Source organism: Anomaloglossus baeobatrachus, chromosome 8 (assembly GCF_048569485.1).
Source record: "Anomaloglossus baeobatrachus isolate aAnoBae1 chromosome 8, aAnoBae1.hap1, whole genome shotgun sequence".
Classification (NCBI taxonomy): domain Eukaryota; kingdom Metazoa; phylum Chordata; class Amphibia; order Anura; family Aromobatidae; genus Anomaloglossus; species Anomaloglossus baeobatrachus.
In genome coordinates, this window is record NC_134360.1 from 81,299,606 (window position 1) to 81,371,435 (window position 71,830).

The 71,830-nt window shown below is 47.3% G+C and overlaps 2 protein-coding genes across 4 annotated transcripts; both read right to left on the reverse strand.

The window, feature by feature from the left end:
- Positions 1-6,565: 6,565 nt before the first annotated feature.
- Positions 6,566-18,677, reverse strand: MIEF1 (mitochondrial elongation factor 1). Its single transcript, XM_075321845.1, has 4 exons — positions 18,534-18,677; positions 17,105-17,285; positions 13,841-14,094; positions 6,566-12,553 (listed from the first exon to the last, which is right to left on the reverse strand). The coding sequence occupies exons 1-4, from the start codon at positions 18,675-18,677 to the stop codon at positions 11,741-11,743; spliced, it is 1,392 nt and encodes a 463-aa protein (XP_075177960.1). The 3' UTR covers positions 6,566-11,740.
- A 300-nt stretch (positions 18,678-18,977) lies between these two features.
- MIURF (mitochondrial elongation factor 1 upstream open reading frame) lies at positions 18,978-32,903 on the reverse strand. Of its 3 annotated transcripts, none has more exons than XM_075321847.1 (2): positions 32,851-32,903; positions 18,978-19,220 (listed from the first exon to the last, which is right to left on the reverse strand). In XM_075321847.1, the coding sequence occupies exon 2, from the start codon at positions 19,188-19,190 to the stop codon at positions 18,978-18,980; it is 213 nt and encodes a 70-aa protein (XP_075177962.1). In that variant the 5' UTR covers positions 19,191-19,220; positions 32,851-32,903. The 3 variants fall into 3 exon arrangements, with proteins under 3 accessions (XP_075177962.1, XP_075177961.1, XP_075177963.1); XM_075321846.1 differs by lacking the exon at positions 32,851-32,903 and adding an exon at positions 32,704-32,823; XM_075321848.1 differs by lacking the exon at positions 32,851-32,903 and adding an exon at positions 31,170-31,422.
- Positions 32,904-71,830: the final 38,927 nt, after the last annotated feature.

Below are 71,830 nucleotides of genomic sequence, written 5' to 3' on the forward strand. Positions count from 1 at the left end.
AAATTCAACTTCACCCTCATTTGCCATATTAGCAGCTGATCCTGTAACACTGGTCACAGTCAAATGAAAAAGGAAACAGCACAACATCTCAGCAAAAAAAAAAAAATAAATCTGCACATTTTAGAAAGGCCTTTTATTGTGACCAAGGCACACCTCTGCAATAATCATGCTGTCTAATCACCATCTTGATATGCCACACCTGTGAGGTGGATGGATTACCTTGGCAAAAGAGAAGTGATCACGAACACAGAATTAGACAAATTTGTAAACAATATTTGAGAGCAAAAGGTCTTTTGTGCACATAGAAAGTCTTAGATCTTTTAGATTAATGATGAAAAATGGGAGCAAAATCAAAAGTGAGGGGTTTATACTTTTGTTCAGTATAATTTATGGACGTTTGTAGTTTGATTTCTTTGTGTGAATTGGATGGGTTGTTACAGACATCTGGTGAGAAATTGACATCAACAGCAGCTTTAGAAATATATCTACTTGGAAAATCGGTGACGTTTTCATTACTTATTTCTCTCGGTGTTATATATATAGAAACAGAAGTTCCAGGCGGCTCACAATCCTTCAAGGTGCACGTGTCCAAGGAAGGCATCCACAGTATAATTAATACAAAGGACCGGCACCCCAAATCTTCTGAAATATTTTTGTAGTTTATTCCATCATATCATACAGGTGTAAATTACGCGTTTCGGCTAATAGTGATGTCAAAAAGGCTCACTATTAGCCGAAACGCGTAATTTACGCCTGTATATGATATGATGGAATAAACTACAAATATATTTCAGAAGATTTGGAGTGCCGGTCCTTTGTATTAATTATACGGTGTTATATATATAATATATATATACACGTACACACACACACACACTTATAATGGTTTAAATCCTATTTTACTCTTAAGTGTGGTAGCGTAGGATTTTTTTATACACACCTCTTTATAGTGAAGCTGTTATAGGATTTCTATTGGGTAGAGCTCCAGACTTTTAGTTTAGTCACCTATTACACCTTCATTTAATTTTCAGCCATTCTGTAGATTTGCAGCTCTGCTTGGAATCGTTGTCCTGTTGCATGACCCAATTTCGGCTAAGTTTTAGGAGATCATGGTGACAGCAAGGTTTCCAAGGTCCTATGGCTACAAAACAAGCCTCAAACTTCACCGGTATGGGTGTTTGTGCTGATCTGCTGTGTCTGGTTTTTGCCCAACATGACACATGGCTTTATAACCAAACCTCTCCACTTCAGTCTTTGTTTCAAAAGGCATTCTTTCACAAGTCTTATGGTTTGTTCAGATGCATTTTAGCAAATAGCCATACTGTCGTTTGATTTTCAAAAACAAAAATCTTTCTCCTGGTAGCCCTTCTAAACATGCCATAGTATGAACTTCAACATTAAAGATAATAACTCAGGACTTGGCATAGTCAGTTTTGAACATTGCATGGTCTGATCTGTGACATTCCTGGGCTGTTGAATATTCCACACTTGTGAATTAATCTCTCATTGGAGAAAGATGATCTCATTTTTTGGGAAATAGTCTCATTGCCCTTGCAAGATTGATGAGACATAACTACTTTGCTAACGTCTCTCATCCTTGGCGTTCTGTTAAAACACACACCTGAATGTTACAGACAAGCATAAAGTGGAAATAATTGCTTTTATTAACAGGCATCTGATTGGCAGCATCTGGCTGCTACATACCCTCTCAAACAATATGGAAGTAGTCACAGTTGCTTATTTTCACTTACTGCTTTGGCATTTTGTCTAAATTTTTTGTTAAATAATGGAACACTAATTTGTCATGTGTGGTTGTTCATCTGAGGGGGCATTTGCTAATTTTAAGCTAGTAACCAAATATTTTTATTATATTCCCATACATAAATCTATAGAAGTCAATGATTCTGTATTTAAGTGTACTGTTAATACTAGTGGCATTGGTCAGTTAATTTCAACATTGTTCTAGGCCATAGGTTGCTCCATCAGCTTGATACTCTTCTGATAGTCCAGATGTGTCTGGGTAATATGAAGTACAATATTTATTTTATTCACTTATATAGCACCATTAATTCCGCACATGTAATCATCACTGTCCCCATTAGAGCTCACAATCTAAATTCCCTAGTAGTGATGGGCAAAACCCCCCGATGTTCGGGATTGGGAGACTCGCCCAAACATTTTGAAGAGTGCGGGTTCTGAGATCACGTGATCTTGCGTCCAAACCCTGAACTTGGACTTTACACTTATGTGATGGGACGGGGAGGGCTGTAAAATAAAGAATAGTTAATAATAAACATTGTCATTCTACTTACAGGTCCTGCGGACTCTGTTTCCCGGCCGCTTCTGGGTCCGATCATTGCTGTGCCCTTGGGTAATTACCACTGACTACAGGACCTTTCACAACATCATAGCCATGTGACCAGTCTGGTGTGATTGTTGTATTACCTCGTGGGTTACAGACTGGTCACATGGCTTTGATGTCATGGAAGGTCCTGTAGTCAGTGATGGTTACTCGGGGGCACAGCTGACTGGACTCCGTTATGCACTCGGGTGCAGACTCTGACAGCTCTCAGCTGAGTCTGTGTGAGCAGACCTGTGTTTGTCTTCTCGCACAGATGTAGCAGAGCTGAAGATGCTCACCCATCTTTGGACTGTGTCAGGTTTTTTTGGGGGTAATAAAGAGGGAGTCCTAAATGTCTTTTATTTCTAATAAAATATTTTTTACTGTTAAAATAACAGACAATCACAGACTCTGTCACAAAGTGGGCATCTGTGATTGGATGCTGGAGTAACCTGAAACCAGCCCATACATTCTAGCATCTAGAATGTATGGGCAGATTCCAGGTTACTCCAACAGCCAATCACAGATGCCCATTCTGTGTAACAGCGTCTGATTGACTGTTCGGTCCTTCACACATATAGCAGTGTAAAAATAAATAATTAAAAAAAATAAAATGACATAGCGCTCCACAGTATTTTTGATTTCCAGCGTAGATAAAGCGGATGGCTAAGGGCTGCCACCCCATCTGCCTCGCCTTACCTTGGCTGGCAATCAAAATGAATTAATAATAATTATTAAAAAAAATTAGAAAAAATGCGTGGGCTCCCGCCGTATTTTAATTACCAGTCAGGTAAAACCAGGCAGCAGGGGGCTGGGATTCTCAGTGTGGTAAGGTTGGTGTGCCCAAAGGTTCTAGACCCTCCCCCACACCATGTTAAAAACCACAGCCACCCCTGGAAATGGCACACTGTTTCTTAGCGCCATTTCCAGGCGCTTTACTCTGCTGGTCCAGCGGTCCTGATAGCGGTAGCACACTGGGTAATTAAGGGGTTAATATATTGTTAATTAACCCTAGAACGCATACCTGGGGCCTCGCAGGCCTGCTAGGTGACTTGTTTTCTATGGTAGATTTCTATAATTACGCGTTCTAGGGTTAATATATTATTAATGTATTCTCAGCTGGTACTAAGGCTGTAATTCATGGTGTCACGCTAAATTAGGCATGGCCACCATGAATTTCTAATAAACAGTTAAAAAAAAATTAGAAATAAAAACAAAAATGCTGCGACGCCATCTTTATTATATAAAAAAAAAAAACAACTCCTTAGTTCGATGTATTCCACAGAGCAATGTCAGCTCTGCTTCATTGCTCTGTACAGACAAGTGTCTACAGAGCCAGAAAGCAGGCTGATACTGAGGGTTTGATTCCACTTGTGTATGACTCGTGCGAGGCTCGCATTGCATCACCTGCACGGCACACACTCTGACAGGAGCGCCTCAGCTGCATGAAAATGCATGCAGCCGACCTGCTCCTGTTGGGAGAGTGTGCGCCATGCCGGGTGATACCGATGCGAGACTCATACAGTGACAGTCAAAGAGTCCATGTGCCATGGACTCTGGTGAACCCTAACATCATTGCAAACATGGCTGAAAACAGCCAAAGACTGCTGAGTGACAGCAGTGCAGTGAATACCCGCAGAAGTTAAAAGGGTGGTTCACACATTTTTTTATTGTCTAGTTCGATGTTATATTGAGAAACCATGTTTCTCTCAAATGCCTTATGTTAGCAATAGTGCCTGTGAGAGGAGCTATTGCAGTTGTTCCCCACTCCGGTGACATCAAGTTCCTCACACGTAACATCCCTTCGGCAGTCTTCCTGACTCACTAAGCTGTGGGCGGTGTTTCACCGCTTGTCACAGCACAGCGCGTCTCCTGCTTGCAGCGTTCTGCTGTTAGGAAGGAACAGGGAGCAGATTGGCTGTGAAACTCCACCCACAGCCCAGTGAGTCAGGAAGACTGCAGCCGGCCGCAGGGATGTGACGTGTGCGGAACTTGACGCGATGTCACCGGAGCGGGGAACAGCGGTCTGCAATAGCGCCTCTCACAGGCACTATTGACAACACAAGGTATTTGAGAGAAACATTGTTTCTCAATATATCAAACTAGACAAAAAATATGGGTGAACCACACATTTAATGATCAGACCTGGAAGCAGAAGAATGGAGAAGACGGCTGACAGAGTCTGCAGGACACATTGCGGGACCTGTAAGTATAATCATATTTTTTTTTTTTAATAAAGTGCTTGTTTTTACAGCCCCTGGACCCGATCTGTATCACGAGCTTCCCAGGAAAGCCCATGTTTGGGACCGTGTGCACGAACACTGTGTTCAGTACGGACCTCAAACTTTACAGTTCAGGTTCGCCCATCACTATTCCCTATCTATAGGTCTTTGGAGTGTGGAAGGAAACCAGAGTACATGTAGGAAACCCAGGCAACTTGGGGAGAACATCCAAACTCTTGCAGATCTTGTCCTTGGTGGGATTTGGACTCAGGACCCCAGCGCTGCAAAGAAACAGTGCAAACCCATGGTTTACTATTGTATCGAAAAACCTGTAAAAGGACCCATAGACCCAAAAACGTGTGTGGCCTGTAAAAGACATTTTAAAATAGGTTCTGGAGTGGATCGGTCACCAGGTGTAACCATATAATTTGGATACGTAATAGAGTAGATCGCCTGGCCCTGATACGGGATGAGGATGGTGGATTATTTTGCTAATCCATCCCTGAATGACTCGGAACACTTCCAGAATGTTCAACAGTTGATGAATCTTCAGCTTGGATCACTGAAATCATAAAGCATTTTACACCAGTTTTCTTGCATAAAAGTTTTTGTGCAACTACATTTACAACGTTTGCAGTTTTCAGACCAGCCCCAACCAACTTGGACAGGAGAGGACATCGCTGTATGCTCAGACTCCTTATGATCAGCTAGTTTTGTTGCAGACATCCAGTCGCAGATGGTAGAAGCCTGAAGAAATCACAAAAATGATCCCAGCAGGTGCACGTCAGCTGAACAGGTCAGTGCCAAAATGCACCAGAAACCATACCGTGAGCAATACAAAAGGGTTAATAGGAGGAGATAACAGAAGTGGACATGATGCAGATGGACACTCGACTTCCATCATCCCCTGTACCTGTATCCTGCTGCCTAGTTTTCTATTATCCACACAAACGTCATAGGGCAAACGCACTTTGGTTTTTGTGGACCTCCCTCTCCCCCTTTCTACTTTCATTATTAATATCTCAGGGGTCTTTTTAGATTGGTGCTTACAGCCATTAAAGGAAATCTGTCACCATGATTTTAGCACTTAATCTGAGAACAGCATAATGTGGAGACCCCGCTTCTAGTGATGCATCACTTACCGGGCTGCTTGCTGTCATTTTGATAAAATCAAAAATGATCTTCACATTATCACTAGAGGACTAGCATACCTGCTGCCATGTTGTCCAACCCCACCCACCAGTGATTGTCTGCTTTCTGTGTACACTGTGCAGACAGAAAGCTGCCAATCAGTGGTGTGGGCGGGGTTGTACAGAGCTCAATATTCAGAGAAGTGCTAGATCTGCAGAGAAAACAATGATTTTATTCAAAACTGCAACTAGCAGCCCAGTAAGGCCTCTTTCACACATTTTGTGCGGTCTGTGGTGTCAGTGTGCTGTGTGACAGCATGAATGTCTATACTTACCTGTGCGTGGTGCTGCTGCTTCCGGGTTCTTGGTGCAATGAATATGCATGAGCATAATGAGTGGGCCCAGAAGCAAGTGACAGCAGCACTGAAGAAAGCAGCACTGGAGACAGGCGAGTATAGAAAAGAATTTTATTTTAAAGACACGTGCTTTCTCTGGTAAATGTCACATAGAGCACATCAGTGTGCGGTCCGTGTGACATCTGTGCTGTCAGAGAAAAACGGACATGTCGCTGTGTGGAGCACACAGATACGCATATGCTCCACGTGGACACATGGTCCGTGTGAAAACATGGAGGTGCACATAGACCCATTCATTTTAATGTGTCTACGTGTGTCTGTGTCTTTGGTACATGTGAAAACGGACGTCAGATGTACCGGAAACACGGACATGTGAAGGAGGCCTAAGTTACACATCGCTGGAATCAGGATCTCTAAACCTGGTGACCAATTAGCTTTAGTATACATCTAGAGAGGCAAACTGTGCTGGACACACAGACCCAGCTGGAATACTGTAATTACACTCCACACAACCAGTAATTGTAATCACCATTTATTGTTTAGATCATTAACACGCTCTCCAGTAAATAAAATAATAAAACATGCACTTTCCAGCCTTTCAAACCATTTCATTGATAAATACTTCAAGATACCTGTTGTAAAAAAACAAAACAAACAAAAAAAGTGGGAAACAGTGACCTCCAATACCCAACACGTGGTCTAGCAGACACGTTTTCATCACACACTCATCTAAGTGCAGAACGGAGGCTTTTTAGTGGACATAAAAGGTTTTAGGAGCCACATTTGTGTTACAGCAATGGAAGCACAAGTGACAGAGTCGGCATATTCTGGGGAAACGCCAGAGACTTTTAGGAATATAGAATAGGCGCAGCATGGAGTAATTAGGCAGTGGGAGAAATGTCACAGATGAATAATGTACTAACACCATACGCCGGTGTATGGCCGGAAACTAAAGTGCAGAATATGAACTACACACAATAGAAAGTGGCGCTGACAAACATGACAACTTAACTCCAGGGTAAGTGTCTAACATTACCGCTTTCAAAAGAGATTTTATATATATAATTTATTTAGCAGATGGCAGTAACGTTTATGTGGCATGAAGATGGCGATCCCCATCATATAGCTGTATGATGAATATGCCATCTCTCCCACCCCCCATACACACGTATGCTCAGCATGTCATCTGTATGGGGACAGAAGACGAATACATAATTTAAGATCACAGTGGATTTCTCGTTTTACAATTCATAGGGTAAAATGTGTGGAAGGGAACCAATGTTTCTACAACCAAACCCGCTGAGGGTTTTCGGCTGCAAAGATCCTTCAGCAGACATGGCACGTGGGAGCATAGTCTCTAGCTGAGGAGGAACCGGGGGACGGTTAAAATTAATGTTCTGAAAATGTGAAAGCAGGGCTACATTTGTTTTAGTTTCTTTTGAGGAATTCTGTTGTCGGACAATGTCCTCTCAGGCCAAAATGGACTTTAAAGCATTGATCAGAACTAATACTCTTTTACCCACTAACATAGCATTATTAGGCAATATACCCTTACTTAAAAAGGGACTCTTCGCACAGAATGACTGTTCAAACCAGGCACAGGCATCATAATGCAGCCAAACATGAAAGTGCACCTTCAAACCTGGTTGTTTTCCATCCATCTCTGGAGCGGTCAAAAAAAAAAAAAAAAAAAAAGGGGAGGGAGGTGAATGTGTAGAGACAGAGGAAAACCAAGCAGTTGTAAGGTGCACTTCAATGATTAACCTCACCATGATGCACTGAGCACCTATGCTTTGTTTGAACAGTCATTCTGTGCTGACAGAGTCCTTTTAAAAAGGAACCTGTCACATTTACATGTATCCAATCTGTGGACAGTACAGTATAGAGGAGAGGCTGAGCAGGATGATTTATATATTTATGGGAAAAGATTCATTATAACTTGTATTTTCCACATAGCTATCCCTGGTGTCTGAATGTAAGAGTCCAGTGGGCGGGTCTTACTCAGTGATTGACAGGGGCACAGAAACAATGACAATTGTCAGAGATGGGGCCGCCCACTGGACTTTTTGAAGCTACAGCTATTTCAATGAAGTGCAATGTTTGCTGAAACTTTTCCCAAAAACGTGTATCAATCTGATCAGCTCCCCCACCCGCAGATCACGTACGATTTTCGGCATGGACAGATTTAGTCTAATTCCACTATTCAATAACAATTATATTCTGCAGCTGAAAAAATTAAAATTTAATTCAATATTTCTTTTGTCATCTTGTTGGGCTCAGTCGTTCTCCATCAGACCTATAACAGGTACATTGCACAGTGCCTCACTACGGATGGCACACATCAGACCATACATAAGTGTATAAGTCACACGTCGCTCCACACAACGAAATTAAAATTCTGCAACATGATTAGATGCTATATTATAGTCATTGGATGTTCTCTAGCTGCTCTGTTAACATGGCTTAGGTGATGCATCAGAAGAGATCAGTCCATGAACATGGATCACTGAGTTAATCTGCAAAAACCCTGTTGGACTTGTAACGTAAACGACAATATAAAACATGGAGAAATCATACAATGTACGTGCCAAGAGAAGAAAGCATGGTAACAGCCATCATCTATGCTACATAGAAAGCCTGGAGCGGATACAGTCCACAACCAGAAGCCTTTTCCTTGCTTTGACCAATCGCTCCACAATCTGTAAGACTTTACCCTCTGCGCAGCACGTGATGTTTTCGTGAACATATGTCATGCCCGTGACAGAAAGTCAAGTGCAGCTGGTGAACCGCACCGAACAGCTGCTGAGCACAAGCATTACATTACATGCCTCTGTCTGTCCATGTGATCATCAACCACAGCACAATACATATCTGTGATTCTCTGCTCAAGACACTAAAAAACGTTGCATAACAATATTTGGTACAGCACAGCGGGGGCAGCCGAGAAAAGGAAGATGAGACCGCCTTATCAAACCGCTCCAGTTGTGCATACTCCACAACATCAGCCTGGTTAAAGGAGTTATTCTGAATTTTTTTCTAAAACATAGGGAAATTTACGGTTAACTTTGTTGCATAGGTCCTGCAGTGAACATACAGGCACGTCAGCGCTGAGGCCAATGATGGCTGCACCGATCGCGAGCGCACAGGGCCCACGCGAGCGCACAGGGCCCACGCGAGCGCACAGGGCCCACGCGAGCGCACAGGGCCCACGCGAGCGCACAGGGCCCACGCGAGCGCACAGGGCCCACGCGAGCGCACAGGGCCCACGCGAGCGCTGCAGAGTAAACAAAAACCAACGGGGGAAGAGGAAGGGGTTTTCCTTTCCCACATTCCTTATTTAAAAACAAAAAAAATCCTAAACAACCCATTTAAGATATGACAAGTTACATAGAGACACAGGAGGATTCGCCAAAAAACAACAAACAAAAAAGAAACCCAAAATGTTAGCATAGTGAGTTACTAGTAAATTACAAGTGATAACTGAGCAATCCTACTGAACCCGAAACACAATGCTGAGCGGATTAGATGCCAGGCAGACCTATACATAAAGTACAGTGGTACGCAAGCAACAATGAACACAGAATATGACAACTTTTACCAGTGAATTAGAAAGCCACGCGTCTCTAGATCCCCGACCTGCAATCATCTCTATTCAGCTTGGAAATTTTGCCAGTTTCACAAGAACATAAAAATCAGAGAAATGTAAGAATTGCCTGGAGCCTGACACATAACATTGTCCTAATGCAGGAATGGGAGGTGCACACACATTTTATGGCTGTTAATGGAAAACCATTTCATATTTTTCCAATCTTGGTAACATTTCTAGGTTACAAATATGTCAACATTGTGTCTACAGTACTTTTGTGACCCAATGGTAGCAAATTGCAAACAAATAGTCTCTTTCCTGCAGAATCAGACTACACAATGTTTGTTTGTAGTCTGTCGCCATGGAAATACATAGGTGATGTAAACACAAAACATGAATAGCGGAAAATGACAGCTCTCGCCAGCTATTACACCTGTGACATCTATGGCCAGCTACGTCACCTCAGGCCATTTTTTACAACGTGATTATTACTCAAAGATTTAGACTGGTTTGATATAAAATGAAGAACTAATCCAATAATAACAATTGATGATCTTGTTTGACAGTTTATCCCCTTGCTTGTTGGACATGTCTGTAACCAGAAACATCATTAATGGCCATCACTTTATGTAAAGGGATTTTAGATGAACCATTGTGTTAAGGCCCCGTCACACTAAGCAACATCGCTAGCAACATCGCTGCTAACGAACAACTTTTGTGACGTTGCTAGCGATGTTGCTGTGTGTGACATCCAGCAACAACCTGGCCCCTGCTGTGAGGTCGTTGGTTGTTGCTGAATGTCCTGGGCCATTTTTTAGTTGTTGCTGTCCTGCTGTGAAGCACAGATCGCTGTGTGTGACAGCGAGAGAGCAACAACTAAATGTGCAGGCAGCAGGAGCCGGCTTCTGCGGAGGCTGGTAACCAATGTAAACATCGGGTAACCAAGAAGCCCTGTCCTTGGTTACCCGATATTTACCTTTGATACCAGCCTCCCCCGCTCTCACTGCCTGTGCTGCCGGCTCCTGCTCTGTGCACATGTAGCTAGCTGCAGGACACATCGGGTTAATTAACCTGATGTGTGCTGTAAGTAGGAGAGCAGGGAGCCAGCGCTAAGCAGTGTGCGCTGCTCCCTGCTCTGTGCACATTTAGCTGCAGCACACATCAGGTAATTAACCCCATGTGTGCTGTAGCTAGGAGAGCAGGGAGCCAGCGCTCAGTGTGCGCTGCTCCCTGCTCTCTGCACGTGTAGCTGGTCACTGGTTGCTGGTGAGCTCACCAGCAACTCGTGTAGCCACGCTCCAGCGATCCCTGCCAGGTCAGGTTGCTGGTGGGATCACTGGAGCGTCGCAGTGTGACAGCTCACCAGCAACCTCCTAGCAACTTACCAGCGATCCCTATCGTTGTTGGGATCGCTGGTAAGTTGCTTAGTGTGACGGTACCTTTACACAGCTGCAAATGTTACCTGCAACCAAGTCAGGTGTAGCAAACTACTGTGGGACTGTACAGACATTTAGAAAGTTGCCCCTAACATCTCTACACAGATTCATTATCTGGTTCCAAGGATTTCTCCAGCCTCAGTTATGTGTAGGTTGGTTGTCCAGACTCTTAAAATAAAAAAAATAAAAAATTAATGCTATAAATAAGTAATGCTCACCTTACCCATGCCCTATTGTTCTCCTTGCAACACATTCCGGGCCTCTGCCGTTCTCCCGGTACGGCCCGCTCCATCCACAAGCAGCGGCGCTCAATGGTGAGGTGGTCATTACTTATTTTATAGCATTGTAGCAATTTTGTAACTTATTTTGAGAAGCCAGACAAGCATAGGAAACACTAGAAGAGAAAGAACAGCTGCGTTCCCAATCACTGCTATATGTTCCATGTTATCAACAGTTGTATAATTGAGACAGAAGTGATTTCTGGACGATGTTTTTCGTAAAGGAATGAGCCTTCCTGAGAAGTAAAGAAATGGAAAAAAACAAAAAAAAAAAAAAAACATCAAACAAGAAGAAAAAACCCTATGCCCTGATAACTATGCAGGCCTTTAGAAGTTTGCACTATTAAAACCAGGTCGTGTTTCCTTTCTGATGACCCTGCTTGAGAATCCCTCAATCTCCTGTCCTGAGAAGCCCCTCCGGCTCCGATAGGGAGCAGTAAAGAAAATAGCCCATCTCGTCCACTTCGTCTGGTGTAAGTTCAGAAAACAAGTTCACCTTGGGGTCCAAAGCGGAGGGTAAATTCCCATTCTCTAGGTATCCCACAGTCTCTCGAAGTGCCTGAATGAAGCGGTCGGCTAATGCCCCCTGTGACCAGTCCTCCTCTTTTTCACAAATATGAAGCAGGATATTGGTGAGATGGGAGGCTGTAAGATGGGACAGAGGTATGTTGTATCGACATATCGCCTTCAGAATCTTTAGGCAGAGACCCCGACAGCCTGAATCTTGCTGATCTCTACCAATCAAAGCAGCGGTTTCTGCTCCACGCTGGCTTAACCGCCACATGTTCCCAAATCGTGGCAGTCTATGAGCTTTGGCAACAGCGGCACGGTCCCCAAAAGCAACCAACGGTAAAAAGTCTATGAAGAGCTTTCGATCATCATCATACTGGACCTCTAAGATGAGGCTTTCTGAGGGCACCACCGGCCTGATTACATAGCCCAACATGCTGCCAATGGCTGGCCAGTTAATAGAACCAGCTACCACTTTCTCGAAGGTGGCTACCACAGCCTTGGGACAGAGATAACCTCCTACCACGCAGCGGTCCCAATAACTGGTCCCCCGAGGAAAGTACTCCACATTCTCTCTACGCACAAGGCAGAAGCCTGGAAGATTGAGAATGGTTTCTTCTCCGGGCACGCAGGACCATAAATTATTTTCCACGGAGAGAGGTACCATAAGTTGAATGTGATCCGCTCTAACAACCTGAAAATTAAGAGACAAAAGCAACAATAAGACAGGGCACAAGCATAATTAAATCAAGAATTTTCTCTAATTAACCAGCTTTGATTTTAAAGGGAATTGGTCACCAGTTTTTTGCTCCCCCATCTGAGAGAAACAATGTAGGGGCAGAGACCATGACTCCAGCAGTGTGTAATTTTCTGAGCTGCTGGTTGCAATTTTCATTGTTTTCTCTACTGCAGCTCTACCAATTCTCTAAGTTCTGTAAAACCCCGCCCCCGCCACTGATTAGCAACTTTCTGTCTATGCAGTGTGTACACGGAAAGCTGCCAATCAGTGGTGGGGTTATACAGTGCTCATGAATAAGGAGGAATACTTGGCAGGAAGTTTACCAGTCCTGCTGAGGGCAAAGCAAAGTAATTTAGTGCGGTCTTTGACCTTTCCTTGCGCCTGCACATTACAATACTTTGCTGTGCCCTCAGCAGGACAGAGAAGTGCAACTCCACAGGAGCGCCATTGAGACCTGTGTGTGGCTGACATAGGACACGTCATCCACATGGAGCAAGGAAGGAGGATGGTGACTGCAGAGGATAGAGGAGGCACCAGACCGAGACCAGCGACGTCCATCAAACTCGACCACCTCCTAGGTGAGCATAATAAAAGGTCTTCTTTATTTTACACATCAGCCTGGGAACTGTTATACAGCATTCTACAATACTGTATATAAGAGCTCACTGGTGGTGGCCGCAGCTTAGTGTGCCAAATCTGGTGACAGGTTCCCTTTAAAGGGTATCCATCAAGAGCAATAGGGTCACAGAACCATTCATACTGCTGGGTAGGATAGTGATATAAAAAAAGCTTAAACATTTTCTGTACTATAGATTTTGCATTCCTTAGAAAATAAACTTTGATCCTTTTATGTAATTGTGTCTGTAAAGGAGTTTACTGTATACATAGGGAGGTCAGTGTGCAGAAGGCTCACTGTTCTAACTATGCAGGGAAACATTTTGCATATAAAAGGCTGTGAGTGATTTTCTGCTCATCCATTTTCCTTTGGGTATGTTCAGACCGCCTGCCAATTATAAGCATCGGTCCATCACCAGCTTATCAATACGTCTGTCTATGGAGTGCAGATTTCTGATACATTAAAAATAAAGCTACATGAAAATACTGTTAGAATGCATCTTTAAAAAAATAAATAAATAAAAAAAATATTTCACTTTCACATCTCAGCAAAAGTTTTTTTTTCATTTGTTAATGTCTGTTCTACTATTCACTATTTAATGTAGAAACACCCAGCAGGAACGCTACCTGCAAGTCATCGTACAAGCTTCCACTCAGGTGCATGTCTCGCAGGGGCATGTCTGGGAATTTGCTGTGTATGAAGTTGCGTAGTTCGGCGCAGATGTCTATAGCCGCCTGCTTGGCGTGGCTCTGCTCTCCGGGGGGAATGGCCACATACTTCTTGTAGTAAGTAAAGAGCTTCTCCTGAAGTGATAATTTTAAGCGAGTCCTCATCAAATCAGACTTGGTTTTGCGAGTTGGAGGTTTTGGTTGAATTGAATCTAGAGAAAAAAAAAAAAAAAAGGAAAATATATCATATCATCATATATATATATATATATATATATATATATATATATATATATATATATATATATATATATATATATATATATATATATATATATATATATATATATATATATATATATATATATATATATATATATATATATATATATATATATATATATATATATATATATATATATATATATCCACACACACACACACACACACACACACGATCATTCATAAAGCAAATCACTCATAAAATGTATCAGGTGCCTTATTCTTATAGAATTCCCAGTTCAAAAGCATCTATCAGTGGGTTTTTGCCATGGATTAAAAGGCTGCTTTCACACATCTGGTATTTGCAGTACGGCTCAAATCCGGCTCAAAAACCTATGCAGCGGATGCGGCAAAAAAAAACATATCCGTTGCATACGTTTTTCCATGCGGCGTTTTTTGACGGATGCGGCTTGATACTGAGCATGCGCAGTGCAAAAAAACGCATCCGGAGGCGGTTTTTGCCGCAGGACGCCGCATCCGGCGTCCTTAGGCTTGCATTGTAAATTGCGACGCATCGCGCCAGATCCGGTGCGATGCGGTTTTTTCGCCGCACAAAAAAAGTACCAGGCAACGTTCCATCCGGCCGCCGCATGGGCTAAATATGCCGCATCCGGCAAAAAACAGACGAAACGCAAGGCAATACAGCACAATACGGCGCTAATGCAAGTCTATGGGGAAAAAAACGCAACCGGTGGCAACAAAAAAAAGGTTGCGTTTTTTCTGCAAAGCGCCGTATTGTGCCGCTCAGCAAAAACCGGATTTGTGAAAGCATCCTAAGTGCAGTGTGATGTAGAGTCAGAAAGCCCGATTCCAGCGATTTGTCACTAAGGCTACTTTCACACATTCATTTTATTACCATCAGGCACGATCTGGCAAAAAAACTGATGCAACAGATCCGGCTAAAAAACGGATCCGTCACATCAGTTTTTTCCATCAGTTCCTTCAGCCTTTGGACAGATTCGTTGTGCTACTGAGCATGCTCAGTAGCAAAAAACAGAATCAGTCACTATAAAACGTTGTATGCCGCATTAAGACAGATCCGGCACCCATAGGCTTTCATTGTAAAACACACCAGATGGCGCCGGCGCGATGCTTTTTTGCCGGGAACAAAAAACGTTGCATTCTGTGTTCTTTCCGGCCGCCAGACAAGCAAATTTTGACGGTTCCGGCGAAAACTGGATAGAATGCAGAGCCATGCGGCACAATCCGGCGCTATGGCAAATCTGTGAAGAAAAATAAACGGATATGGCTGCAGCAGACGCCGGATCCGGTTTTTCTACAAAGCACCGGATTGTGCCGGACGATGAAAACTGGATGCACAAAAGCTCCCTTCCTCGGCTGTTTGCTGTAGTTTTGCTAGAGTCATGTTTTCTCTGTTGTAGAAGTAGTAGTGCTCAGAATGCTGATCTGTGTATAACTCCGCCCACACCACTGATTGGCAACTTTGTGTACACTAAATATGGTCAGCAAGCAGCCAATGAAGTGGTGGGGGTGGAGTTATGCAGATTAGGTAGACAACCTGGCACCTGAGACCTAGTCCTGTAGTGATAATCACCTACTGATAAGACACTGATTGTCTAGAAACCTGGGGATAGATTCCCTTTATAGTGTGTGGCTACAACAGTTTTTCTATTTACCATGTTTCACTACATGGTAAAACTAATGTGTCAGTGTAATTGCCCTGGTCAGTAAGAGTTCGTAGATACCAAACATGATTTATAGTTTTTCTTTTACTTAAAATTTAAAAAAAAAATAAAAAAAAATCCACTTTTAGCACCATTTTTCGAGACCTGTAACGTTTTTATTTTTCGGCATCTGGGGGCTGTGTGACGGCTTATTTTTTTGTGACCTGAGCTGACGTTTTTACGGATACCATTTTTCGGGTAGATGCAATGCTTTGATTGCCTCTTCTGGCAATGTTGTGGCAGCAAAAAATACGTCATTCTACAGTTTTGATTTTTTTTTTTTGTGTTGCATTGCTTACAGATTGGATTAATTTATTTTGATAGAGCGGACATTTCTGAACGCAACGATAACAAAATGTGTGTACTTTTTTGTTTTATTTTCAAAGCCACATTCACAGGAAGTTAGCCATGACAGACACAGGAGTCATCAGGTGACCCCCAGCTGTGGCGACAACTCATCAGCGCCCGACGATCAAGTCACGAGGCCGCCGATGGGAGAGGGGAAGGTGCGCTCTCACTGGCACATGTTAAGTCTAGATGTCAGATTGACAGCAGGATTTAACTAAGAGCCACAGGTATATCCGCAGTCACGAGTGCACCGCAGTCACGAGTGCACCGCAGAACTTTTAAGCCAAAAAATCAAATCCACAAAAAAAAAAAAACAAAAAAAAACAAAAAACAGATGCCGACACATGATTTCTGCAGCGGGTAAGTGAAGTCAAAAGGGACTAAATCTGTGTCAAGAGTTTCAAGTTATCTTCAAATTTATAAAATTGGAATGATTTTTATTTTTTTTTTAAATGGAAAAATAGTGTAAATTTTGCTACTCTGTTTTATTCAATATATTAGTAATCCAAAACAGTTTCCTCTGCACTGTGATGCCAAAAATGTATACGTGTAACATGAAGTTTCAAAGGATCTGACAACAAAACTTCCACATGTACCTCTCTTCTGATCACTTGATTTCTGTGCAAGATGTTTGTGTCCCAAAGGATGTCAAATACTAAATCCTGAAGCTTCAGAGAGGGGTGCTCATTCTTTTGCAGAACAGGGAAGATTTTAATGTTACTATTTTTGTCTCATCTATTGTAATCTTACTCCAATGATGCAAAGGTTGGGAGGGAACAGAAATGTAACGGTACAACCCAATAGATCCCTGCTAGCAGCGATCTACATAGAGATACATACAGACACAACACAATTCAGAACAAAGCGCAGTATCAGGACCGTGATGAGAGAAGCCACAATTTCCCACCTTGTTCGAATACTGAAGGATCGGTTGGGAGCGTCTGCAGGCTGCGACTCACAGATGCCTTCATATCTTTGTTCAACAAACGTGTGGATGAGCCCAACCAACTTGGTTCTTCCCAGCTCCGCTTACCAGACTGACTGGATCGTGAAGGACTAGCAGGAGCGCTAATAGCTCGGTCATACATCTAAAACACGAGAAGACTCCCGTTAGTTTTTCAGTCTCCTACAATGAAAATATACTGAAGGTAGAAAATCTGGTACTGGAGAACTAGCTACTATAGGCAATAAAGGAAAAAATGGACCCAGCACCAATCCAGTAAAAATGTATGAAAATCCTTTATTATTGCGGTTTAAAAAATGAGCCAGGAAACGCACTGCACAAATTAAAATCTCGGGAAAAACTTTACGCGTTTCGGACTTATTAAAAGAAAGAGTCCTTAATCATAAGGACTCTTGCTTTTAATTACCAAGTCCGAAACGCGTAAAGTTTTTCCCGTGATTTGAATTTGTGCAGTGCGTTTCCTGGCTCATTTTTTAAACCGCAATAATAAAGGATTTTCATACATTTTTACTGGACTGGTGCTGGGTCCATTTTTTCCTTTTCTTTCTGCAACTATACCGGTGTGGACTGGCCGGTGGACCGCGAGCACCCAAGGGAATCGTATGGGTCTGGATGACAGGTGAGCTGGATATTTTCCTTTTTTCTATAGGCAATGAAGATGCAGTGCACTAATTATACACTGGTGATTATACACTGGTAACACCACTTGGCTGTATCTCAGTTTTAGCAAACGCCGCATTAACTCAGTTTCCTTTTTCTGATTGGATACAAATCACTGCAGCAGTAACTGCCCAAAATATTACAGCCTAGAATCAAAGTGATTACTCTAAAAATCTGGCATAAAGCACTTTGAGAAACGTTGCAACTTTCACCATTTCCATTTTAGCCTTCTTTGCCAAAAAAGGGTAGAGCTGGGGGCACCATGTGAACGCCTGCTAGTCTAATTCATGATGAGTTGTGGCATACCCATACCATATCTCTTACTCAAGTATGACTAGAGTAAGATTCGTGGTGGGGTGCATGGAGAGGCATGCCACTTAAGATGTGTCTAAGGCTCGGCTCACCTCACCTCACATCAGTGGTATTTTGCCGCAGGGCCGGATCCGTTGCAGATGTATTTCGGCTCGTTCCCAATGGAGCCGCGGCGGGATGCGGTCACATGTGGTTGCGTGCGTCATACGCGGCCGCATCTTGCGGCAATTCCATTGGAGGTGAAATGAGCTGGAGCGCATTTGTGGCGGATCCGGTGTTGCGGCAAAATACCGCTGATGTAAGAGCCGCCTAACTGCAACACACCCATTTATCAAGCTTGGGGTGAAGAACTCCAGTCTTGATGAACCAGGGCCTATGTTTTCATTTTGTCTACACTTACCCGCTTTACTGCAAGGGTTGCTATTCCGAGCATCGCAGCTCCACCAACTCCGAGCACCAAGCGAGCATTAGACAGCACAAAGTCTATGGCAGTGCCAATGCCATTGTCATCTTTCTTCCCTTTCTTCTCTCCAGCCCCTGCCATATTTCCTGAAAAAAAAAAAAACAAAACAAAAAAAACAAAAACAGATGTTACCAGAATATTGAAGCCATTTTAAGTTATTAAACATTATTACTTTCAGATTGTCGGGCTTTCTTGTTACACTGGTTATGCAATAAGCTAAACCAGCTAAAAGATGTCGCCGTTCTCTCTATTAAACAGTAACCCATTACACTGGATGTGTAAATGTCTGATCTTGAAGTGTTTCACACAAATAAAGGCTGATATGAAATATCAAAACTGTTTACCTGTAGATAGGAGTCAAAAGTGGGCAAATGGCACGTTTTACACCAACCCTCCCAGATTGGTCCTCAGGAAAAACTGCCCTTTCTCCAACTGCTTCTCTTTGTCTTCCTGCTTGGTAAGGCTCTGATTTTTCCTAAATTCTCTGCGCACATATGAAGCATAGTAGTCCCGATCAGTAAACTCTAGCTTGCGCCCTTGGCGCAGGAGGGCGCGGTACAGCGACAGGACTGCCTCCCGAGACCAGCCTGCCATGGCAGGGAGAGAGGAGATGGACCAGCCAGTCTATGGAGAAGTAGGGGAAAAAAACAAATGTTACCAGAGGAAATCAATACCGGAAAATTACAAATACTATATTATTATTAATAATAAAAAGGTGTACAATTTCAACAAGCTACAGTAATACCTAAACATTTTAGGCGGCTCTAACAAAAACGCTGCATCGTAGGAATGCCTTAAAATAAATAGAAGGGGTTTTTTCCCCTCATTTAACAAGCTGCAAAGCGAATGAACAAAAGAGAACTGTAAAGCACATTTGTGACGCCCCTGGACTAGTCAGGGCATCACAGGGTACTGCACTTTCTATTCTTTCCTGCAGGGCTCAACCCCCCATGGTTCTGGGTTCCCAACCTATGGTACTGCCTCCATCAGCATCCAAATCCCAACCACACCTCACAGCACACCCTGTCAGACACACCAGTGAGCTGCTGAGCTGGAATAGGGCCGCCCACCTAGGGGTCAGGCAGACTGGTGGGGGAGGGGGGGTAGTGTTAGCCCTCGAGAAGTGAGGGGCTGAGGGGGTAGTGGCTCCCTGGGAGTCAGAGGTTGGGTCGCAGACAGTGGTCTGGGCCCGGAGGGGTCTGAGACCCGGTTGCAGGGTATTCAGGCTGGGTGCCTAGATCTGGTCTTGGAGGACGGTCAGCAGCTCGAGTCTAATAACCTGTCCGGGACCTAAAGCACGGCGGGGTACAGGACCCTAGGTCGGGGAGTAGCTTCAGGCAACCCGGCAATTAACCTGTGGAGGATAGTGACTTTATGGACTGTCCCCAAGAAGCTCAGAGATCAGGGGCACTAGCGTAATGAGGGGGGATATGGCTTACCAACCCACACAGCTCACAGAAATCCCAAGCGTGAGCCCTTGAGAGCGCAGCTCCACTACCAACAAGTAGGGAGTGGGGCCCGGACAGCTTTACGCCAACGGGCCACCAGAACACTTCTAATTTGTGCACAGAGGAAGGCTCCAGACCACCCGGCAGTACTATAGGGGACGGATACCCAGACGGACTCCCCCAATAGGGCAGAGTCACCCAGAGACTTGGTTTACCTTGTTGTCAGAGTCTGCTTTGCGGTCGCATCATCACCAACACTGCCTGAGTGAGTTCATGGTCCTCCCCTGCTTCCAACCAGTCCTGCGCTCCCCTACACCAGCATTCCCACCATCCAGAGTCCCGGGGCCCCCCCTACCCGTGGTGGGAACGTCATCTGGCTGCCCCAATCCATCTCCCAACGGCGGTACTCCCCTTACCGCGAACCACGGGTGGCGTCACAAACTCTTATCCCCTGTAAATACCCCCTTTACATTCGAGTGGCTGCGAGCCCCTGGGTCGGAGACCCTCGAGGCATAGCAGACCCCCCGGTTTCGAGTGGTTCGACTGCTGCAGGGGCAGCACACATTAATATTGGTGCGATCGCCCTCAATTCTTATAGATACACTTGCACAGTTTTTGAAGGAACTCGGCAGGAGGTTGTGCAAAATATCTTTGTGAACCAAACGCAGATCTTCAGGGGATGGAGACTTGTGCAAATTCGTCTGTTTCTTCATGCAATCCTAAACTGACTAAATTACCTGGAGATCAGGGATCTGTGGAGCCGCATCGTCACCTCCATGACTCCTGTTCTTCTGTAAAGTAATGACATTGGCTGTGTTTTGGGGGTCATTGTCCTGCGGCAGAATAAGTTTGGAGCCAGACGCCTCCTTGATGATGTTTCACGATGGATTAATATCTGCCTGTATTTCTTAATGATGAGGACACCATTAATCCTGACCAAATCCCAAACTCTCACTTGCTGAAATGCAGCCCCAAATTTGCAGGACCCTCCACCATGCTTCACTATTGTCTGCAGGCACTCAAAATGCACCGCTCTCCAGCCCTTTAGTGAACAAACTGCCGTCTGTTACAGCCACATTTTTCACATTTTGACTCATCAGTGCAGAACACCTGCTTTAGCTTTTCTGCATAGTTGAGTCTCTTGGCCTTGTTTTCATATCAGAGGCCTGGCTTTTTGGCTGCAACCCTTCCATGAAGACCACTTTTGGCCACTCTTCTCCACACAGTAGATGGGTGTTGCTGGGTCCCACTAGTTTGTCACTCCTGAGCTGACGGCACTGCTGGACATATGAATAGGTCGGTGCTCATTGTTGCTCTTTGTGCCATTTCAAAACAGCTTGAACAGCATATCTATTGTTAATTGATATACAAAGCATTAACACTTCTAGTTTTCAAAGTATTCCTACTCTGCAGCTTTTTTTTTTTCTACATCTGCCTAAATATTTGGCACAGTACTGCACCAGTATACAGCATAATAGCAGTACGAAGAGATATCTGCGGTGGCGCGATATGTCCTCAAACAATCACTGATATGGAAATGCTATCAGTATGGTGATCAGTGTGGTTCCATCATGGAGCTTCCATAGGAGGATTTTTACAAGAATGTCGGTCAATTCTGCTTATGAACAATATCTATGTTGTCTTATGGATGGCCAGATGTGCAATACATTAATAGGGCTCAATACGTATGAACGTCAGAAAAAAAAAACTAATTTAAAGGGAACTTGTCATGTCAATGATGTGACATCACACAGATCTCCACAGCTCAGCCCTGGAGAAGTGTTCTATGGAGGACAAGTGTCATGTCACGAGCATGTGACCGCAATGGGCGGAGCTCAGCAGAGACGTGTGCATTAAGTACCTGTGGTATAGTTACAATGCGGCGGGTGTTACCAAGTTCTAAAAAGAATCATGGCTTAATTGACTGACAGTGAATGATCCCAGCCAAAGTGCCGCCCCTATGACCGATCCCTAAGCATATACACTATTACAAAAAAATACATGGATTTTTTTTTAAACCATGTTAGTGATGCACAGTACATCATGTAAAACACCTTGGGGGGCGGTTTAATATGAAAATACGCCAAGACTGGTTCCCTTTAAGTGCTTTGTATATGGCCTGTAATACAATAGTGCTGATAATGAATGGACAATTAAAAGGAATTTTCGAATAAATCTACACTGATTTGATAATTTATAGCATATATAGCTGGGAGAGCACATGTGCACTTGTGCACTTTCAGAGGAAGTCTTCGCGGTCTGCACCTGCTGAGTTGTAGCATGAATTAATATATATGGTGATGCCATCCACATGTGCACTGACTGAAAGACGACGTTCTCAAATACATGAATTGTCAGGACTTGTTTACATGTCCTCCTGAAAAGCATTATTGGAACTCTGAATATGGATTTATGTTTATAACAGCATTTTGAACATGAACTTGTCTGAAATCTTCATGTATCATTCATTTAAGTATTATAAATTCACCATATGACCTATAGCACCGTTCAGTTTTCATTTTTGAGTCTGGATATTTCCTATGAAAATGCTGCTAGAACGGCTGATACATGATAAGGGCTTAAGCCAATGACAGATCAACCTGGCTATGATTAATATGCAAATCGGAAATAAAATATATATATATATATATTACGTACGTATGTATACATACACACACTGTATATAAAGAAGGGAATTTTGTTTACTTACCGTAAATTCCTTTTCTTCTAGCTCCAATTGGGAGACCCAGACAGTGGGTGTATAGCTACTGCCCTCTGGAGGCCGCACAAAGAACTACACTTAAAAGTGTAAGGCCCCTCCCCTTCTGGCTATACACCCTCCCGTAGGAGTACAGATTCCTCAGTTTTAGTACCAAAGCAAGAAGGAGGAAAGCCAATAACAGTTTCAAAAACAAATTCAATCCGATAACATGATCGGAGAACTTAAGAAACAACATGAACAACATGTGCACCCGAAAAACGAAACCCTAAGAACAAATAGGGCGGGTGCTGGGTCTCCCAATTGGAGCTAGAAGAAAAGGAATTTACGGTAAGTAAACAAAATTCCCTTCTTCTTTTTCGCTCCTAATTGGGAGACCCAGACAGTGGGACGTCCAAAAGCAGTCCCTGGGTGGGTAAAAAGATACCACATGAACGGGCTGTCAGACAGCCTCTTCCTACAGGTGGGCCACCGCCGCCTGAAGGACCTGTCTACCTAGGCTGGCATCTGCCGAAGCGTAGGTATGCACTTGATAGTGTTTGGTAAACGTGTGCAGACTCGACCAGGTAGCCGCTTGGCACACTTGCTGAGCCGTAGCCTGATGCCGCAATGCCCAGGACGCACCCACGGCTCTGGTAGAATGGGCCTTCAGTCCAGATGGAATCGGAAGCCCAGCAGAACGGTATGTGTGAAGAATTGGTTCCTTGATCCACCGCGCCAGGGTGGATTTGGAAGCTTGCGATCCCTTATGCTGACCAGCGACTAGGACAAAGAGCGCATCAGAACGGCGTAGAGCCGCCGTGCGAGAAATGTAAATCCTGAGTGCTCTCACCAGGTCCAACAGATGTAAACCCTTTTCAAATTGGTGAACTGGATGCGGACACAAAGATGGTAAAGTGATATCCTGATTGAGATGAAAGGAAGAAACCACCTTGGGAGAAAACTCTGGAATTGGACGCAGTACTACCTTGTCTTGGTGAAACACCAGGAAGGGAGATTTGCAAGATAACGCCGCTAGCTCGGACACTCTTCGAAGAGACGTGACCGCCACAAGAAAAACTACCTTTTGTGAAAGCCGAGAAAGGGGAACCTCTTTCAAAGGCTCGAAAGGCGGCTTCTGGAGAGCAATGAGAACCTTGTTCAGATCCCAGGGTTCCAATGGCCGTCTGTAAGGAGGAACGATATGACAAACTCCTTGGAGAAACGTGCGTACTTTAGAAAGCTGTGCCAAGCGCTTCTGAAAGAATACGGATAGCGCGGAGACTTGACCCTTAAGAGAGCTAAGCGACAAGCCTTTTTCCAACCCAGACTGCAGGAAGGAAAGAAAAGTTGGCAATGCAAATGGCCAGGGAGAAAACCCTTGAGCCACGCACCACGCTAAGAATATCTTCCACGTTCTGTGATAGATCTTAGCTGAGGATGGTTTTCTAGCCTGTCTCATTGTGGCAACAACTTCATGAGATAAACCTGAGGCCGCTAGGATCCAGGACTCAATGGCCACACAGTCAGGTTCAGGGCCGCAGAATTCAGATGGAAAAACGGCCCTTGAGACAGCAAATCTGGACGGTCTGGTAGTGTCCACGGTTGGCCTACCGTGAGATGCCACAGATCCGGGTACCACGACCTTCTTGGCCAATCTGGAGCGACGAGTATGGCTCGATGGCAGTCGGACCTGATTTTCCGGAGAACTCTGGGTAACAATGCTAGAGGTGGGAACACATAGGGGAGTCGGAATTGCGACCAATCCTGAACCAAGGCGTCTGCCGCCAGTGCTCGGTGATCGTGAGACCGTGCCATGAAAACTGGGACCTTGTTGTTGTGTCGTGACGCCATCAGATCGACGTCCGGCGTCCCCCAGCGGCAACAGATCTGCTGAAACACGTCCGGGTGAAGGGACCATTCTCCTGCGTCCATGCCCTGGCGACTGAGAAAGTCTGCTTCCCAGTTTTCCACGCCTGGGATGTGAACTGCGGATATGGTGGACGCTCTGCTTTCCACCCACGTCAAAATCCGTTGGACTTCTTGAAAGGCTTGGCGACTGCGTGTTCCCCCTTGGTGGTTGATGTACGCCACCGCCGTGGAATTGTCCGACTGAATCCGAATCTGTTTGCCTTCCAGCCATTGTTGGAAGGCTCGCAGGGCAAGATAGATTGCTCTGATTTCCAGAACATTGATCTGCAGGGTGGACTCTTCCAGAGTCCACATCCCCTGAGCCCTGTGGTGGAGATACACCGCTCCCCACCCTGATAGGCTCGCATCCGTCGTGACCACTGCCCAGGACGGGGGAAGGAACGACTTTCCCTGTGACAATGAGGTGGGGAGAAGCCACCAACGCAGAGAGTCCTTGGCAGTCTGAGAGAGGGAGACAGTCCTGTCGAGGGACGTCGATTTCCCGTCCCATTGGCGCAGAATGTCCCATTGTAGAGGGCGCAGATGAAACTGCGCGAACGGGACTGCCTCCATTGCTGCTACCATCTTTCCTAGGAAATGCATGAGGCGCCTCAGTGAGTGCGACTGGCTCTGAAGGAGAGATTGCACTCCAGTCCGCAGCGAGCACTGCTTGTCCAGTGGAAGCTTCACTATCGCTGAGAGAGTATGAAACTCCATGCCAAGATAAGTCAGAGATTGGGTCGGGGTTAGATGAGACTTTGGAAAGTTGATAATCCACCCGAAACTCTGGAGAGTGTCTAGTGCCACCTTCAGACTGTGTTGGCATGCCTCTTGAGAGGGTGCCTTTATAAGCAGGTCGTCTAGATACGGGATGACCGAGTGACCCTGCGAGTGCAGAACAGCTACTACTGCTGCCATGACCTTGGTGAAGACCCGGGGGGCTGTTGCCAGACCGAAAGGTAACGCTACGAACTGCAGGTGTTCGTCGTGTATGACGAAGCGTAGGAAACGCTGATGCTCTGGTGCGATCGGCACGTGGAGATACGCATCTTTGATATCTATTGATGCTAGAAAATCTCCTTGAGACATTGAGGCTATGACGGAGCGTAGGGATTCCATCCGGAACCTCCTGACTTTTACGTGTCTGTTGAGCAACTTTAGATCCAGGACGGGCCGATACGATCCGTCCTTTTTTGGGACCACAAACAGATTGGAGTAAAAACCGTGACCTTGTTCCTGAAGAGGGACGGAGGTCACCACTCCTTCCGCTTTTAGAGCGGCCACCGCCTGCAACAGAGCATCGGCTCGGTCTGGTGGGGGAGAAGTTCTGAAGAAACGAGTTGGCGGACGAGAACTGAACTCTATCCTGTACCCGTGAGACAGAATATCCCTCACCCAACGGTCTTTGACGTGTGACAGCCAGATGTCGCCAAAGTGGGAAAGCCTCCCACCGACCGCGGGTGTGGGAATCGGAGACCTCAAGTCAGGAGGACGCCGTTTTGGCAACGGTTCCTCCGGCTGCCCTTTTTGGGCGTGACTGAGACCTCCAAGAATCTGAGCGTCTCTGGTCCTTTTGAGTCTTTTTTGACGATGCGAATTGGGACCTGCCCGGTCCTCGAAAGGACCGATAACCAGACTGACCCTTCCTCTGTTGGGGTCTGTTTTGTCTGTGTTGCGGTAAGGATGAGTCCTTACCCTTGGAGTGTTTGATGATTTCATCCAAACGCTCTCCAAACAATCGGTCACGAGAAAAAGGCAAATTGGTTAAGCACTTCTTGGAATGAGAATCTGCTTTCCAATGTCTCAACCACAGGGCCCTACGCAAAACAACGGAGTTGGCTGACGCCACTGCCGTGCGGCTTGTAGCGTCAAGAACAGCATTAATCGCGTACGACGCGAATGCCGCCATTTGCGAGGTCAATGGTGCTACCTGCGGGGCAAATGCACGTGTGACTGAGTCGACTCGCGCAAGCCCGGCTGAGATAGCTTGGAGTGCCCATACGGCCGCAAAAGAAGGCGCTAATGACGCTCCAATCGCTTCATAGATGGATTTCAGCCAGAGCTCCATCTGCCTGTCAGTGGCATCTTTAAGTGCCGCTCCATCTTCAACTGCAACCAAGGATCTAGCTGCAAGCCTGGAAATTGGAGGATCCACTTTTGGACACTGGGTCCAACCCTTGACCACCTCAGGGGGAAAAGGATAGCGTGTATCTTTAAGCCGTTTAGGAAAACGCCTTTCAGGATAAGCGTGGGGTTTCTGGATTGCGTCTCTAAAGTCAGCGTGGTCCAGAAAAGTGCTTAAAGTACGCTTAGGGTATCTGAAATGGATTCTCTCGTGCTGCGAAGCTGACTCCTCCACAAGAGGAGCTGGTGGAGAAATATTTAACATCTTATTGATGTTAAATATAAGATCATTAACTATGGCGTCACCATCTGGTGTATCTAGATTGAGAGCGGTCCCAGGATCAGAATCCTGATCAGTTACGTCCGCCTCATCACCCATAGATTCATCTCGCTGGGATCCTGACCATTGAGATGAATGTGAAGGCCCGTCATAGCGAGCCCGCTTAGGCTGCCCGGGGCCATCGTCCGAGTCAGAGTCTTCACCCTGAGGTGTATATGCCCGTCCCGGAGCTTGGAGCTGAGGGGAACCAGGGGGCAATGATTGCACAGTGTCCGTGGCCTGAAGTACAGGCCTAGCTCGCAATGTGTCAAGAATTTGTGACATAGTGAGAGACATTCTGTCAGCAAAAGCTGCAAACTCAGTGCCTGTCACCTGGACAGCATTCACAGGTGGTACACCCTGGGTCACGTCCAGCAGAGGCCCCGGCTGTGCAAGCGCCGCAGGGGCCGAGCACTGCACACAATGGGGGTCCGTGGAGCCTGCCGGTAGAAAAGTCCCACATGCGGTGCAGGAAGCATATAATGTCTGTGCCTTGGCACCCTTGCGTTTTGCGGACGACATGCTGCTGGCTCTCTGAATGTGAGAGAGTCTATAGCCAAAGGGCGACCAGCGCTATGTAATACCAAGTATTTGTAGCAACAAAATACTAAGAATACTACTGGCACAAGAGGGGGTGAGCCCTGAGGGCTGCTTACCGCCCGCTGAATAGCGGGTAAGAGGCTGCAGAATTCCTTGTCTGGGTCTCCCCGGCTCCCCTCTGCAGCTCAGCGTGTCAGCAGGAATGGCTGCCGGCGTCTGTGGAGAGGGGCGGTCCGTGGGAGTTCCCAAACAAAAGTGCGGGAAACAGTGTCCCCTCTGTGCCTACTGTGAGGGCTGGAGTATGTAAAAACGACTCCAGCCCTCAGCGCTGATGCACTGGCCAGCGTCCCGCCCCTCTCCTGACTGGCAGGTCTGGGGGCGGGAACGAACGGGAGCAGGCCGCAAAAGCCGGGGACTCGAGTTATCAGCGCGGCCGCCGTAAAAGCGCGGGCCGCGCTGAAGTCCCCGGCGCACCACAAGTGCCAGCCGCGCCGCAGTCCCAGCGGCCGGCATGACCGATTTCTAGATGTGGCCAGCGTCCCGCCCCTCTCCTGACTGGCAGGTCCGGGGGCGGGAACGAACGGAAGCAGGCCGCAAAAGCCGGGGACTCGAGTTATCAGCGCGGCCGCCGTAAAAGCGCGGGCCGCGCTGAAGTCCCCGGCGCACCACAAGTGCCAGCCGCGCCGCAGTCCCAGCGGCCGGCGCGACCGATTCCTGGAAGTGTGCCTGCTTCAGCTAAGCTGAATGAGGCCATGGCACAAACGCCGTAGCGCTGATGTCCCCCGGCGCACTACAACACCCAGCATGCTGCGGTGTGAGCGCCAAATGCACGGGGACACAGAGTACCTTGAGGATGCAGGGCCATGTCCCTGATGTACTCCGCTCCATCCAGCATCTTCTCCAGGGGCTGTAGATGGAGCCCGGTCTCAGTGCCTGGAGACCAGTAAATCCCACTTCACCCAGAGCCCTGTAAAAAGGGATGGGGAAGGAATCAGCATGTGGGCTCCTGCCGCCGTACCCGCAATGGGTACCTCAACCTTACAAACACCTCCGACATACAGTGGGGTGAGAAGGGAGCATGCTGGGAGCCCTGTTTATGGGCCCTCTTTTCTTCCATCCGACATAGTCAGCAGCTGCTGCTGACTAAAAACAATGGAGCTATGCGTGCGTGTCTGACCTCCTTGCGCACAAAGCTAAAACTGAGGAATCTGTACTCCTACGGGAGGGTGTATAGCCAGAAGGGGAGGGGCCTTACACTTTTAAGTGTAGTTCTTTGTGCGGCCTCCAGAGGGCAGTAGCTATACACCCACTGTCTGGGTCTCCCAATTAGGAGCGAAAAAGAAAACACACTTTAATTATATAAGCTTTCTTTCCCAAATTAATTTCCATGGTGACAAATGCAACTAAACATGCACAAGCTTATAGTGTATGATAAACATGGTTTGAACATTGGCTTTAGAGCAGAAATCAGCCGAACATCAATTGACTACACGTAAGTTGTACGGTGCTTGTTTACAAGACCAGACAAATACTGATGGGAACAAGATCGTTCTGTCCTCACACAGCACAATCAGGAAATTAAAGGGAACCTGTCACCTAGAATATGCGTTCTGACCTATCAGCAGACGCATGTGTGCCCTAATTACACCTCCCTACCCATCCCTGTGCTGTAAAATTGTATAATATTAAAGTAATAAAAAACGTTTTATTACCTTCATATTTCGTATGTAAATAGCAGGGGATGTGGTCCCAGGGGCGGCGCCTTGCCCTATGAACGTCTGCATATTTCCGTGGTATCACGCCCCTGTGGGCGTGATACCATGGAGTCACATGAGCGATGTCCCCGTTGCTCATTCTATCCTGCGCGCATTGCAGCAGGCTTCTCTTCCGGGTGTTCAATCGGAAAAGAAGCCTGCTGCAATGCGCGTAGGATAGAATGAGTGACGGGGACTTCGCTCCATGGTATCACGCCCACAGGGGTGTAATTCCACGGAAATATGCAGACATCCATAGGGCAAGGCGCCGCCCCTGGGACCACATTCCCTGCTATTTACATACGAAATATGAAGGTAATAAAACGTTTTTTATTACTTTCATATTAAACAATTTTACAGCACAGGGATGGGTAGGGAGCAGGGCTGTGGAGTCGGAGTCGGAGTCGTGGAGTCGGAGTCGGAGCTCATTTTGGTGGAGTCGGAGTCGGAGTCGGTATAAAATGCACCGACTCCGACTCCTAAAATATATAATAAATTGGGGACAGGAGTGCAATGCAGAATGTGCTGAATATTTTACTAAATAACAACATTTAGTATAATGCTTATATTTAAGTGAAAAATTTATTGTAGTACAATGTGAACATCAGACATTTAATTGTTTTTATGATACAATAATCAAGATATTTGGATAGAACATAAAATATTTATTGGAATACAACTTTAGAACACAAAAAAACTAATAAATTGTAAATATGTAATATATATAATATATATATATATATACAGTGTATATACCCACACACAAGATATATATGTAATCTACTGTATATTACATAGTGTATTACATATTTACAATTTATTACAGTTTTTTGTGTTCTAAAGTTGTATTCCAATAAATATATTTTATGTTCTATCCAAATATCTTGATTATTGTATCATAAAAATTATTAAATGTCTGATGTTCACATACACATATTCATGTACTACAATAAATTTTTCACCTAACTATAAGCAATATATGTAGGAGTCGGAGTCGGAGCCGGAGTCGGAGTCGGAGCCGGAGTCGGAGTCGGTGCAAGAGAATTTGAGGAGTCGGAGTCGGAGTCGAAGGTTTGGCTTACCGACTCCACAGCCCTGGTAGGGAGGTGTAATTAGGGCACACATGCGTCTGCTGATAGGTCAGAACACATTTTAGGTGACAGGTTCCCTTTTAAGAGGTGGTTCACTGGTTAGCATTACTGGCCACATCGATAGAACATTCAAAAACAAGGCTTCTCTCACATACCTTCTGTTGGCAATAGTGCCTGTGAACAGCGCTATTGCAGTCCGCTCATGGCCATCACATGATCCCCAGGATTCGTGACCTCAGAGGTCCGGTGATGTCACGTCACACCGAGGCCAGCCCCAGTCTCCCTGAGAGACTGGGCTGTGGGCGGAGATTCACAGCTCGTCACAGCCCAGCATCTCTCTGCTCCATCCTTCGCTGCAGAGCGCCGCAAGCAGGAGTGATGCTGGGCTGCAACAAGCGGTGACACTCTGCCCACAGCCCAGTCACTAAAGGAGACTGGTGACGCCTCAGTGAGGTCACGTTAACTAGAAATGGACGTGACATCACCAGATCTCAGGAGGTAACAGAGCCCGGGGGTCATGTAATGGGGATGAGCAGACAGCAATAATGCCGCTCAGAGGCAGAATGTACAGTACAAGGTATTTGATGGAAGCCTTGTTTCTGAAAAGTATATTGATGTGGCTAGTAAAGCTTAAGTAGTGAACCACCTCTAATGATTTTTATGCATAAAAATAAAAAAAAAAATTTACCAAAAGAATGCTTTACTGGATGGCTTGGTGATCACCACATGTTGACAGGGGCTGATTGGGAGTGTTATTACCAATATTTGCTTACAACTGTTAGATCATTTATTTATAACTTAAAGGGACTGTCAGCACAGAACGACTGTTCAGACCAAGCACAGGCACTCGATGAATCAGTGTGGCCAAATATTTAAGTGCAACTTCCCACCTGCTTGGTTTCCATCTATCTCCTCCTTCCCATTTTTGATTGACAGCTCAGGTGTCAGAGCAGAGAAGGGCAGCGATAGAGACAAGCCAGTGGGAAGGTGGATTTAAGTGACTAGCCCCGCCATGATGCACAGAGGGCCTGTGCTTGGTTTAAGCAATCATTCTGTGCTGACAGTCTAACTTGCAATGCAATACAAGGGGTAATCAGAAAAATACATTTATTGCCTATCTGCTGGATAATAATTATCACCTATCTTGGGGTATTGAAGATAAAGTGGTCCTGGGAGGTATATGGTTAATCATTCCTAAACTGATGTGTACATAACCCGAGAGATGTCACCATGTGCTTTTCTATGCTGTGTCCTTGTAACACTGAGGGTCCACATCATTGCGCCATTCCTTCTGATGAGATGGTGACTACTTTAAACCTCTCCTAAGTAGTCCCACGCACAATTCCAAAGCCTCTTCATGAAAAAAATTCCCCCTCCCAAAAAATCTGCATATGAACAACTTTCCCACAGAAATGAGTTGGAGTTTTCCCAGCATTTAAATTTTGGAAATTATCTCTCCCACAAAAGGAAGAAAAGCTCAGAGAAAAGACTATCTTAGTAGGATTTGTGAGGTTAGGTGCAGAAGCTAAACACTGATATGCCAAGTCTCCAGGAAGCCCAGAATGAAGAGCACCAGACCCACAGCCCCAATGTTACAGAAGCAGAGCGCACAGAACAGGGAGATAGAAGGCCACCTGCAATGTGCACAGCGGTCAGAGAGTCTCCTGACACTGGGTACTGAGGAGTAAGGCTCCACCTAATCCAGAAAAGTAAAGCCCCCCCAAGAAGTACGGCCCCCACCCCAAGATTACACCCCCCTAAGAGGAGTACACCCCCAATCCAAGGAGTAAGACACCTCCCAGAAGATTATAGCCTCCCCTTCCAAGGAGTAAGGCCCCCACTCCAGAGGAGTACACCTCCCAGAAGATTATAGCCCCCCTCCGGTGTAAGGCCCCCACCCCAGAGTACGCCTCCCAGAGGAGTATGCCCCCCCCCCTCCCTCCGGTGTAAGGCTCCCACCCCAGAGCAGTATGGCCCGAGAGGGGAGCCCCGTGCTTCCCACTTGATGGATACCGCGGGACAGAAGCAGCCAGGTCTCCGGGATCCTCACACCTAGACTAGGGGGGCAGCTTCTTTCCTGTCATAGCTTAGTGTCTCCCCAGCCTGATAACAGAGAACAATGGCTCCACACTGCTTATGATACAAAACAGCATATCTACAAGATGCAGCCGTGGTTACAGCACAGTGTGACATGTCTAGGAGCCACCTGTGGGACCAGGTACCTGTACCAGGCACAGCCTCATGACCCGGGACCGTGTGCGGCCTCACAGACATGGCCCTCCTCTGCTGGACACAGATTACCCGCACATTACAGTCGCGGCAGTGCCCGCCCGGGTCGCCCTCCTGCGGGGCCGCTCACTACACACTACCTCTCAGGGTCGCCGGTAATATGTCGGAACTTCCGTGTTCGGAGAGTAATGCACTTCCGGCTGACTAAACCATAGAGAAAAAGGAGCGTGTAGACAGGCGGCGCGGTGGAGGCGAGTGAGGAGCGTCTCTGGCGCAGTGCATGCCGGGACACTGAGCCCCACCGGACGCCCCCAGCTGTCAGAGCCCGGTAGAGCAGCTCCTGCACGAGTGTCATGAATAGGCGCAATCAGGATCCGCGCACACTGACAGCCACGTCCTGCTCAATTGTTTTCTGCAAAGCTTTTTTTCTGACTTGCAGGAAAATGCATAGAAGACTACATTCACATGTTGCGTTTTTGCAGCGTTATTTTATGCAATTTTTGATTGAGCCCGACAGGCAACCTGGTCTAACCCTAGAACGCATACCTGGGGCCTCGCAGGCCTGCTAGGTGACTTGTTTTTTATGTAGATTTCTATGGTTGCGCTTTCTAGGGTTAAGTGCTCACCTTTGCTGGGTGCCGGCCGAGTTGTTCCACTGCTCCCAGCAGTGCAGGAGTTAAAGCGGTGGTTCACCCATATTTTTTATTGTCTAGATCGATATTATATTGAGAAACAATGTTTCTCTCAAATACCTTATGTTAGCAATAGTGCCTGTGAGAGGAGCTATTGCAGACCGCTGTTCCCCATCGCCTGACCCCCGGCATCCGTGACTTCGGGGATCCGGTGATGTCACATCAAGTTCCTGACTCCACGGCCGGCCCCAGTGTCCATGAGTGATGGGCTGTGGGCGGTGTTTCACTGCTCGTCACAGCCCATCAGCTCCCTCCTCTCTCACAGCAAAGGGCCGCAAGCAGGAGACGCGCTGGGCTGTGAAAAGCGGTGAAACACCGCCCACAGCTCAGTGAGTCAGGAAGACTGGGGCCGGCCGAAGGGATGTGACGTCACTGGAGCGGGGAACAGCGGTCTGCAATAGCGCCTCTCACAGGCACTATTGCCAACATAAGGTATTTGAGAGAAACATTGTTTCTCAATATAATATCAATCTAAAAAATATGGGGGAACCTCCTTTTCAATACTCTTTGGAGAAGTGTGCCACTCTTCTGAGAGCCAGGCTGCTAATTACCATCAGCTGGTCTCTATTTAAAGCTGGGGAGTGTAGGAGGAGATCGCGGAAGATAGCACCAGCAATCCTGGTCTCAGTGGTTATGCCGGTCATGGTGAACTATAGATGCTATTCTGCGTGGTGTGAACGGTCCCCTTTTGTGAGTTTATTTCCTACCTGTTTAGTTATTCCTCTGTACGCATATTGTCTCCCATTTGAGTGCAGAGTGTATAAAATTTCGTTCTCCCTTGTCGGTGTCTTTTCTATGGGGGTTTTGTTACTGGGACTCCAGCCCTCTCTGAAGGTAGGGGGAGTAAGATCAGGGTTTGGACAGGAGTCAGGATCACGCTGGAGGCTCGGACCTGGCTACCATCAAGCCTACCTCCGAGATGAGGGAGAGCGCAGGGTCTCTAGTCTGAGGGCCAGCTTAGGGGCCCCTGTTCCATCAGTACATACCCTGTGACAGGAGTGGTCCACTCTTCACTCTCCTCCATCATTCTCCCTCAGTGTCTGCTGTCTGATAGAGCGCAGACGGCACTAGAGAGCGCCCGCTGTACAGACACAGAATGCTTACCACAGGGATCAAGGAGAGGGGAATATTTTTTTTAAATCAGTGAGTACACTGGTGGACAAGGAACTATGGGGTGGGTGTGGATTATACCATATGGAGGACTATGCGGCGTATTATAATATATGGAGAACTATGAAAGATGCTTTATACTATATGGAGGACTATGGGGGCATTATACTACATATACGGAGGGCTAAATTAATAATAAAGTTTATTTTTATAGTGGCAACATTTTCCGCCGCACTTTACAATCAGGTGGGGACTTGTACAGACAAAAACAAAACAAATTTTTACTTAGTTCAGCAGCTACAGTAGGAATGAGGGCCCAAGCTTACAATCTGTGGGGAAAGAGAGGGACACAAAAGGTAAATGCTTGTGGTGTCTGGGTCCGGCTACCATAATGATAAATTATTGATTTCATATAAAGTTCAATGAGCCAGTCATTAGACAGTAACCTTTCAGGTGCACTGACGTGCTGTTGGTTGTATGGAGGTTATGAGGACAAAAATAGGAGGGAAAAGGTTATGAATAGCATTTAGAAGGTGGGAACAGGGGAGGATTAGGTTACTGAGTTTTAGGCTATGTGCGCACGTTGCGTAAATACATGCAGTTACGCTGCGCTTTGTAGCGCAGCGTAACTGCATGCGTCCTGCGTCCCCTGCACAGTCTATGGAGATTGTGCAGGGGCCGTGCGCACGTGGCGTTTTAGAGCGCAGCGCTTCGGCTACTGCCGAAGCGCTGCGTAAAAAGAAGTGACATGTCACTTCTTTCCTGCGCTTTGCCGGCAGCTCCTGCTCTGTCTATGGCAGGAGCTGCAGGCAGAGCGCATGGAATCGGCTTCACTACGGACATTTCTGCAGCGATTTAAAGCGCACATGTGCTCTTCAGATCGCTGCAGAAATTTCTGCAGTGAACTGTACGCAACGTGTGCACATAGCCTCAAGCTTGTCTGAAGACATATGTTTTTAATGCACGCTTAAAAACTTGGGGGCTGGATATTAGTTGCATCCTTTGGGGTAGTAGAGGTTCGGATTATGGAGGATGTTAGTCTAAGATAATTTGCAGAATGGAGGGGGTGGGTAGGATGTTAGGATGATAGACAGAGATGAGGGATGAGATATAGGGTGGTGCAGAACTGTGGAGAGCATTGTGGGCAAAATATATGTTTGTATTATATTCTGTAGCTTTAAGGCTATGTGTCCACGTTGCTTTTTACTTGCTTTTTTGCTGGTTTTTCAACTGCAGCGTTTATTGCCAAAATGGATTGTTTTTGCCATTTGTGTCAACAGTGCCAATGTCAATTGTTTTTGCCATTTGAGTTTTGAACTGCAAAGCAGAGTTTTTGCCCAAATTTCTGCCACAAAAAGGCTGCAGTTTGAACTGCATAGTGGGAACAAGAAACCCAAATTCCCATAGACTTTGCTTGAAAAGAAGAACACATCCATTTTGGCATTAAACGCTGCAGTTGAAAAAGCAGCAAAAAAGCAAGTAAAAAGCAGGTATAACGCAACGTGGACACATAGCCTTAGGCATCCAGTGTAGTGACTGGCACAAGGTGAAGGCATCGGTGAAGCGGTTGGACCGGAATACGACCCTGGCTGCTGTGTTCAGGGTGGATTGGAGAGGAGAAAGTTTGGTTAGAGGGAGACTGATCAGTAAAGAGTTGCAATAATCCAGACGAGAATGAATAAAGGGGGCTTTACATGGTAGCGATATCGATAACGATATCGCTATCGTGCGTACCCGCCCCCTGATTTGTGCGACACGGCATATCGCTGCCCGTCGCGCACAAAATCGCGCTCCCCCTTCACACGGCTTATTTGCCCTGCGACGTCGCTCTGGCCGGCGAGCCGCCTCCTTCCTAAGGGGGCGGGTCGTGCGGCGTCACAGCGACATCACACAGCAGGCGTCCAATAGAAGCGGAGGGGTGGAGATGAGCGGGACATAAACATCCCGCCCACCTTCTTCCGCATAGCCGGTGGAGGCAGGTAAGGAGATGTTCCTCGCTCCTGCGGTATCACACACAGCGATGTGTGCTTCCGCAGGAACGAGGAACAACATCGCTAATGAGAGGTGACCGATTTTTGGTTTTAGGACGACCTCTCCACGGCAAACGATTTGTGCCAATTTTGCGATCGTTTTAGGTCGCACAAAAGTGTCACACGCTGCGATATCGTTAATGACGCCGGATGTGCGTCACTAACGGCGTGACCCCGACGATAAAACATTAACGATATCGTAGCATGTAAAGCCCCCTTTAGAGCGACCATCAGGGGTTTCTGCAGTTTCAAAGGTGAGAAATGGTCAAATTCTGGAGATGTTGTTAAGATTCAGGTGACATGAACGAGTGAGTGATTGTATATAGGGAATGAAGGAAAGTTCTGAGTCAAATATAACCCCAAGAGCATGCTGCTTGGGAGTAATGAATGAATCATCGAAGGTAATTGAGATGTCGGGTGTAGGTTGGTTAGTAGAGGGAGGTAACACAAGAAACTCAGTTTTAGGCCTGAAACACACTTCCGTTAAAAACACGCACGTGCCGCGAGACACGTATTTACCCTGCGTGTTGCGTGTGGTAAGTACGTGTCTCGGGTACGTGCGGTCCACGTGTGTTCTACGTGTGCTATCCGCGATAGCACACGTAGAACCGGTAATTTGCATACTCACGTGGTCCTTCCTGCTGTCCGTGGTGCTGATCTTCGGTCTCCAGCCCTGCCATCTCCCTGCTGCTGCCGGCCGCAGTGAAGTGAATATTAAATGAGCATAATGAGCAGCGGTTGGCAGCAAGTGGCAGCAGCGGCAGAGACAGGAGGGCTGGAGAAGGTGAGTAAATGTTTTGGTTTTTTTTCACTGACACGTGTATTTTCTCCAGCGCGTGTCACACGGGACCGCATCCACACTACATCCGTGTGGTACGGGTGCGGGCCGTGTGACATTCGTGCTGCCGGAGAAAACGTGGACATGTCAGCGTGTAGAAAAACACACACACGTACAAACGCACACGAACATGGATCAAGAAGCGAGTTTTCAGAGAGATAGCGGATTAGTCGAGAGTGGACCAAGCGTTCCAGGAGTTAATAGATAAAGGGAAGATTAGAGACCGGTCTGTAGTTAGCAGTGCAGTTCTGGTCGAGGGAAGGTTTTTTTAAGAAGTGGGGTTATGATGGCATGTTTAAATGATGAGGGAAAGATGCCTGGTGAAAGAGAGCGGTTAAATATTTTGGTTAGATAGGTAGTGACAGCTGTGGAGAGAGCCTGAAAGAGATGTGAGGGAATAGGGTTATTGGTGCAGGTTGTCGGGCTATAAGAAGCAAGGAGATGGGTCACTTCTTCTGTGAAAGCCTCGAATATTGAAAGTGAGCTTGAGGTGCGGGAGGGGCGGATATCCAGGCTCTGAGGGGATTTTCCAAAAATATCCTGACGGATGTGGTTGATTTTTTTTCTAAGAAGTGGCCAAATCCTCAGAGCTGAGGTTGGTGACCGGGGTCTGTGCTTTAGGCCTCAGGAGGGAGTGGAAGGTTTCAAAGATGATCTGGTATGAGTGGTAAAGTGGTAAAGTGGACTTGTTTGGCCAGATGGAGAGTGGAGAGTGGCGTTATAGATTTTGAGCATGAGCTTATAGTGGATGAAGTCTTCTGCTGAAAGGGATTTGAAGTGAACGTATTTGAAGCATGTGCCAGGGTTGCCGCTGCATGTGTGTGTTTTGGTTTTTTCCTGCATTTAGCTGGTGTAGCTTTATCCAGGGAACGCTGCAATGTCTTATTATAATGTGACACTGCAGAGTCTGCACAGGCGAGGGAGGAGATGGGAGTTAAAGATAACTGCATATTGTTCATAAGCACAGAGCCGTAACTACAACCGGGGCCCTGCCCCGAGGCCCCAACCACCCAACGGGCCTCAAACTGATGGTAAAAAGTTGTATTTTAATACTTTAATTTGTCATAAAATACCCAGCTCCTATATCATTCAAGTTTAAAGTTAATAAAAATAATGAAAAGATCCATGAAAGTGTAAGCGTAAATGTTTTTTGTTCGTTTACTTTAAACGGGGAAACGCTATTTCGCTTAGTAACAGGAGCTCTATGGCAGACAGTAGATTGTTAGCTGATCGTGTGGTGTCGCGCCAGGCGGTGACTCAGCCAATAGTTCAGGCAGCGGCCGCGACGCCACGTGCACTGACACTGAGGTCTTGTTTTGAGAGGAAACAGACAGTCTCAGCAGACACAAATATCTCTGTGACAAACTGTGAGAAGCCCTGCCCCTCTCCTGTCTGCAGGTCTATACTGCTGCGAGGGGGAGGGAGGAAAGAAGGGGGAAGTCTCCATAATCACACATTCCTCCTGGCTCCGGGACATGCAGTATCTATCTTCTCAGTCATCTGCCTCTTGTTTTCAATAATTAGAGCTCTGTTATGTTTAAGTGAACAAAGTTTAAATATATACTGTTTAAAAATACTTCATATTTAATAAACATATAGTTATTTGAAAATTGTGCAATATTTGGAATTATTCAGCTTATTAATTTTCCAAACATATTCACTGAATATTTAACTTCTAAAACTTGCATCATAAATAAAATCTATTAAGGATATTGCAGAACCTGGTGAAGCCTATGTGTTGTATACAACACTGCGTAGCAGGCTTCACCACGTTCCGCACAACCTCTAGTAATTGAAATGTTGAGGGGCCCCACTATGAAGTTTTGCCCCAGGGCCTCTAAGTTTATAGTTACGGCACTGGATAAGCAGCTGGGTATTGATGGCGCTTAGATTTCTGTATGTGCGATCAGTGTGGAGATAGTTCTTGACAGAAAATGAGAGAAGGTTGTGGTCAGAGAGTGGGAGAGGGAGATTAGTAAAGTCATTCAGTATGCAGAGCCAGGAGAAGACTAGGTCGAAGCGTATTCCCGTCCTCCTGCGTAGGAGAGTTGGTGAGGTGAATCAGGCCTAAAGAGGAGGTTAAAGAAAGAAATGGGTGGCAGATGGGGAGAGCGCGTCATCAATAGAGATGTTAAAGTCCTCCATGATGAGAGTGGGAATGCCACAGGATAGAAAGTTTGGAAGCCAAGTGGCGCAGTGATCCAGGAACTGACTGGAGGAACCTAGAGGGCAATACACAACAGCCACTTGAAGGGAGAATGGTTTGAAGAGTCTAATGGTGTGAATGTCAAAGGAAGGAAACATAAGTGACGGGATGACCTGGAAGGCACAATGGGATAAAGGGAGCAGACCACCCCCCTCCTGGTCTGTACTCAGGTCTGTAGGTAGGTGAGAATTGTGGCCCACGAAACAAGAGCAGCAGTGGCTATGGTGTCAGAATGCTGAATCCAGGTTTCTAGGTTTCTGCAAGAGCAAGAAAGTTAAGGGAATTGGAGAGGAAGATGTCTTGAATGTAGAGGAGTTTGTTGCACACTGACCATGAATTCCAGAGTGCGCAATTAAAGGAGACCAGAGAAGATGATCACTGGATAAAATTGGCAGGGTTTCTATGTGTTGTAGGATGAGAGTTAACAAGAACATGCGTCCATCGACACGTGCTATTGGTCAACGGGAACATGCGTCCGTCGACACGTGTTATTGGTCAACTGAATATACTTATATACTTTATGTACTAAAGGACGGAGGGCTGGGGTTGGGGGAAATGTCACCAGCGGCTAGGAGGAGGAGGAAAAACAGAACAGGTGGTTCAGTGATTTATGTCAGCGTTTTGTGCACTGTGTGGTGGTAGTGGATGGTTTAGAGTGGTAGAGAAATGTCATGGCTTCAGTGTTATACAAGGGAGAGAGGAGGAGAAAGGGGCTGATATAGAGAGAAGGCACAGAATGTGTAAAAGGCGGTATAGGTTAGGGAGGGCAGAAACTAAAACATAAGAAACAAAGAAATATAACAATTTAATAGTGTAATTGAGCGGAACTGGAATCAGGCTTGTGGGAGTGTCTGGCCCAGTGTCCCTGTCTCCTTCCCTGCCCACATGCCATGATTAACTGGAAAGACACTTCAAAAATATTGCTCTTAGGAATATACAGCACACATGTTACCCCTAAGCCGGATTGGAATATTTTTGAAGTATCTACTCCTGGGATGTAAGACACTATTTGCTTTTTTGATTAATTAAGCAATTGCAGAGACACCACAGCATGGATTGCTATATAAGATACACAGACATCAAGACTCGTCAGAAAAAGAGCAGAAAAGCAAGTGGGAGTCAATGTGAACCATTTGGTAATAATTAATAATAATAATTTTATTCATTTATATAGCGTTATTGAGTCCACAGCGCTTTACATACATTTGCAATACTGTCCCCATTGGGGCTCACAATCTAAGGTCCCTATCTGTATGTCTTTGGAGTGTGTGAGGAAACCGGAGTACCCGGAGGAAACCCACGCAAACACAGGGAGAACATACAAACTCCTTGCAGATGGTGTCCCTGGTGGGATTTGAACCCAGGACCCCAGCGCTGCAAGACTGCAGTGCTAACCACTGAGCCACTGTGGTAGCAAACAAAAGGAACAAAATAGTGTATAGCCAAGCTTAATTCAGGAGCTGTTCACACTTAGCATATGAAACACTTGCAGATTTCTTGGCAAATACCTTCTGGTCACTACTGGGATATTTTTGGTATATTTCTGTGCACTAATGAGAAAAAACAATAGAGATAAAAGAATCGGGTTTGATGCTGCGCTAAAAACCACAATATCACAAAGTTGTAAAAAATTCCTTTTCTTTATTTCCAAAGGTCAACGCGTTTCAAAGGCATGTCCGCCTTCTTCATCAGGACAAGGAAAATAAAAGAACAGCCTAACACATGCTGCACCCAGAGGATACATATATACCACTGAAAGGGAGTGGCCACGTATGCAGAGATGACGTCATCTGCCAAGTGACTAAGCTACACGTGAAGCAAATAAAAAAGAGTGAAAAAAATAGAAAAGAGTGAAAAAAAATGGGGGAAGTTGTGCAAAAGGGGAAAAAGAAAAAGAGTAAATTGGTGTAAGTGAAGAGATAATGTTACCAATAAAAACATAAATGAGAAAAATATGAATGAGAAAAATCAAAAATAAATGAAAAAGTGCACTCTAAACCATCATGGGACGCATTCACTGTATATGAATATATATATATATATATATATATATATATATATATATATATATATATATATATATATATATTTATATTTTAATATTATTTTTTCATTTATTTTTGATTTTTCTCATTCATATTTTTCTCATTTATGTTTTATTTATACATGTTTATCTTGACGAGATGTGACCTCATCCAATGACATTATTGGACGACTTGCAAAGTGTTCGACATGTTCATCTTGATCAGATAGGCCCTCATCCAACTCATCCAATGATATAATTGGGCAACTTGCAAATCGTTCGACATGTTCATCTTGACTAGAATGGACCTCATCTAATGATAGTATTGGACATCTTGCAAATTGTTAGGGGTACTTTACACGCTGCGACATCGCTGCCGATATATCGTCGGGGTCACATCGTTAGTGACGCACATCCGGCGCCGGTAGCGACATCGCAGCGTGTGACACAAATAAGCGACGATCAACAAGCGCAAAAACGTGCAAAATCGTTGCTCGTTGACACGTCGTTCATTTACATAATATCGGTGCTGCAGGTACGATGTTGTTTGTCGTTCCTGCGGCAGCACACTTGCGTGTGTGACGCCGCTGGAACGACAAACATCTCCTTACCTGCGTCCACCGGAAAAAGAGGAAGGAAGGAGGTGGGCGGCATGTTCCGGCCGCTCATCTCCGCCCCTCCTTTTCTATTGGGCGGCGGTTGAGTGATGCTGCTGTGACGTCGCTGTGACGCTGAACGAACCACCCCCTTAGAAAGGAGGCGTTTCGCCGGTCACAGTGATGTCGCAGAGCAGGTATGTGCATGTGACGCTGCCGTAGCCATAATGTTCGCTACGGCAGTGATCACCACATATCGTCCGTACGACGGGGGCGGATGCTATCGCGCTCGACATCGCCAGCAAATGCTAGCGATGTCGTAGCGGGTAAAGTACCCCTTAAGGCTGCTTTACACGTTACAATTAGACATGCGATCTCGTATGCGATCGCACCCGCCCCCATCGTATGTGCGGCACGTTCAATTTGTTGCCCCTGTCGCACAAACGATTAAAAGCCGTCACACGTACTTACCTTCCATATGACCTCGCTGTGGGCGGCGAACATCCACTTCCTTAAGTGGGAGGGACGTTCGGCGTCACAGCGACGTCACATAGCGGCCGCCCAATAGAAGCGGAGGAGCGGAGATGAGCGGGATGTAAACATCCCGCCCACCTCCTTCCTTACGCATTACAGGTGGGACGCAGGTAAGATGTGTTTATCGTTCCCGAGGTGTCACACACTGCGATGTGTGCTGCCTCGGGAACATTGAACAACCGGACTTTCAATTTTTAGCTTTTGAACGACGTGTATGCGATCAACGGTTTTTCGTACAATCCGAATCGCACGTAGGTGTCACACGCAACTACGTCACTAACAATGCCGGATGTGTGTCACTAAAGCCTGCTTTACATGTTACGATCCAGCATACGATATTGTATGCGATCGTAACCGCCCCCATCGTATGTGCGGTACGTTCAATTTGGTTGAATGTGCCGCACAAACGATTAATCCCCGTCACACGTACTTACCCATCCATACGACCTCGCTGTGGGCGGCGAACGTCCACTTCCTAGAGTGGGAGGGACGTTCGGCGTCACAGCGACGTCACACGGCAGCCGGCCAATCGAAGCGGAGGGGCGGAGCTGAGCGGGACATAAACATCCCGCCCACCGCATTCCTTCCGCATTGCTGGCCGGGAGCCGCAGGACGCAGGTAAGATCTGTTCATCGTTTCCGGGGTGTCACACACTGCGATGTGTGCTACCCCGGGTACGATGAACAATCTGACGTTCAATTCTAGAGAAATGAATGATGTGCGTGCGATGAACGTTTTACCATTCAATCGCAATCGCACGTAGCTGTTACACACTGCAATGTACCTTACGATGCCGGATGTGCGTCACTTACGACGTGATCCCGCCGACACATTGTAAGATACATTGCAGCGTGTAAAGCGGGCTTTACGACGTGACCCCGCCGAGACATCGTTAGATATATTGTAGCGTGTAAAGCCCGCTTTAGACATGTTCATTTTGACCAGATGGGCCCTCATCCAACTCATCCAATGATATTATTGGGCAACTTGCAAATTGTTCGACATGTTCATCTTGATCAGATGGGACCTCATCCAATGATAGTATTGGACATGCAAATTGTTAGTCATGTTAATCTTGATCTGATGGGACCATATCCAATGATATTATTGGACAACTTGCAAATTGTTCGACATGTTCATCTTGATCAGATGGGCCCTCATCCAACTCATCCAATAATATTATTAGACAACTTGCAAATTGTTCGGCATGTTCATCTTGATCAGATGGGACCTCGTCCAATGATATTATCGGACAACTTGCAAATTGTTCGACATGTTCACCCTGACCAGATAGGCCCTCATCCAACTCATCCAATGATATTATCGGACAACTTGCAAACTGTTCGACATGTTCATCTTGATCAGATGGGCCCTCATCCAACTCATCCAATAATATTATTGACAACTTGCAAATTGTTCGACATGTTCATCTTGATCAGATGGGACCTCGTCCAATAATATCATTGGACAGCTTGCAAATTGTTCAACATGTTCATCTTGACCACATGGGAACTCATCCAATGATAATTTTGGACAACTTGAAAATTGTTCGATATGTTGATCTTGACCAGATGGTACCTCATCCAATGATATTATTATTGGACAACTTGCAAGTATTTAGACATGTTCATCTTGATCAGATGGGACCTCATCCAACTCATATAATGATATTATTGGACAACTTGCATATTGTACGACATGTTCATCTTGATCCGATTGGACCTCATCCAATGATATTATTGGACAACTTGAAAATTGTTCGACATGTTCATCTTGATCAGATGGGACCTCGTCCAATGATAGTATTGGACACTTGCAAATTGTTCGACATGTTCATCTTGATCCGATGGGACCATATCCAATGATATTATTGCACAACTTGAAAATTGTTCGACATGCTCATCTTGATCAGATGGGACCTCATCCAACTCATCCAATGATAATTTTGGACAACTTGCAAATTGTTCGACATGTTCATCTTGACCAGATGGGACCTCATCCAATGATACTTTTGTACAACTTGAAAATTATTCTATACTAGTTGTACTACCTGGCTTCGCCCGGGTTAATAACTGCTGTTAACAAAATAGAAACCACAAAACAAATAGATATAAATGCAATTATAATGTCTGTCTCCCCCTCTGTATATATCTCTCTGTCTCTCTATCGCTTTGTCTGTCTTTCTCTTTCCCTGTCTGTCTCTGACTGTCTCTGTCTTTTTCTCCGTCTGTCTCAATCTCTTTCCCTGTCTGTCTATCTATCTCTGTCACTTTTCCTGTCTGTCTCTTTCCCTGTCTGTCTGTTTCCCTCTCTTTCCCTGTCTGTCTCTTTTCTTGTGTCTGTCTCTTTGTTTGTTTCTTTACCTGTCTTTGTCTGTCTCTTACCCTGTCTGTCTCTTTCCCTTTCTTTCCCTGTCTGTCTGTTTCCCTGTGACTGTCTCTGTCTCTTTGTCTGTGTCTGTTTCTTTACCTGTCTGTGTCTGTCTCTTAACCTGTCTCTCTCTTTCCCTCTCTTTCCCTGTCTGTCTCTTCCCCTGTCAGTCTGTCTCTTTGTCTGTGTCTGTCTCTTACCCGTCTATGTCTGTTTCTTACCCTGTCTGTGTCTGCCTCTTTCCCTGTCTGTGTCTGTCTCTTTCCCTGGCTGCATTGTGACATGCCAACATTCCATATAAGGGCGTGGCTGCACATTCTTCTGAAGTTCTGGCTGCACTGTGACTCCCAGCTCCATTCGCTTTAATGGAGGCAGATTTTTTTGGCGAATAACTGTAAAGTGCGGGGTTACAATTTCCCCTCAAAACATAGCCTATGATGCTCTCGGGGTCCAGACGTGTGAGTTTGCAAAATTTTGTGGCTGTAGCTGCGACGGTGCAGATGCCAATCCCACACACACACACACACACACACACATTCAGCTTTATATATTAGACTAGAGGCTGTTATTTTTGCAAAAGGAGGATCTACAAAAGATTGTCACTTTTATGTTGAGGTGCCCATACTTTTGCACTGGTCAAATTTTGTTTAAATGCGGATTGCACATTTTCTGTTAGTACAATAAACCTCATTTCAATCCAGAAATATTACTCAGTCCATCCGTTATTAGATATGTGAAACTGAAATAGCTGTTGCAAAAACCCAAATTATTATAAAGAAAAAAGGTTAACATTAATAGGGGTGCCCAAACTTTTTCATATGACTGTATATGTGTTCAAGCACGGGGTAGTGTGTGGTGCATTTTGTGTGTGTGTTCATATCCCCGAGTGTGGTGAGTAGCTGTAACTGTAAAGAGCGGGGTTAAAATTTCCCCTCAAAACATAGCCTATAACGCTCTCGGGGTCCAGAAGTGTGAGTGTGCAAAATTTTGTGGCTGTAGCTGCAACAGTGCAGATGCCAATCCCGGACATACACACACACATACACACACACACACATACACACACACACACACACACACATACACACACACACATACACACACACACACACACATACACACACATACACACACACATACACACACACATACACACACACACACACATACACACACACACACACACATACACACACACATACACACACACACATACACACACACACACATACACACACACATACACACATTCAGCTTTATATATTAGATATTCATTTATACCGGACCTCATCCGATGATATTATTGGAGAATAGAGATGAGCGAACTGGTCCCGGTTCGGCTCGAGGCCGGTTCGCCGAACGGGGGTCCCGTTCGAGTTCGGTTCGTCGAACGTTCGACGAACCGAACTCGAACATATAGGCTATAATGGGAGGCAATCACAAACACATAAAAATGCATTATAAATGTACACAAACAGTTAATAAACATTGCCATAACACTTACCGGTCCTCGCGATCCCTTCTGCACTCTGTCTCCTGCCGCTATTCCATCCGATGATCGCTGAATCCTCCCGGTGACCTGCACTGCCAGCAGAGAAGCAGGACCTATCGTGACGTCAAAATAGCCATGTGACCAGTCACGTGGCTATTATCTCATTGGCTACAGACTGGTCACATGACTATGACACGTCATGTAGGACCTGCGAGTGCATCTCTCCGGTACACGGTGCACATATGTGTATCGCCGTGTACCGGCGACATGCTCTAGCACACGGTCGACTCCCCGTTCTGTTAGGGACCGGCTGACACAGCCGGTCATTAACGGAGATCACCGTTGCCATAGCAACGCAGTTAGCGGTGACGTCACCGCTAACCGCGGCTCCGAGAGCACCGTTGCTATGGTAACGCGTCTGTCAGCGTTACCGCTAGCAGCCAGCACTGATCACTCACGGAGTGAAGGCTGCACGCTGCTTCCCGATTGTAGTGAGCATTGTAGTGAGGATGGAGGTTCCCCAGCCCCAAGTGATGAGCTGGTGAATCTCATCCTCACTACAATCGTCACTACTACTACACTAGAAAGAAAGAAGACAGAAGAGCAGGATCGTGGAGGGCTGACAGGGGGTAATAAAGATGGAGTCTCTAATGTGTCTGTGTATTTATTTCTATTAAAGTATTTTTTCTCTGTGTGGTGTCTTTTTTTTAACCCTTTATTGGAGATTCTTAATGGCCGGGTCAAACGTGCCTGACATTAAGAATCTCTGGCTTAATACTGGCTGGTAAAACAAAGCCAGTATTAACTCATGATTACCCAACAAGCCACCCGGCTCCAGGGCTGTTGGAAGAGTTGGATACAGCGCCAGATGATGGCGCTTCTATGAGAGCGCCATTTTCTGGGACGGCTGCGGACTGAAATCCGCAGCAGAGGCGCCCACAAACCTCGGGCTAACCTGTGCTGTGGATTCCAATCCCCAGCTGCCTAGTTGTACCCGGCTGGACACAAAAATAGGGCGAAGCCCACGTCATTTGTTTTTTAATTATTTCATGAAATAAGTGAAATAATTAAAAAAAACGGGCTTCCCTATATTTTTGGTTCCCAGCCGGGTACAAATAGGTAACTGGGGGTTGGAGGCAGCCCGTGGCTGCCAGCTGTACCTGGCTAGCATACAAAAATATGGCGAAGCCCACGTCATTTTTTTGGTGGGCAAAAAACTTCTGCATACAGTCCTGGATGAAGTATGCTGAGCCTTGTAGTTCTGCAGCTGCTGTCTGCTCTCCATACAGACAGACAGCAGCTGCAGAACTACAAGGCTCAGCATACTCCATCCAGGACTGTATGCAGAAGTTTTTTGCCCCCTGAAAAAATTATGTGGGCTTCGCCATATTTTTGTATGCTAGCCAGGTACAGCTGGCTGCTCAGAAATATACCAGAAATGTCCCAGAAGTGACCAGAAGGTGAACTCTACTTCTTTAACTGTGTCTTTCACTTGCATTTTGCTCCTTCCCCCTTATTCCCACTTGAAAACCCAATTCACACCATGTTCACTTACGCCCTCACAGTCTTTGCCCCACTCCTCCTCACTCTCCTTCGCTATCCCCAAACCCCAGCACTCTCCAAACAAATATTCATCTCCCCTTCCCTCTTACCTCCCCACCTGTCCTCATCTGCTGACCTGCTCCTAAACCACAGATCGCTTCTAGTATCGCGCAGACTAGGCCGTCCACTCTCCTTCTCCCACCTGCTCTCCCTTTCTCTACTTCTCCTCACTGCTGGTGACATATCTCCCAATCCTGGACCCCCACAGATGGGACACTCCTCTTTATCACCCCCCTATCGCTCCCCATCTAGTAGTAACTACCGCAACCTCTCCAACATAAAATCCATTCCCCTCTCTGCCACTCCGCAGCCCCCTCTCTCTGGAGCGCTCTGGAATGCCCGTTCCATCTGTAATAAACTGCACTTCATTCACGACCTCTTTATCTCTAGCAATCTATCCTTTCTGGCCCTCACCGAAACATGGCTGACACCATCCAACACTGCCTCCCCTGCTGCGCTGTGCTACGGCGGCCTCCACTTCACCCACACCCCTCGCCCTGGCAATAGACAGGGTGGAGGAGTGGGCCTCCTCCTTTCTAACAACTGCAGCTTCACCCCAATGCCACCTCTACCCTCCCTTGTCCTGCCTTCCTTTGAAGTGCACTCTGTCCGCATCTACTCTCCCTCCAACCTCCAAGTGGCCGTCATATACAGACCCCCGGGCCCAACCACTGCCTTTATCGACCAGTTCTCCGCCTGGCTTCTACACTTTCTCTCTGCTGACATCCCCACTATCATCATGGGTGACTTCAACATCCCCACTGACACCCGCCAGTCAGCGGCCTCCAAACTCCTCTCCCTCGCCTCATCTTTTGGTCTAACTCAGTTGTCCGCCTCTGCCACCCACAAAGATGGCCACACACTAGACCTTATCTTCACCCGTCTCTGCTCTCTATCTAACCTCACTACCTCCCCTCTCCCCTTATCTGACCACCATCTGCTGACCTTTTCAGCCCTGTCCTCCTCACCTGCCCCCCCTGTCCAGCACATATCACACCCCCGCAGAAACCTTGCACACATCAACATACACACCCTTTCTGACTCTATCCTACCGCTGTCCTCCATATCTTCACTCCACGACACAAACAGTGCCACCATTTTCTACAACGCCACTCTCACATCAGCTATTGATTCAGTCGCTCCTCTTGTGAACGGCAGAGCAAGACGAATCAATAGACAACCCTGGCACAACAGCCTCACTAAAAAACTACGGCAAGTGTCTAGAGCCGCAGAGCGGCGCTGGAAGAAAACGCACTCCCAGGAAGACTTCACCACATTCAAAAATGCAATTCACACATTTCGCTTGGCCCTTACCTCGGCTAAACAGAATTACTTCAAAAACCTCATATCCTCTTTAACACACAACCCCAAACAGCTATTTAACACTTTTACCTCCCTCCTTCGCCCACCGCTGCCCCCTCCAACCTCCCTCATCTCCGCAGAAGAATTTGCCACATATTTCAAAGAAAAGATCGACCAAACCAGACAAGTCTTTTCTGCTGAACCACCACAACCCCTTTATATAACAGACCACTGCCCCTCCCCCATAAACTTCCTCCCCACTATCACCGAAGGAGAGCTTGCACATCTTCTCTCAAAAGCGCACCTCACTACATGCGCACTTGACCCCATCCCATCCCACCTCCTCCCCAACCTCACCACTATCCTTATTCCCGCCTTATCCCATCTCTTCAACCTATCTCTAACAACTGGTACCTTCCCTTCTGCCTTTAAGCATGCAACAGTCACACCTATCCTAAAGAAACCTTCCCTCGACCCAACCTCTACTACCAGCTATCGACCCATATCGCTACTCCCACTTGCCTCAAAACTCCTGGAACAGCACGTCCATGCTGAACTTTCCTCCCACCTCTCCTCTAACTCTCTCTTTGACAACCTACAGTCCGGCTTCCGTCCACATCATTCCACTGAAACTGCCCTGACTAAAATCACAAATGACTTACTTACCGCCAAAGCTAACAACCACTTCTCTGTACTCCTACTTCTAGACCTATCCTCAGCCTTTGACACTGTTGACCACTCCCTGCTACTACAGATCCTCTCTTCCCTTGGTGTCAGAGACCTCGCTCTCTCTTGGATCTCTTCATACCTCTCCAACCGCACTTTTAGTGTCTCCCATTCCCACACAACCTCTTCATCCCGTTCTCTCTCTGTTGGTGTCCCTCAAGGCTCTGTCCTGGGACCCTTACTTTTTTCTATCTATACATTTGGCCTGGGACAACTCATAAAGTCCCATGGCTTCCAGTACCACCTATATGCTGATGACACTCAGATCTACCTCTCTGGTCCAGATGTCACATCTCTGCTGTCCAGAATCCCAGAGTGCCTATCTGCTATATCTTCCTTCTTTTCCTCTCGCTTCCTAAAGCTCAATATGGCCAAAACTGAACTGATCATCTTTCCTCCATCTCCCCTGCACTCTCCACCTGATCTATCCATTACAATTAATAACATCACGCTCTCCCCAGCACCCAAAGTTCGGTGCCTCGGAGTGACCTTTGACTCTGCCCTGTCCTTCATACCGCACATCCAATCCCTCACCACCTCCTGCCGTTTTCAACTCAAAAATATCTCCAGAATCCGCCCTTTTCTCAATCCCCAATCTACAAAAATTCTAGTGCACGCCCTCATAATCTCCCGCATCGACTACTGCAACATCCTCCTCTGTGGTCTCCCTGCTAACACACTCGCCCCTCTCCAGTCCATCCTTAACTCTGCTGCCCGACTGATCCACCTCTCTCCTCAATACCACCCCGCTTCTCCTCTCTGCAAGTCCCTCCACTGGCTCCCAATCTTCCACCGTATCCAATTCAAATTACTAACACTGACCTACAAAGCTATCCATAATCTGTCTCCTCCATATATCTCTGAACTAATCTCTCGCTACACTCCAAAACGTAACCTCCGGTCCTCCCAAGATCTCCTTCTATCCTCCTCTCTCATTCGCTCCTCATGCAACCGACTCCAAGACTTCTCCCGAGCATCCCCAGTCTCCTGGAACTCACTGCCTCAACACGTCAGACTATCTACTACACTCGCAAGCTTCAAACGGAACCTAAAGACTCATCTGTTCAGAAATGCCTATAACCTTCAATGACCTCACTGCTTCACCCCCGTGCGGAGCTGCCGCCCCACCACCGTGCGGAGCTGCCGCCCCACCACCGTGCGGAGCTGCCGCCCCACCACCGTGCGGAGCTGCCGCCCCACCACCGTGCGGAGCTGCCGCCCCACCACCGTGCGGAGCTGCCGCCCCATCACCGTGCGGAGCTGCCGCCCCACCACCGTGCGGAGCTGCCGCCCCACCACCGTGCGGAGCTGCCGCCCCACCTACACCCCACCTACTGTCTCCTCCCCAAAATCCTTTAGGATGTAAGCCCGCAAGGGCAGGGCCCTCTTCCCCCTGTGCTAGTCTGTCTATTGTAACGTGTACATGTATTCTGTATGTAACCCCCTCATGTACAGCACCATGGAATCAATGGTGCTCTATAAATAAACAATAATAATAATAATAATAGCCAGGCACAGCAGGCAGGTACGGCTGGCCCCAACCCCCAGTTGCCTATTTGTACCCGGCTGGGAACCAAAAATAAAGGGAAGCCCTTTTTTTATTATTTCATGAATTTCATGAAATAATTAGAAAACAAATGACGTAGGCTTTGCCCCATTTTTGTGTCCAGCCAGATACAACTAGGCAGCTGGGGATTGGAATCCGCACCACCGGTTGGCCTGAGCTTTCTGGGCCCCACTGCTGCGAATTGCAGTCTGCAGCCACCTCAGAAAATGGCATTTTCATAGAAGCGTCATCTTCTGGCGCTGTATACAACTCTTCCAGCACCTGCCTGCTATACCTGGCTAGCATACAAAAATATGGTGAAGCTCACATCCTTTTTTTGTAGTTTTTTGGCAAAAAAAATAAAAAATGCTTCCCTGGATTTTCCATTGCCAGTGAAGGTAACACCAAGCAGTGGGGGTTAGCAGCCAGTAGCTGCTTGGATTACCCTTAGCTAGCAATACTAAAAATGCAGCGGGAGCCCATATATATTTTTTTTAATTATTTATTTAAATAACTAAAAATAAAATGGGCTTCCCTGTATTTTGATTGCTGGACATCACAGTGCTGTAAAAATAAATCTTTAAAAAAATGACGTAGCGCTCCGCGGTATTTTTGATTCTCAGCGCAGATAAAGCAGACAGCTATGGGTTGCCACCCCCATCTGCCTGCCGTTACCTTGGTTGTCAATCAAAATACAGGGAAGCCCATTAATTTTTTCTATTTAAAAAATAGTTAAAAAAAAAAAATTACGTTGGGTCCCCCCATTTTTGATAGCCAGCTAGGGTAAAGCAGACGGCTGTAGCCTGAAAACCACAGCTGGCAGCTTTACCGTGGTTGGGTATTCTCAGGGTGGGAAGGTCCATAGTTATTGGGCCTTCACAGCCTAAAAATAGCAGGCCACAGGCACCCCAGACGTGGCGCATCCACTAGATGCGCCAATCCTGGCGCTTCACCCCAGCTCATCCCGTGCCCTGGTGCAGTGGCAAACGGGGTAATAAATCGGGTTGATACTAGCTGTAAAGTCACCTGAGATCAAGCCCAGCAGTTTGTGATGTCATGGCGTCTATTAGATACCCAACATCATAAACTGTCAGTACTAAAAAAAACAAAAAATCGACAAAAGAAATTTATTTGAAAAAACAGTCCCCAAAACATTTCCTCTTTCACCAATTTATTGTAAGAAAAAAAATAAAGGGGTCCCACGACGACTCTGGACCGTCTAGAATATGGGGGGGAGACAGGGAACGTATCCCCCATTTTCTAGGAGTGCGGACCATTCATGTGAGGAGTGTGGGTGCAATGAATCTGCACTCACTCTCCCCGGGTCCACAGCAGCAGAGTCCATGTCGTAATGGTTGCTACCAAAGCTGCAATGCCCTGCTCATGAGGTAAGGGCATGCCTAATCAGGAGAACTACTGTAGAGGAAGCTCTGCTCACTGGTATATAGGTGCTCAGAGGTAATAATAGATAAAATTAGTGAGTAACCTCGGCACTCTATATCTCCCAGACTAAGTCAGTAAGTCACAATGGATAGTAATGCAAAATCACTCTTTATTGGTCCGTATTAAGAAAATTTTTTTTTCATAAGCATATATGTTTTTGTCCAAAACAAGTTACAAATGACAATTCGGCCTGAGCCTTCGTCAGATTGGACTTATCTGCATGTAATCATGAAAAATGACAATAATCAGTATCACATAAGAGTGAGAGAACAATAACATAAACTCGAACAATGTAGAGGTACAATTGGGATGCAGCAAAAAAATTGCAACACAGCAAGAAATGAAACACATGATACAAATGTCATAATACAGTACAAGGACAATATAGTAATGACAAATATGGGGTCAGAGTAGGCTTAGACAGCTCTGGTACGAAAGAGATGTCAATCATAAAGTAACATGTGCAGTAGGTGTAGAGCTACAGTATGCATGGCAGAGCTAATGGGTAGACCGACCATAGAAAAAGAACGGAGAAAAAGTGGAGAAAAAGTGGAGCATAAGAGGAGAAAAAGTGGAGAAAAAGTGGAGAAAAAGTGGAGAAAAAGTGGAGCATAAGAGGAAAAAAAGTGGAGAAAAAAGTGGAGAAAAAGTGGAGAAAAAGTGGAGAAAAAGTGGAGCATAAGAGGAGAAAAAGTGGAGATTAAGAGGAGAAAAAGTGGAGAAAAAGTGGAGCATAAGAGGAGAAAAAGTGGAGAAAAAGTGGAGAAAAAGTGGAGAAAAAGTGGAGAAAAAGTGGAGCATAAGAGGAGAAAAAGTGGAGAAAAAAGTGGAGAAAAAGTGGAGAAAAAGTGGAGAAAAAGTGGAGCATAAGAGGAGAAAAAGTGGAGATTAAGAGGAGAAAAAGTGGAGAAAAAGTGGAGCATAAGAGGAGAAAAAGTGGAGAAAAAGTGGAGAAAAAGTGGAGAAAAAGTGGAGCATAAGAGGAGAAAAAGTGGAGAAAAAAGTGGAGAAAAAGTGGAGAAAAAAGTGGAGAAAAAAGGGGAGAAAAAGTGGAGAAAAATTGGAGAAAAAGTGGAGAAAAAGTGGAGATTAAGAGGAGAAAAAGTGGAGAAAAAGTGGAGCATAAGAGGAGAAAAAGTGGAGAAAAAGTGGAGAAAAAGTGGAGAAAAAGTGGAGCATAAGAGGAGAAAAAGTGGAGAAAAAAGTGGAGAAAAAGTGGAGAAAAAGTGGAGCATAAGAGGAGAAAAAGTGGAGAAAAAGTGGAGAAAAAGTGGAGCATAAGAGGAGAAAAAGTGGAGAAAAAAGTGGAGAAAAAGTGGAGAAAAAGTGGAGAAAAAGTGGAGAAAAAGTGGAGCATAAGAGGAGAAAAAGTGGAGAAAAAGTGGAGAAAAAGTGGAGAAAAAGTGGAGAAAAAGTGGAGCATAAGAGGAGAAAAAGTGGAGAAAAAACTGGAGAAAAAAGTGGAGAAAAAAGTGGAGAAAAAAATGGAGAAAAAGTGGAGAAAAAGTGGAGAAAAAGTGGAGAAAAAGTGGAGCATAAGAGGAGAAAAAGTGGAGAAAAAGTGGAGAAAAAAGTGGAGAAAAAAGTGGAGAAAAAGTGGAGAAAAAGTGGAGCATAAGAGGAGAAAAAGTGGAGAAAAAAGTGGAGAAAAAGTGGAGAATAAGAGGAGAAAAAGTGGAGAAAAAGTGGAGAAAAAGTGGAGCATAAGAGGAGAAAAAGTGGAGAAAAAAGTGGAGAAAAAAGTGGAGAAAAAGTGGAGAAAAAGTGGAGAAAAAGTGGAGAAAAAGTGGAGATTAAGAGGAGAAAAAGTGGAGAAAAAGTGGAGCATAAGAGGAGAAAAAGTGGAGAAAAAGTGGAGCATAAGAGGAGAAAAAGTGGAGAAAAAGTGGAGAAAAAGTGGAGAAAAAAATGGAGAAAAAGTGGAGAAAAAGTGGAGAAAAAGTGGAGCATAAGAGGAGAAAAAGTGGAGAAAAAGTGGAGAAAAAAGTGGAGAAAAAAGTGGAGAAAAAGTGGAGAAAAAGTGGAGCATAAGAGGAGAAAAAGTGGAGAAAAAAGTGGAGAAAAAGTGGAGAAAAAGTGGAGCATAAGAGGAGAAAAAGTGGAGAAAAAGTGGAGAAAAAGTGGAGAAAAAGTGGAGCATAAGAGGAGAAAAGTGGAGAAAAAAGTGGAGAAAAAAGTGGAGAAAAAGTGGAGAAAAAGTGGAGAAAAAGTGGAGATTAAGAGGAGAAAAAGTGGAGAAAAAGTGGAGCATAAGAGGAGAAAAAGTGGAGAAAAAGTGGAGCATAAGAGGAGAAAAAGTGGAGAAAAAGTGGAGAAAAAGTGGAGAAAAAGTGGAGCATAAGAGGAGAAAAAGTGGAGAAAAAAGTGGAGAAAAAGTGGAGAAAAAGTGGAGCATAAGAGGAGAAAAAGTGGAGATTAAGAGGAGAAAAAGTGGAGCATAAGAGGAGAAAAAGTGGAGATTAAGAGGAGAAAAAGTGGAGAAAAAGTGGAGCATAAGAGGAGAAAAAGTGGAGAAAAAGTGGAGAAAAAGTGGAGCATAAGAGGAGAAAAAGTGGAGAAAAAAGTGGAGAAAAAGTGGAGAAAAAGTGGAGAAAAAGTGGAGCATAAGAGGAGAAAAAGTGGAGATTAAGAGGAGAAAAAGTGGAGAAAAAGTGGAGCATAAGAGGAGAAAAAGTGGAGAAAAAGTGGAGAAAAAGTGGAGAAAAAGTGGAGCATAAGAGGAGAAAAAGTGGAGAAAAAAGTGGAGAAAAAGTGGAGCATAAGAGGAGAAAAAGTGGAGATTAAGAGGAGAAAAAGTGGAGAAAAAGTGGAGCATAAGAGGAGAAAAAGTGGAGATTAAGAGGAGAAAAAGTGGAGAAAAAGTGGAGCATAAGAGGAGAAAAAGTGGAGATTAAGAGGATAAAAAGTGGAGAAAAAGTGGAGCATAAGAGGAGAAAAAGTGGAGAAAAAGTGGAGAAAAAGTGGAGAAAAAGTGGAGAAAAAGTGGAGCATAAGAGGAGAAAAAGTGGAGAAAAAAGTGGAGAAAAAGTGGAGAAAAAGTGGAGAAAAAGTGGAGCATAAGAGGAGAAAAAGTGGAGATTAAGAGGAGAAAAAGTGGAGAAAAAGTGGAGCATAAGAGGAGAAAAAGTGGAGAAAAAGTGGAGAAAAAGTGGAGAAAAAGTGGAGCATAAGAGGAGAAAAAGTGGAGAAAAAAGTGGAGAAAAAGTGGAGAAAAAGTGGAGCATAAGAGGAGAAAAAGTGGAGATTAAGAGGAGAAAAAGTGGAGAAAAAGTGGAGCATAAGAGGAGAAAAAGTGGAGATTAAGAGGAGAAAAAGTGGAGAAAAAGTGGAGCATAAGAGGAGAAAAAGTGGAGAAAAAGTGGAGAAAAAGTGGAGAAAAAGTGGAGCATAAGAGGAGAAAAAGTGGAGAAAAAAGTGGAGAAAAAGTGGAGAAAAAGTGGAGAAAAAGTGGAGCATAAGAGGAGAAAAAGTGGAGATTAAGAGGAGAAAAAGTGGAGAAAAAGTGGAGCATAAGAGGAGAAAAAGTGGAGAAAAAGTGGAGAAAAAGTGGAGAAAAAGTGGAGCATAAGAGGAGAAAAAGTGGAGAAAAAAGTGGAGAAAAAGTGGAGAAAAAAGTGGAGAAAAAGTGGAGACAAAGTGGAGAAAAAGTGGAGAAAAAGTGGAGAAAAAGTGGAGATTAAGAGGAGAAAAAGTGGAGAAAAAGTGGAGCATAAGAGGAGAAAAAGTGGAGAAAAAGTGGAGAAAAAGTGGAGAAAAAGTGGAGCATAAGAGGAGAAAAAATGCAGAAAGAAGTGGAGAAAAAGTGGAGCATAAGAGGAGAAAAAGTGGAGAAAAAAGTGGAGAAAAAGTGGAGAAAAAGTGGAGAAAAAGTGGAGCATAAGAGGAGAAAAAGTGGAGAAAAAGTGGAGAAAAAGTGGAGAAAAAGTGGAGCATAAGAGGAGAAAAAGTGGAGAAAAAAGTGGAGAAAAAGTGGAGAAAAAAGTGGAGAAAAAGTGGAGAAAAAGTGGAGATTAAGAGGAGAAAAAGTGGAGAAAAAGTGGAGCATAAGAGGAGAAAAAGTGGAGAAAAAAGTGGAGAAAAAGTGGAGAAAAAGTGGAGAAAAAAATGGAGAAAAAGTGGAGAAAAAGTGGAGAAAAAGTGGAGAATAAGAGGAGAAAAAGTGGAGAAAAAGTGGAGAATAAGAGGAGAAAAAGTGGAGAATAAGTGGAGAAAAAAATGGAGAAAAAGTGGAGAAAAAAATGGAGAAAAAGTGGAACACCCTTTGGTACCTTTCATGTGGCACTAAGGGGTGCTTAGCTTTGTATTTAGCCAAAAAAATGAAAAAAAAATGATGTAGGGTTCCCCCTAGTTTTGTAGCCAGCTAGGGTAAAGCAGACGGCTGCAGCCTGCAGACCACAGCTGGCAACCTCACCTTGGCTGGTAATCCAAAACTGAGGGCACCCCACGCTGTTATTTTAAATTAAATAAATAATTAAAAAAAAAAAACACGTAGGGGTCCCCCAAAATTGGATCACCAGCCAAGGTAAAGCAGACAGCTGGGGCCTGATATTCTCAGACTAGGGAGGTCCATGGTTATTGGAATCTCCCCAGCCTAAAAATAGCAGGCCGCAGCCGCCCCAGAAGTGGCGCATCCATTAGATGCGCCAATCCTGGTGCTTCGCCCCAGCTCATCCCGCGCCCTGGTGCGGTGGCAAACGGGGTAATATATGGGGTTAATACCAGATGTGTAATGTCACCTGGCATCAAGCCCTGGGGTTGGTGAGGTCAGGCGTCTATCAGATACCCGACATCACCAACCCAATCAGTAATAAAAAAAAATAGACGACAAACACATTTTTATTTGAAAAAACACTCCCCAAAACATTCCCTCTTTAACCAATTTATTAGATTGAAAAACAAATCCAGGTCTGCTGTAATCCAAGGGGTTGCCATGACGATCCACACTGTCCCAGTCAATGAAGAGCAGGATGTTCCCCATTGGCTGGGAGAGCAGTGCAGTGACCTGAGCTAACATCTATGGGTCAGCCCAGGTCACTGCAGGGGGGTGACAAGTGCTGCTGTCAGCGAGGTACATTACCTGCGCTGATCTCCAGCACTGCCGATAGCCCCTGTCACTGAGTTCAATGACCGGCGCCTTCCCCTCAAGTATCGCGAGAGGTCCGTGACGTCACCGCTAGTCAGTCTCGGGTCGGAAGCGAGAGGTGATGTGACAAGCGGCGGCCATGGAGGAAAGTGACAGCGCTGAGGTCGGGATGGCGGGACTTCATCACCGCAGGTAAGCCGAGCGGACGGGGGGGGGGGTGTTTGTGTGTGTGTGTGTGTGTGTATGTATGTGTACATGCCGCGGGCAGGAGGGGGCGGAGCGAGCTGAGCGGGAAAGTGTGGGCTTCCTGCACGTAACTAAGATAAACATCGGGTTACTGACCAAAGCGCTTTGCTTGGATACCCGATGTTTATCTTGGTTACCAGCTTGTGGCAGGCTGCCAGCGATGGCTCCTGCACACTGTAGCTGTAAAAAGCCCTGCTTTTTGCTGCTAGAACCGTTCTCGAACGTATCTAGAACTATCGAGCTTTTGCAAAAAGCTCGAGTTCTAGTTCGATCTCGAACAGCCCCAAAAATCACTCGAGCTTAGAACTGGAGAACCTCGAACCACGAACCGCGCTCAACTCTATTGGAGAACTTGCAAATTGTTCGACTTGTTCATCTTGATTAGATGGGCCCTCATCCAACTCTATTAGATGCATTATACTATATTGAGGATTATGTGGGCATTATATGAAATGGGGGACTATCGCAGTGCATTTTAGTATAAAGGGGGCTTTACACGCTACGATATCGTTAATGTTTTATCGTCGGGGTCACGTCGTTAGTAACGCACATCCGGCGTCATTAATGGTATCGCAGCGTGTAACACTTACCAGCGACCTTAAACGTCCTCCAAAGTGGTGAAAATCGTTCACCATGGAGAGGTCGTCCTAAAACCAAAAATTGTTAATGGTTGTTTAAAGATGTTGTTCCTCGTTTCTGCGGCAGCACACATCGCTATGTGTGACACTGCAGGAGCGAGGAACCTCACCTTACCTGCGTCCCGCCTGCAATAAGGAAGGAAGGAGGTGGGCGGGATGTTATGTCCCGTTCATCTCCGCCCCTCCGCTTTGATTGGCCGGCCGCTTAGTGACGTCGCCGTGACCCCGAACGCACCTCCCCCTTGAGGGAGGGATTGTCCGGCAGTCACAGCGGCGACGACGACCAGGTAAGTGCGTGTGACGCTGCCGTAGCGATAATGTTCGCTGTGGCAGCGATCACAAAATATCGCATGCAAGACGGGGGCGGGTGCTTTTGCGTACGATATCGCTAGCAATTGCTAGAAATATCGTAGCGTGTAAAGCCTGCTTAAGGGGTACTTTGCACACTACGACATCGCAAGCCGATTGTAGCGATGCCGAGCACGATAGTCCCCGCCCCCGTCGCACATGCGATATCTTGTGATAGCTGCCGTAGCGAAAAATATTGCTACGGCAGCTTCACATGCACTTACCTGCCCTGCGACGTCTCTCTGGCCGGAGAACTGCCTCCTTCCTAAGGGGGCGGGTCATGCAGCGACGTCACACGGCAGGCGGCCAATAGAAGCAGAGGGGCGGAGATGAGCGGGACGTAAACATCCCGCCCACCTCCTTCCTTCCTCATTGCAGGCGGGAGGCAGGTAAGGAGATGTTCCTTGCTCCTGCGGCTTCATACACAGCGATGTGTGCTGCCGCAGGAACGAGGAACAACATCGTACCTGTCGCTGCAGCGACATTATGGAAATGCACGACACTACACAGATCATACAATTTCGACACTATTGCGCTTGTTAATCGTATTAAAAAGGATTCACATACTCCGATGTCGACAACGACGCCGGATGTGCGTCGCTTTCGATTTGACCCCACCGACATCGCAGCTGCGATATTGTAGTGTGCAAAGTACCCCTAAGGCTATGGGGGGCCATTACACTATTTGGAGGGCTATGTGGAGGCCTGTATACTTTAATGAGAGCTATTCGAGGATCTTTATACTGTATGCAAGCAATTGCACAGTGTGAAGGTTTGTGTGGGGTCCATTATACTGTGTGGAGGACATTATACAGTGTGAAGAAATGTGGGGGCTGTAAGATGGTGATGCTGGTACCTGTAATATTACGAGATTCATTCAGGCTTGGCTGCCTATTCACATACCTCCTCCCATGGCTGCGATGCCTCTGGAATGAATCCTCTGTGAGAGAGAGGATTTTCGTGTGCTCACAAGGGACACTGTCTAGAGGTTGTGCCGCCTCTGGAAGGAATGCTCTGAGAGAAAAGAGGGTTTGTTTCTTCTGACCAGGAACAGTTTGTGGAGGCAGAGATACTTCTGTGAAGCCCCGCAGGTGTTGTGTCGGTGTCGGTGCGTTACCTTCAGGGACTCCACGTTGCTGGATCTCCGTCACTGGTAGGAAATCTTCTGTTTTGATCGTGACGCCACTCTCAGTATTGCGGCCAGTAGGGACCGCCACTGCAGGTTGAGGGTCGCCTGGGGCTGATGGTGTGTGCAGTTAGATGTAGGAGCCTCCTGAGAGTGAGGCAAGCCCCAGGGCCCTGTGTAGGTTTGTAGTACCACAAGTCGCAGAATGACCACACAGGCAGGATGTCTTTCAGGGTTTTTACTCACTTCAGGTGGCGGGGTGAGTAACCCGGGCGTAGCTTAGATGAACCAGGTAGGAACCAGGTATCCTTCAGGCTGACTTTATGAGGGTGACTACTGACTCGCCTTCCTTAGCCCTCGGTGGTTTGGGGTGACCCCGACTTTGAGTCCCTATGGGGGCCACCCAGGGAAGATGCTGCAGCCTCTCTCCCCTTGTTGTTTGCCGTGTGCTTGTTCCCCGGACCAGGCCACTCCAGCTGCTTGCCTCCTGTGACCTATGGGCCCTCACTGCGGTTACGTGGCTGCGGCTTTTGTGGTGTTGTGGTGTGGGCTTTAAGAGCCCCACACCGGCAGGTTTAGCAGGGAAAGGTGAATCTATCCTCGCTTCGGGATCTGCCGCCCGGTTGGGCCTGGTGCTCTCTAGCAGTCTCCTTACTTCCCACTCCGTTGCACTCTCTAGCTGAAGCTGGCTTTCAGGCAGCACTCCTAGTTGACCGTTCTCCCCCGTCTGTAGCCACTGCGCGGACGCTGTCAGATTGCACAGCTCCAGGGATCTGCTCCTCACTTGAGCTCCCTGGACTCTACACTGAACTGGCTCACTGCTCCTCCTCTCCTGTTCTTGCCTACGCCACCTAGCAACCAGACTCTCCACCACACCCCTTGAGAGGAGATGGAGGCTCTACCCCCTCCACTATTCCAGTGAAGGTGAAGGCTTGCCCCCTCCTGGGATCCCCAGGGGTCCTCTCATGGGTACATGTGTGAGACCTGATCACTATGCGCCTGTGTTCCACACCCCAGTCAGCCTTCTGGATTACCTGTATTGTACTGTCCCCAGCATGGGTGCAGTACTCAGTGGTGCCTGACCAGGTCAGGGGCGCCACATTCCCCCTTAGTTATCACCAGCACGTCCTCGGGCTGCAAGACAACATTTTAAAATGCATAAAACATTAAAACATGTAAAACATTTTTAAAACCACCAGGTATCAGACATCACCACCCTCCACCCACAAGTCCGTTAACCCACCCAAAACCCTCTCAGGAGGCAGGTCACCGGTCCTGTTGGTAACCAGGTCTGGGCCATCCGTTTCCCCAGACCTTTCCTCCAATCTTCCTCTCCCGTTGGCCGCGACTTCAGCCACTTCTGGCAGGATGTAGAGGCGGCTTACATGGGCTGGTGGTTTCAGGGTATACCTGGCCTAGTGGATCCGCGCCGTCAACCTCTTCTGGCAGGATTCAGAGGCGGCCTCCACAGTTGGTGCTGACCAGGTACCCTCTTTGTGGTGGTGAGCCAAGGCCCCATAAACAGGCGTGCTCTCTGGTCGCAGGTGAGCCAAGGCCCTATATACGGACGGGCCCCTCCTGGTTGCAGACGAGCCAAGCCCCTAAACAGGCTGGCCCTGGTGGTGGTGCCACTGGTGTAACTATTTACACTGCGAGAGTTTGTGGCTATAGCAAGTTCATAGCCTTAAAGTTTATTTCTCACAATAGTTTTTGTGGGCACATGCTTAAACAATAACGTTGCAAACTTTTCAACTTGTCAAACTGGTCAAACTTTCGGTACTTCTTTCTTTACTTTATTCCTCTTTACCAGGGCTTTGGCCTGTTGGGCTGCGGCACCTGCTGCTTTCTTGCTCCTTGTCATCCTCTGAGGTAGTTTCATCTGTAGGCTCTTTGTCTTTCCTTTCTTGATCTTCATCTGTTTCCTTTTCTGCATCTGTTTCTGTATCTCTGTCTTTTCTTTCCTCTTTGGGACATGGTGCTACGTCTAAGGCATAGTAGCCCCTTTCTCCTTGATGCAAGGTGAACTGTACTACGTCTCCAATTTTCAAATTTCTGCCTGAATGTCCTCTGGGCAGGTGGGCTTGAACATCTCTCCGATTCACAAATATGCCCTCTTTTATTCCTCTTACTACAATAAAGCCGTATCCGCTTTTCAAATTGAAGTCCTCTACAACTCCTCTGTAAAGGGGTCCTCTGACCTGGACTCTAGACCTTCTCAGTAATCTTTTCTCCTGTAGGTCTCTGGCTGTGACTTCTCTCTGCTCTGGGGATGGCGGTGCAGGGGAAAACTGGGTTCTACTGCGGCGCTGTGTCTTGCGGCCTGAACTCTGCGTGGTACAGCTTGCAAACTCCCAGGTGAGACTTTTGGGCAGTTCTTCGTCAGCGGACGGTGTCAGGTCTTCCTCATCCCAGCGAGAATAGGGCAGCATCTCTGGCTCTGGGTATGGATCCACTGCTGGTGGCTCCGGAGTCAGCTCCTCAGCTTCCTGGCCTCCTCTCCCCCTTAGTTCTTCGCTGCACTCTGGTTGTGGCAGCGCTGGGGATGAGTGTTCTTCAGCTGGCCCAGGTGGTGGACTCTCCGGCGCAGCTGCAGGGGTTGCCTGAATCTCCTTGGGGGTATACGGAGGGAGCAGATACCGATCCACCATCTCTTGTGGGAACTGGGCCTCTAGGTCAGCCTTCAGCTTCCAGTATTCGGGGTCCTCTCCTATCAGGGTCTTCCTAGCAGGGACCTCTTTGGACTGGGGAGCGGTGTCTGCTCTGGCCTTGCAGGCCGGGGAAAATAGTGATGCAATCTCTTGGCGGGCCGCGCCCTGTATGGCGGCGGCCTGGTCTTGGCGGGCCGCGCCTGGCATGGCGGCGGCCTGGTCTTGGCGGGCCGCGCCCTGTATGGCGGCGGCCTGGTCTTGGCGGGCCGCGCCTGGCATGGCGGCGGCCTGGTCTTGGCGGGCCGCGCCTGGCATGGCGGCGGCCTGGATCAGTGTCGCTGTTGCAGGGGGCTCTGTGCAGGCTGGGCTGGACGTCGCTGCAGCGATCGGAGCTTGGCGGGCCGCACCTGGCGGGGTTGCGGCCTGGTTCAGCATCTCACTTGCGGCGCGGACGAGCGTCGCTGCTGCGGTGGGGTCTTGGCGGACTGGGCTCAGCAGGGTGGCAGCCTGGGTCAGTGTCACACCTGCGGCACGGATCAGTATCGCAGTGGTAGTCGGACCTTTGCGGGCCAGGCGGGGCATGGCTGCGGCGGCCTGGATTTGGCGGGCCGCATCCAGCGTGGCTGCGGCCTGGTTCGGTGGCGCCGCGCCGGGCGCCTCTTCCGGGACCGCGGGCGTGGCAGCAGGGGTCGGGGCACTTGCGCTGGCCGGGGCATCACTCGACTCACCCATCTGTGGCAGCATCGGGGTCTGCGTCGTCGCCGCTCGGTCTGACATGCGTCGCGCGGCTCCCTCCTCGTAGGTCCGCACCGCCGCAGCCATCTCCAGGAGCTCCGTGCGTTCTTCCCTGAGCTGTCGCACAATCCTGGCCTCCAGCTGGTCGCAGAAGATGGCAAGCTCCCGGCACCACCAGGCAGCAGTGCCTGGTTCTGGGTATCCGCGTCTGGACTCCATTTTCTCTAACAAGCTGCTGGCTTCTCTTCTGCTCCGCCGTCTCTGGACGCTTCCGCTTTCTTCATCAGCGAGGTCAGGACTCTGCAGGGGATCTCTGGGTAGCCACACCTCTTCGTGGGCGGTAACTTCTTCCAGCGCGGGCTGCTGTTGTTTTTCAGCGCGCTTTTCATGGTGGCAATATGGCGGCGCTTCCAATTTTTCAAGCGGACCGCCCAGGCACATGGTCACCTGTCTGAACAGGTCTAGTCCTTATCCTGTTCGTGACGCCAGATGTGAAGCCCCGCAGGTGTTGTGTCGGTGTCGGTGCGTTACCTTCAGGGACTCCACGTTGCTGGATCTCCGTCACTGGTAGGAAATCTTCTGTTTTGATCGTGACGCCACTCTCAGTATTGCGGCCAGTAGGGACCGCCACTGCAGGTTGAGGGTCGCCTGGGGCTGATGGTGTGTGCAGTTAGATGTAGGAGCCTCCTGAGAGTGAGGCAAGCCCCAGGGCCCTGTGTAGGTTTGTAGTACCACAAGTCGCAGAATGACCACACAGGCAGGATGTCTTTCAGGGTTTTTACTCACTTCAGGTGGCGGGGTGAGTAACCCGGGCGTAGCTTAGATGAACCAGGTAGGAACCAGGTATCCTTCAGGCTGACTTTATGAGGGTGACTACTGACTCGCCTTCCTTAGCCCTCGGTGGTTTGGGGTGACCCCGACTTTGAGTCCCTATGGGGGCCACCCAGGGAAGATGCTGCAGCCTCTCTCCCCTTGTTGTTTGCCGTGTGCTTGTTCCCCGGACCAGGCCACTCCAGCTGCTTGCCTCCTGTGACCTATGGGCCCTCACTGCGGTTACGTGGCTGCGGCTTTTGTGGTGTTGTGGTGTGGGCTTTAAGAGCCCCACACCGGCAGGTTTAGCAGGGAAAGGTGAATCTATCCTCGCTTCGGGATCTGCCGCCCGGTTGGGCCTGGTGCTCTCTAGCAGTCTCCTTACTTCCCACTCCGTTGCACTCTCTAGCTGAAGCTGGCTTTCAGGTAGCACTCCTAGTTGACCGTTCTCCCCCGTCTGTAGCCACTGCGCGGACGCTGTCAGATTGCACAGCTCCAGGGATCTGCTCCTCACTTGAGCTCCCTGGACTCTACACTGAACTGGCTCACTGCTCCTCCTCTCCTGTTCTTGCCTACGCCACCTAGCAACCAGACTCTCCACCACACCCCTTGAGAGGAGATGGAGGCTCTACCCCCTCCACTATTCCAGTGAAGGTGAAGGCTTGCCCCCTCCTGGGATCCCCAGGGGTCCTCTCATGGGTACATGTGTGAGACCTGATCACTATGCGCCTGTGTTACACACCCCAGTCAGCCTTCTGGATTACCTGTATTGTACTGTCCCCAGCATGGGTGCAGTACTCAGTGGTGCCTGACCAGGTCAGGGGCGCCACACTTCCACTGGGATAGTTCTGAGAAGAAGTTGCATCCAAACTTGTGCAGTCATACCATGTGGGAAACAGAGTGAAAACCATGTTTAATACTTTAAACGGACTGAAAACTGTATGATGTTCCTTGAAGCCAGCAAAGGGCTTGTGCTATAAACCATACTCCTGGTAACATAAGTCTTTAATAAACCAACTGGACTCTTACATGAAAAGTGTTCCTGTTGTTACCTTGAGAAACAAGTGAAGTGAGTTACCCCATCACAGGGCTATTATACAATGTGAAGAGGTGTGGGGGTTCATTATACGGCATGGAGGGCTGTGTGAGGTCCATCATACTGTTTGTAGGACTGTGTGTAGGCCATTATACTGTTTGGAGGGCTTGTGGGGGCCATTATACAGTTTGAAGAGGTTTGATGGCCATTATACTGCACTGTATGTAGGCCCATTATATTGCATGGAGTGCTGTGTTGGGGTGACTATGCTTTGCTGGGGCAGTTGAGGGGGGTATAGTAGGGTCATCACACTGTGTGTGTGTGGAGGAATTCACTATGGGCGGTATCATACAATGTTTTTGGGGCACTTTTGTTGGTATCATACTTTATGGGTGCAAGGAATGTAGTGGCTTTAATAGGAGGAACATTACTCTCTAAGGGCTGTAAATTTGTGAGATATGTTCTTATGTGACCCAGCCCAATATTTATTTATTTTTCTTGGGGGGAGGAGGCACATTTAGATATTTTGCTATGAGACCCCATGATTTCTGTGTATGCCTCAAATATCAAGGTTTTAACTGCATAAAAAAACACAACGTGTAAACATAGCCTAAAGGCTACTTTACACACTGCGATATCGGTCCCGATATCGCTAGTGTGGGTACCCGCCCCCATCTGTTGTGCGACACGGGCAAATCGCTGCCTGTGCCGCACAACATCGCCCAGACCCGTCACACATACTTACCTGCCCGGCGACGTCGCTGTGACCGGCGAACCGCCTCCTTTCTAAGGGGGCGGTCCGTGCAGCGTCACAGCGACGTCACTGAAGCGTCACTGAACCGCCGCCCAATAGCAGCGGAGGGGCGGAGCTGAGCGGGACGTAACATCCCGCCCACCTCCTTCCTTCGGCATAGCAGCCGGGAGGCAGGTAAGGAGAGCTTCCTCGTTCCTGCGGCGTCACACGGAGCGATGTGTTCTGCCGCAGGAACGAGGAACAACCTCGTTACTGCTGCAGTAACGATTTTTAAGAATGGACCCCCATGTCGCCGATTAGCGATTTTGCACGTTTTTGCAACGATGCAAAATCGCTTATCGGTGTCACACGCAACGGCATCGCTAATGCAGCCGGATGTGCGTCACAAATTCCGTGACCCCAACGACTCCGCATTAGCGATGTCGCAGCGTGTAAAGCCCCCTTAAGACAATTTTGGCCCAAAAAAAAGCATGCATCAATAGGAAAAAGGGAAAATAAAGCATCTGATTAAACAAACCCTTGAAGACGTTCCAATTTAGAAAACAAAAATTCTCCATAAGTAGTGTATTTAGTGCAAACGTCTGGATGCAGATTTTTTTTTTGTCACAAAATTCCTTTCTTAACCCCAAGAAAGAAAAAAAAAAATTCTAAAAGCAGTTTTTCCTCCAGAAAAAAAAATCAGCAAACCTTTCTATGTTAAGACATCTAGGATTAGGCAAACATGATGATGATGTTGCACATTTGGCACCTCTGTGAATGGACATCACCTATAAGTTCATACCACCAGGGCCATATTGTCCCATATACACTGTCAGCACATTGCATATTCCCATCCACAGAGTATGTTAGTGAAGCAATATGAATAGACATCCCACAGGCTCCCTCTGGTGGAGATTACCTGCACTGCAGTTGGGGAGGCGCAGGAGGGTGATACCATTCAGGGCACAAGACACCCTTAGGGCATGCAACACGGTCCGTGCACAGACCAGAATGCCTGGACTGGCCGGAGGTCTCCTAACCTGAGTGACAGCCTCATAGAAATATATGAAGCTGTCATGCTCTGGTCAGGAGAGCAGCGGCCAGTCCATGCTTTCTGGTCTTTGCCTGGACCATATTGCACGGACGTCTAAAAGAGCCCTTAGGGTATGTGCGCACGTTGCGTGAGGTATTTGCAGTTGTAAGTGCATCCTCTGGCAGAAATGGTTTTTGCCAAAGTTGGTTTTGATCACAAAAAACGCGATAAATACGTGTGCGTTTTTACCGCGATTTACACGCTTTTTCATTGCTTAAAGTCAGATGCGAAAGACACTACTAAATAAAGTTTAAACAGTCAAACACTTTGAAAAAAGGAAAAAAAAAGAAAACAAATATAATTATTTATATCAAAACGAAAATAGTTATATTTAATATAGTCATAGCGATTTTATACTATTTATGGCTAAAATAGCAATAAATTAATATTTTTCATTATTTTAATTGTCGGACTATGTGTGTGTGTAAAGGGACATATCATTCCATTATTTTAATGTTATAAACGCATGTTTTCTGCACCTAAAAAGCATGTAAAACGCTGGAATTTTGATGTTTCTTTTGTGACACCTGCTTTGGGAGCGATCTATAGTGTTCCACCCACATTCACCTCTACAGATGCTGCTTCTTTGGTTGAACTCCAGCCTCATGCACATATACAGTATGTGAGACACAATACAGTATAAGGCCTCATTCACACATCAGTATTTCATCAACATTTTTATGCCAAAACCAGGAGAGTCTACCAAATGCAGAACAGGTGAATCTTTCAATTATAGTTTTTCTCTGCAAGTTCCACTCTTGGCTTTGGCATACATATATTGATGTGTGAATGGACTAAAACAGCATGTGCCTCTTAATGAATTTGGTTTATTTTTCAGATTACATGCAACACCACAAGAAATTAACTATAGCCCCCGTCTCCCACATATAGCATATTATAATAAAGGACAGGCATCCCCACAGTGTCCTACCCCTCTCCCCCTGCGGGATTGCCAGCACTCTCACCTTCCTGGCCGCTCAGCAGTGGCTGCTCCGAACCCTACTGCTGACTCCTGGGGCCTGCACACACCATACAGGCCTCCTGGGAGCTCTCCTAGGGCATGTGCATACCTTTTGTTAAAGGTCCAGTATGCCCTAACCTGGAAGTGCCTCTCAGCCTATAGCTGAACGGCACTAGATATTTAAGGCACACTCCCCTTAAGGGCTATACGTTGCTAGTTGTCAGGTTCCTTGTATTGCTGTGTGCATTATTCATACCTGTTTGTGTTTCAATACCTAACGTTGCCGCTACTGCTACTATCTGTACCAGCTGTATCTGTGACGCCCTGGGCAAGCCAGGGGTCACAGGTCACAACACCACATGCACCCCACATTCTCTGCAGGTACACCAGCTAACCCACTAATCCTTGTTGCCTTCCTCCAGAGGCTGATGATTCACACCAGGGGGTGGGCCAGGCGGTTGGCTCCGCCCACCGAGGAGGACACAGCTCTGGAGGGGGGGGGAAACCAGAGAGTCCAGTGAGGGACATGAAGGAGTAAACGGGAGTTTAGCCCAGGCAGGGCTTGTGTGAGGAGCACAGCCAGGGAGAGGAAGGAGTAGGAGGTGAACAGAGTGTAGCTCAGGAGGGAGCTAGAGTGAAGTGAAACATCAGAAGAAGTGACAGAAAGCCTGAAGTTGGTCTGTGGCTGTGTGCCCAGACGGAGTCAGCAAGGTCAGCAGACGGTGGTGAAGGTCTGCAGTGGGACTGTCTGGAGGTTGCTGGAAGGACCACGGAGGCTGTGTGCCCGGGGGTCTGGAGCAGTATACAAAGGGCAGTCAGCACCAAGGCAGGGGCCTTTCGGATCCCGGCAAGGCTTGGAGTCGCTGTAAATTGCCAAATCCGTTAGTGAAGGGGACGTAGATCCCCCAACAAGCAAGTCCTGATTGACGGCAAAGGTCCAACCACAACGGGGAAACACCGCCACCGCCAAGGCACCAGTTTCCCAGGGCCGGCGCCTGCGGGCAAAGTGTGGAGCTCCTCCGGCACAGATTGTAGTCGGGGAGCGGGTAACCGGTGGGAATCCATTGCTACCAAGCAGACATTTCAAAGGTGCAGGGAAGAGATCGTCACCGCTAACTGCAGGGAACCGCAGCACCGTGGACCGTCCGAGGGACCCGTCCAACCAGCCGTTTGTTTACCGAGAACTGTGTCGTGTTTACTGGCTGAGTGAGTACCACAGTGCCGCAAGGCACAGCGCTGCCCCCGCGTCCCTGCGCCCACCAGGCCCTGCACCTCCCAAACCATCACCGGGCCCCGGGATCACTAACCCCTACCCACAACACCTGGCTACTCCGCATCACCATCCCCGGGAGCCCCATAGAGAGCAGCGGTGGTGAAATCACCACAACCGTGGGTGGCGTCACGGACAATAAACAATTCCCACACCCAATAACCCCCTTTCACTCACGGGCGAGGAGTGCCGCTCGAGAAACCCCCGGGATCCGGCCCACAGCTCGAGCCACCACTGAGCAGCAGCCGCCGGACCCGAGCAGAAGGGGCGAGCGTAGTGTGCTGACACCCTCCTCCCCGCCCGCGACAACTTGGCGTCATGAACAGGATCTTACCGCTCTGCCGTCTGGTAGAGGTGCGCCTTGTTACCGCCGGAGGTATCCGGCAGAAAAATTTCAGAAGCCGCCATCTTTGGCGGGAAAAGTTCCCGCTCGAGCGTCTTCTCGAGTAGCAGAGGCGAGAAGGCCAAAACCCCGCCCCGAGAGAGGAGGGGCCGAAAAGAGCTAAGGGGGACGCGATGGCGGCTGGCTGCATGTAGCTGCAGCTATAAAAGCAGGGACGCCAGGACTCTGCGGACATACCGTTCCTGGAAGAAGAAGCCATCATGTGGATGCCGTCCCGTGACACCGTAGCCCCCGCGCCTGGAACCGCGGCGTGGGTAGAAATCCGAACCGCGCAGCTCTACCAAAGGCTGCAGGTCAGGATGCAGCTCCTCATGGAGGAGTGGGAGGCCGACATGGCGGACGTTATAGCCACCGTGCGGAGACGCGAGGAGGAGGCGGAGAAAGGGAGGGTGAGTGACCCACGTCCCGATGCCCTTGAAGGGCCGGTCATCGCGGCTGTGGGGCCTGGTCCAAGCCCTCTCCCCCGTTGCCTCCCTCGCCACCCGTCCCGGAGGCCGTGACCCCGCCACTAGGCCTGCTACCACCGCAACCAGTAGCAGTACCCAGCGTCCCCGCCCAGGCGGGCCGACCTGTAGCCGGAGCCCGCGGCACCCCGGAGGTGTTACCGTGGAAGACTCCGAAAGTGGAACCGGAGGCATCCCCTGAAAAATCCCCCGAGCCGGAGCCGATGACCCGCTCCGAGCCGAAGGCCCAGCAGCGGAAAGCCCCTATGCCCATCCCCCACACCTCGGCTGAGGTAGCGCCGGGTTGTTGCTGCAAAGCAGCGCCCAAGGCCAAGACACCGCGGGACATGCCGCCCAGATTCCTGACAGTGGGCAACGTCCAGGATGTCCCGCGGGGCCCGACCCGTGCGCCGGCGCTGGCGGCAGCGCCGTATTGGGATAGGGAGCCGGTACCGCTGGGCCTGGAGATCGCCGAGAGGGAGCGGAAGAAGGCCGAGCTGGTGGCCCGAGCTATCCGAGAAAAAGAGAGCCTCCGGCAAGCAACCTCCCGTGTCCGGGGACCGTTGTACGAGGGGCAGGTGAGGCGGTTTGATGTCCGCCGGGGCTACGGGTTTATCTACGAACCGGGCCTGGAGGCCAAAGTGTTTATAGCCCGGCGGGATGTGAATGCCCACCTGCCCGAGGAGCATCCCGGCCGCAATCTGATGCCGGGTGACATCGTGCAATACACCCGGTTCTTTGGGGAGCGGGGGTGGTTCGCGCTGGACGCTAAATTGAGGGGCAGCCCAGAGGCCCGAGCGAGCGCCGCGCCCCCTCCCTGGGAAGGAGCACCTGAAGGCCTGGAGTAGGGCAGCGGATGCCCGTTACACCGTCCCCGTTGGGACCACCATTCTGTTTGTTGTTTAAAAGTTTTGAAAGAATGATAAGAAAATGATTACCGAAGTTTCACCTGATTTACCGTGATTTGCAACCGGCTGGAGCCGGCACCGTTGTCCCCGAGGGGACCGTTTAAAAAGTTTTTGCATGGAGGACTATCC

What these genes read in the sequence shown, in the direction of transcription:
- MIEF1 (XM_075321845.1), bottom strand. Translation starts at nt 18,677, where the DNA reads ATGGCAGGGGCTGGAGAGAAGAAAGGGAAGAAAGATGACAATGGCATT. An exon ending in TCCTTCAGTATTCGAACAAG is followed by an intron (nt 14,095 to 17,104) that starts GTGGGAAATTGT and finishes TTTTTTCTCTAG; the next exon opens with ATTCAATTCAACCAAAACCT. An exon ending in GCTTGTACGATGACTTGCAG is followed by an intron (nt 12,554 to 13,840) that starts GTAGCGTTCCTG and finishes CTTAATTTTCAG; the next exon opens with GTTGTTAGAGCGGATCACAT.
- MIURF (XM_075321846.1), bottom strand. Translation starts at nt 32,724, where the DNA reads ATGAGGCTGTGCCTGGTACAG. An exon ending in TGAGGCTGTGCCTGGTACAG is followed by an intron (nt 19,221 to 32,703) that starts GTACCTGGTCCC and finishes ACTTCTCCATAG; the next exon opens with ACTGGCTGGTCCATCTCCTC.